The 71041-nt window shown below is 36.2% G+C and overlaps 6 protein-coding genes across 10 annotated transcripts; 2 read left to right on the top strand and 4 right to left on the bottom strand.

Annotated features, from left to right (window-relative positions):
- The first annotated feature begins 23191 nt into the window (after nucleotides 1-23191).
- Nucleotides 23192-30428, top strand: LOC137722931 (autophagy-related protein 11). 2 transcript variants are annotated; one of them, XM_068462058.1, is made up of 6 exons: nucleotides 23192-23433; nucleotides 23593-24634; nucleotides 26310-27981; nucleotides 28745-28965; nucleotides 29332-29545; nucleotides 29797-30428. In XM_068462058.1, the coding sequence occupies exons 2-6, from the start codon at nucleotides 23691-23693 to the stop codon at nucleotides 30187-30189; spliced, it is 3444 nt and encodes a 1147-aa protein (XP_068318159.1). In that variant the 5' UTR covers nucleotides 23192-23433; nucleotides 23593-23690; the 3' UTR covers nucleotides 30190-30428. The 2 variants fall into 2 exon arrangements, with proteins under 2 accessions (XP_068318159.1, XP_068318158.1); XM_068462057.1 differs by having other exon boundaries at nucleotides 23583-24634.
- A 170-nt stretch (nucleotides 30429-30598) lies between these two features.
- Nucleotides 30599-36581, bottom strand: LOC137722932 (protein IQ-DOMAIN 13-like). Its single transcript, XM_068462059.1, has 6 exons — nucleotides 36156-36581; nucleotides 35067-35182; nucleotides 34073-34552; nucleotides 33083-33322; nucleotides 32316-32447; nucleotides 30599-31528 (listed from the first exon to the last, which is right to left on the bottom strand). The coding sequence occupies exons 2-6, from the start codon at nucleotides 35157-35159 to the stop codon at nucleotides 30770-30772; spliced, it is 1704 nt and encodes a 567-aa protein (XP_068318160.1). The 5' UTR covers nucleotides 35160-35182; nucleotides 36156-36581; the 3' UTR covers nucleotides 30599-30769.
- A 6218-nt stretch (nucleotides 36582-42799) lies between these two features.
- LOC137721805 (uncharacterized) lies at nucleotides 42800-46283 on the bottom strand. Its single transcript, XM_068460816.1, has 2 exons — nucleotides 46052-46283; nucleotides 42800-43600 (listed from the first exon to the last, which is right to left on the bottom strand). The coding sequence occupies exons 1-2, from the start codon at nucleotides 46078-46080 to the stop codon at nucleotides 42862-42864; spliced, it is 768 nt and encodes a 255-aa protein (XP_068316917.1). The 5' UTR covers nucleotides 46081-46283; the 3' UTR covers nucleotides 42800-42861.
- A 3017-nt stretch (nucleotides 46284-49300) lies between these two features.
- On the bottom strand, nucleotides 49301-52907 carry LOC137723329 (uncharacterized). 2 transcript variants are annotated; one of them, XM_068462494.1, is made up of 5 exons: nucleotides 52258-52907; nucleotides 51290-51603; nucleotides 51122-51178; nucleotides 50438-50907; nucleotides 49301-50060 (listed from the first exon to the last, which is right to left on the bottom strand). In XM_068462494.1, exons 1-5 carry the CDS (start codon nucleotides 52629-52631, stop codon nucleotides 49752-49754), a joined length of 1524 nt encoding a protein of 507 aa, XP_068318595.1. In that variant the 5' UTR covers nucleotides 52632-52907; the 3' UTR covers nucleotides 49301-49751. The 2 variants fall into 2 exon arrangements, with proteins under 2 accessions (XP_068318595.1, XP_068318594.1); XM_068462493.1 differs by having other exon boundaries at nucleotides 49302-50060; nucleotides 50438-50916.
- A 2752-nt stretch (nucleotides 52908-55659) lies between these two features.
- On the top strand, nucleotides 55660-60641 carry LOC137722717 (uncharacterized). The gene is made up of 4 exons (XM_068461786.1): nucleotides 55660-55848; nucleotides 58326-58384; nucleotides 59911-60092; nucleotides 60363-60641. The coding sequence occupies exons 1-4, from the start codon at nucleotides 55686-55688 to the stop codon at nucleotides 60433-60435; spliced, it is 477 nt and encodes a 158-aa protein (XP_068317887.1). The 5' UTR covers nucleotides 55660-55685; the 3' UTR covers nucleotides 60436-60641.
- A 1585-nt stretch (nucleotides 60642-62226) lies between these two features.
- LOC137723151 (transcription factor bHLH153) lies at nucleotides 62227-66858 on the bottom strand. 3 transcript variants are annotated; one of them, XM_068462324.1, is made up of 6 exons: nucleotides 66504-66858; nucleotides 64256-64381; nucleotides 63441-63506; nucleotides 63178-63243; nucleotides 62915-62962; nucleotides 62227-62737 (listed from the first exon to the last, which is right to left on the bottom strand). In XM_068462324.1, exons 1-6 carry the CDS (start codon nucleotides 66543-66545, stop codon nucleotides 62585-62587), a joined length of 501 nt encoding a protein of 166 aa, XP_068318425.1. In that variant the 5' UTR covers nucleotides 66546-66858; the 3' UTR covers nucleotides 62227-62584. The 3 variants fall into 3 exon arrangements, with proteins under 3 accessions (XP_068318425.1, XP_068318427.1, XP_068318426.1); XM_068462326.1 differs by lacking the exon at nucleotides 66504-66858 and adding an exon at nucleotides 65327-65651; XM_068462325.1 differs by lacking the exon at nucleotides 66504-66858 and adding an exon at nucleotides 64465-65315.
- Between the last annotated feature and the right edge of the window lie 4183 nt (nucleotides 66859-71041).

The following is a 71041-nucleotide window of genomic DNA, read 5'->3' as shown; positions in this document are numbered from 1 at the left end:
TCCCATACATTTCCTTCACTTTAACTAATTAGAAAAGAAAACCAAAAACCGAAATTGTTATCAAATTTGCCCTAAGTTTATCAAAAGAAAGGAAAAAAAAGTTTATAATAGTCGACAACAACAGTTTCATGAATGAGGGTAAATGGGAAGAAGCTAGGGAATTCTTAGAGAATCCGAAACATAGGACAATACTATTTTCATTATTCTGTAACTTAGTCCAACAATGCATTAAATGCTTCACTAAAAGCTCATCTGGAAGTGCTTTTAAAATGACTAAAAGCCCATTTGGAGAAAATGATTTTTGGTTCCATAAAAGCACTTAAAATGCTTCTTGTAAGAACCAATTATGTGATTCTTATAACAAGCTTCAAGTGTTTTCCCAAGATTCACTTGCATTTTTACTAAAGATTGGTTCCAACAATATCAAAAACTCTTTCAGCAATTTTAAACGCACTTCTAAAAGAGCCCTAAGTCAGTCCAGCTTAGTCTATTTGACTCAATCCAGCTTAGTCCCTGAAACTAGTACAGTTTAAGATATGTCGACGCGACAAACGCACCTTAGCCTGCTGAGTAGAATGTTAGGTGGAAATAGAAAGTCCCTGTAATTTTAGGATTGATTAGGAAAAAAAAAAGTTTTATAGGTGGAAGGATTAAGTACCTTCAACTACCCAACCTTTTAGTGTCATTCCAAATGGATCTCAAGCCTTTTTAAAGTTCCAAACAAGCACCAAACCTATTGAAAATGTCACATCCGTTAAGCCCCAATTAGTTTTTTAGTCAAATGTACATATGAAGAGGGGTCTCACTACTTTATATTCAAAACCCATCACCCACTTGGTTTTTCATGGTCAACATTACTATTAGTTATCTTGAAATCTTTCACAGATAGATTATAATATATGGAACCCAATGATCAAAAGAGTATTGAAATGAATCGAAAATGGACCCAAATTGCTTTACATCAGGAGGGCAATTTTCAAAGTTCTAACAAAGAAGGGGGTTAAGAATTCAAATAAGGTTTCAAGGAGCCTCATTTTGTTCATGAAGTTTCCTCATTTGCCAATTCTCGACTCGTAAAGCTTGCAGTTCTTCTTTGTGGGCAGTCAAGATGATGGTGGCATGTGGCCACATTATGGCAATCCATCCCATTTAAAAAACCTCTATGATGACCTTCTTCTCAGTGTTGGGGATTTAAGTTGAAGGGTGAAGTTGATGGTTGTACATTAGGCGTGGAAGTCATGGCATGATGGGGGTGGTGGTGATGTTAGTGGTAGAGGCCATGCTTCCATGACTTTTTACTGATTTTGCAGACAAAGTAAGCCTAGTTAATTTAATGGAAAATTAATTTGGGTTTATCAGATGTGACATTTTCAATACGCTGGGTACTTGTTTTGAGTATTTAAAAAGATTGAGACCGATTTAGAATAATACTAAAAGGTTAGGGCTTTTTACGTACTTAAATATCCTAGATGGAATAGTAAGAACTTGGCCTATAAGAAAAACGAGCTAAGACTTTGAAGAGGATGTGCCTCCTTCTGCGACTGAGAAAGGTTGACATCAGACTGGGGAAACTAAAGCATATATATATGTAAAGTATATATGTTCCTGCAACATCAACATTATTTTGCTGCCATGTTGGTGTTGACAAACGAAGTAGCGTTTTTCCTCTTGCTTTCACTTTTCATGTTGGGCGAAGACCAAATATTTTAGGACCAATGCAGCTGCCAGGTCAAATTTTATGTACTAGTTGCTTATATTCCAAGAAACATCCTTAACTATTGACCAAAACCTTGCAGACGGAGGCATACCCTCTGAATATCTGTACAATCTCATGCCTGCGCTTTCTTCAATGTGTGTTAGTATGCAGAAATTTTCTTGGAGGACAAGTTTCGCAGGCATGCTGATGGAGATACTAAGTCAAGGCAAATAAAGTTTCAAAGCAAGACAATTTGAATTTTTTTTAAAAAAAATACAACTTTCATTTCAACCACAATCTGCAGTTCAAATAGAGAAGTGATTTTGCAACCGACAAATGTAGAAGTGATCAAAAAAATTCTACGCGGTAAGTGAACCAAATGTAAGGATATAAGCTCTTTTGACCATATTTCATAAAATGGAAAAGGGGGTATTGAATTGGAATATAATTTTCTCACTGGTGACTTAAGAATATAAATTCCAGCTTAAAAAAAAGTTGAAAAATGAAAATCGATCCATGAGGTGAAAAGTCTCTGTATATGTTCTTTTGCGAGGAAAAAAAAATTCATTCAAAGAGAAAATCTCTTGTACAACCAATTTCAATAAAAAAGAAAAAGTATTGTAAGTCACATCAACATTATTTTGCTGCCATGTTGATGTTGACAAAAAAAGTAGCGTTTTTCCTCTCGCTTTTACTTTCCATGTTGGGCGAAGACCAAATATTTTAGGACCAATGCAGCTGCCAGGTCAAATTTTATGTACGTAGCTGCTTATATTTCAAGAAACATCCTTAACTACGGAACAAAAACCTTGCAGACAGGAAACATACACTATCTGTGAATATGCGTACAATCTCATGCCTGCGCTTTCTTCAATATGTAGTTAGTATGCAGCCATTTTCTTGAGAATAAAGTTCGCATGCATGCTCATGGAGATACGAAGTCAAGGTACGTAAAGTTTCAAAGCAAGACAAGTTGAAAATGAAAATCGGTCCACGGGGTGAAAAGTCTTTGTATATTTTCTTTTGCTAGAAAAATATTCATTCAAAGAGAAATGTCTCTCGTATAACCAGTTCCAATCGAAAAGAAAAGCATTGTAAGTCACATCAAGAATTCATTTATCCCAAATATGTATATTTTGTAATGAAAGACCCGCACTCTCAATGACCCCTGCTACAAAGTTTGTTTTTCTGAAGATATGAATCCATTTGATGCATGGAAAGGAAGAAGTCAGCCAAACACCTGCGTAGCCCCTGAACTGGACTGAATCACCCTCCACCAATATTCGACGAAGAAAGTCTTTGTATATTAACAAGTCTTGTATTGTACCTACGGCTTTATATTAGTTACAAAATGAAAATACTTGTTAATCCTTTATCCCAATGGAAAAATCCCGAGTAAGCATCTGGGTATCCAAATGCAATCAACATTCATGAGGCTTAGCTGGAGAAAATGTACGGTCTACATAATAAATGTTTCTTATAATTGCCTTCGTTATCGAACCGATAATTTAGGTCATGAGTACTCCAATAAACGAGTAATTATAAATATAGATTATAAGTTTTGTCCAAAGAACATAATGTTTCTAGGTTTGCTTGCAACTTGCCTAAATCGTCATCATCATCCAATTTAATATTTTTTTAATAAAATGATAGCGTTAGTTAATAACCATATGAACATGAGGCAGTAAGTCATTGATTCATGCGGCAATATGTCATTAGTTGGGTAGTTGCATTGGTTGAATAGAAACCAAACCGAACCCTGAACTAAATGCTATTTTTTAGATTTATTCCCTCTCCAAAACCCAACCCAACAAATGCTAAATATACAAGTTAAAAGCTAAATGCCAAATAAAAACCAAATATAAACCAGGATTTAACCCAAATGCAAGTGAACTCACCAGAAACAAGCCCAGTCGCAGCCCACCCAGTTGCCCCACTTTCCCCACGCGGCATCAAGCCTTCAGCGCCGTGTATAAAGAGTTTGTTTTAAGGGTAACATGGTCATTGTAGATGGGTTTATTACATAAGTTGATGTACTGTTCATTTGTATCATATTCGTGTAATACAGTTCTCTTGAAATTCAGCTCTCTTTCATCTTTTCTTGCTTCTCAATTCTTTTGCTTTCTTATATAAATCTTCTAGTTAATATTGATGATCAAAACAGTTAGTTATTAAAGAAAATCAATATTGAGAATCAGATCCGTACTAAAATGCATATGTGCCGTTTACATGTAATTTAATATCAGAGCAATTTAAAATTTTCTTGAATTGTTCTATTATCCACTCTGAGGACCGAAGTAGTTGTAAACCAAATTGGCAGTAGTATGAAATGAATGTAGGAGCCACACGGTTGAGAGAGAGGGTCCGACCAAATCCAAATAACCCTTATTAGTCTTCATTTGATTTCGTGTTTAGTTAATTGGACGATGAGTTGACAATTTTGCATTATGTGGATTATCATTCCATAAGACTGCATATATATTCCGTACAGGGAAGATAATGATATAAGAAGAGACCTAATTTATATTTTATATAATATGCCTTGTTTAGTCACACAATTGGTAGCTAGATACACACACACACACACACACACATATATATATATATATATATATATATATATATATATATTATTTTCCAAGAGTTAGCTAATTAAACGGACTTCTTCCTTAGTAATTATGTCTATACACCTGGTGCGGGTTTGTTCGTCACTGATCTCCCTCTCTCCCTAACAACTAACAACTTAGCACACTAACATTATCGTTTGTCAAAATTAAATAGAGTTCCATTTGGTCTGATATATTGATTTGTGAAGAGGAAAATTGGAAGCATTCCATTGTTTGACATTCCCTTTACAAACTTCAAATAGGAAAAAGGGCCCTTCATATTACTGAAATTATTAATTACATTAAAAAAAAAAAGTTGATTTTCCTAGAAAGGAATTTTCATAGTCTCATTCTTTTCTTTTTGCTTGGTAAGCAAGAACTGGTACAATAAATTACGCTATATACGTAGATCACAATGTAAACTCTATCTTAAATAGAAGTGAGACTACTAATATAAATAGACCAGACTTGTATAAGACTTCTATAATATAATAAATTTAAACATTTGATCAGGTTTCAAACTATTCTCTTCATTTGGATATTAGGTATCATTCTAGGGCAGTGTTACCAACAACCCTCTTTTGAACCAAAAGTTGCTTTGCTTGAAATCACCCCAAGTTTTTTTTTTTACCAGACTTGTCTAAGACTTCTATAATATAATAAATTTAAGCATTTGGTCAGGTTTCAAACTATTCTCTTCATTTGGATATTAGGTATCATTCTAGGGCAGTGTTACCAACAACCCTCTTTTGAACCAAAAGTTGCTTGCTTGAAATCACCCCAAGTTTATTTATTTATTTTTATTTTTTATTTTTTATTAAACACAATTGGTCATTTATGTATTACAAATATATAAAAAAAAATGTTTGAATCAATCATTAATTTAACATCTATGTTACCATTATAGATGTAACATGTCATTCAATTATAAAATAATAAAATCATGACAACATAATCGAAAATCATTTTATCTTCTACGTTACCCATAGTAGATGTAACATGTTCTTCACCTATAAAATAACGAAATAACGACAACATCAATCGAATAATTAAACTCAATTTAACTAATTTTGTATAGAGATGATCTTTAAATGGTCACTTAGAAACTAAACGGTTTGGATTACATGATCTTAAAAATAAAATAGAATGCAAAAAGAAAAGGTACAGAGAAAAAGATAGCTAGCATTTCCCATATATAGATAGTTGTACTCTTTTTATACCGAGTATGGACCTAACTCAAACATTGAGCTAATATGAACAAGGTTTGGAAGAGTACACGACTTGAAACTGAGTGTAGGGTTTGAACAAGATATATAAAACCTGTAACACGAGTATGACTTCCTTATCTTCGGATGATTTTCAAGTAATTATTATTTAACTTCCTTCACTTTAACTAATTAGAAAAGAAACCAAAAACCGAAATTTTTATCAAATTTGCCCTAAGTTTATCAAAAGAAAGGAAAAAAAAGTTTATAATAGTCGACAACAACAGTTTCATGAATGAGGGTAAAGGGAAGAAGCTAGGGAATTCTTAGAGAATCCGAAACATAGGACAATACTATTTTCATTATTCTGTAACTTAGTCCAACAATGCATTAAATGCTTCATTAAAAGCTCATCTGGAAGTGCTTTTAAAATAACTAAAAGCCCATTTGGAGAAAATGATTTTTGGTTCCATAAAAGCACTTAAAATGCTTCTTGTAAGAACCAATTATGTGCTTCTTATAACAAGCTTCAAGTGTTTTCCCAAGATTCACTTGCATTTTTACTAAAGATTGGTTCCAACAATATCAAAAACTCTTTCAGCAATTTTAAACGCACTTCTAAAAGAGCCCTAAGTCAGTCCAGCTTAGTCTATTTGACTCAATCCAGCTTGGTCCCTGAAACTAGTCCAGTTTAAGATATGTCGACGCGACAAACGCACCTTAGCCTGCTGAGTAGAATGTTAGGTGGAAATAGAAAGTCCCTGTAATTTTAGGATTGATTAGGAAAAAAAAATGTTTTATAGGTAGAAGGATTAAGTACCTTAAACTACCCAACCTTTTAGTGTCATTCCAAATGGATCTCAAGCCTTTTTAAAGTTCCAAACAAGCACCAAACCTATTGAAAATGTCACATCCGTTAAGCCCCAATTAGTTTTTTAGTCAAATGTACATATGAAAAGGGGTCTCACTACTTTATATTCAAAACCCATCGCCCACTTGGTTTTTCATGGTCAACATTACTATTAGTTATCTTGAAATCTTTCACAGATAGATTATAATATATGGAACCCAATGATCAAAAGAGTATTGAAATGAATCGAAAATGGACCCAAATTGCTTTACATCAGGAGGGCAATTTTCAAAGTTCTAACAAAGAAGGGGGTTAATAATTCAAATAAGGTTTCAAGGAGCCTCATTTTGTTCATGAAGTTTCCTCATTTGCCAATTCTCGACTCGTAAAGCTTGCAGTTCTTCTTTGTGAGCAGTCAAGATGGTGGTGGCACGTGGCCACATTATGGCAATCCATCCTATTTAAAAAACCTCTATGATGACCTTCTTCTCGGTGTTGGGGATTTAAGTTGTAGGGTGAAGTTGGTGGTTGTACATTAGGTGTGGAAGTCATGGCCTGATGGGGGTGGTGGTGACGTTAGTGGTAGAGGCCATGCTTCCATGACTTTTTACTGATTTTGCAGACAAAGTAAGCCTAGTTAATTTAATGGAAAATTAATTTGGGTTTATCAGATGTGACATTTTCAATATGCTGGGTACTTGTTTTGAGTATTTAAAAAGATTGAGACCGATTTAGAATAATACTAAAAGGTTAGGGCTTTTTACGTACTTAAATATCCTAGATGGAATAGTAAGAACTTGGCCTATAAGAAAAACGAGCTAAGACTTTGAAGAGGATGTGCCTCCTTCTGCGACTGAGAAAGGTTGACATCAGACTGGGGAAACTAGGGCATATATATATGTAAAGTATATATGTTCCTGCAACATCAACATTATTTTTCTGCCATGTTGGTGTTGACAAACGAAGTAGCGTTTTTCCTCTTGCTTTCACTTTTCATGTTGGGCGAAAACCAAATATTTTAGGACCAATGCAGCTGGCAGGTCAAATTTTATGTACGTAGTTGCTTATATTCCAAGAAACATCCTTAACTATTGACCAAAACCTTGCAGACGGAGGCATACCCTCTGAATATCTGTACAATCTCATGCCTTCGCTTTCTTCAATGTGTGTTAGTATGCAGAAATTTTCTTGGAGGACAAGTTTCGCATGCATGCTGATGGAGATACTAAGTCAAGGCAAATAAAGTTTCAAAGCAAGACAATTTGAATTTTTTTTTTTAAAATACAACTTTCATTTCAACCACAATCTGCAGTTCAAATAGAGAAGTGATTTTGCAACCGACAAATGTAGAAGTGATCAAAAACATTCTACGCGGTAAGTGAACCAAATGTAAGGATATAAGCTCTTTTGACCATATTTCATAAAATGGAAAAGGGGGCATTGAATTGGAATATAATTTTCTCACTGGTGACTTAAGAATATAAATTCCAGCTTAAAATTGAAAAATGAAAATCGATCCCTGAGGTGAAAAGTCTCTGTATATGTTCTTTTGCGTGAAAATCGATCCCTGAGGTGAATGGCTCCCAAGCCCAAGACATTTTTCTGGGAGTGGACAAGGAGGATTTCTATTGACCCTGATCATGGTAGGCTCTTTTTCTTCAAAGTTCCCTGTGAAAATTTTGTCTAGGCCCAGTCCATGAGGTAACATCTCCAAAGTTTTCTGTCCAATCATTGCATTGCCGATACACATATTCCAAATATTGATGTGTTAAACTATATGAAGAAAAATGCTAGCTAGGTCAGTCTTGTGTGGGTGCGTGATTTATTTCACATCATTGATGCATGTAAAATTTTATTGAATTCACATACATTTACAATAAAAAATTACTCACATGTGTTTGAGCGAGAATTTTAGCAAAATTGATGTTATTCGTACATTTTTTTTTTTTTACTTTTCACACACTATCTCAATTTTTAACCATCCGATTAAATGAATTGAAGATGGTCAAATGATAAAAATTAATAGGGTGTGTGTGAAAGATAAAAAAACGACATGGGAGTTGCACCACCCTTTTAGCAATCATCTTAACCCGTAAGCAATAAATAAAACTATGCTTCCAATAACCAGCTGGTACAAAGACATTTAACCTTCACTTTATTGGAGAGGAGACTTTAGTTAAGTTACATGGACGATAGTTTGTAGAAGTCAACCAAAAAAACTATTTGTACCACTCGTATTGAAAGAGGTGGTAAGTTTGTTGATTAATTATCTCTAATTAATCTACTGGTAAAACCATTAAACTATTCATGATCAAAGAGTTCATGACACATCCCGATTCAAAATGTCCACTAGGATTCCGAATCGAGCTGTGCTGGTCGATACCTGGAATGTGACGAAACCATAAAGTGTAGTGATGTGGAAAAATGTAAGTAAATTTAAACCTAAAAGTGCCTAAGTATAAGAGCGAGCTGTGAATGGGAATGAACCCATTTCACATGTGATGTCAGAGCATAAGTACAATACAATAAAATAGGATGAGAATTATACCATCGAAGGTAATCGTCTACATCAAGATTTGCCAAGAATCCTCGCCCGTAAGAAAGCTCAGCTAATAAAACTTGGAGGGGCGAAAAACAAGGTTGAGTGGGCCTAAAAATAAAGTTTTATAAAAACCTTTTAGAAAACATTGTAACCGCTCGCCGTAAAACAAGTATAGTTTCCAAAATATACTTACTACGTATAGTATAAAAATACTTACCGTAGCCTGTAAAATCTCTAGAATTCATTACGGCACAATATCTCGTAACTAAGGGCAAGATATCCAAAATCACAAAATCTCAACAGTAATATAAGTAAAATCAGGTGCTCAAATAATCTATGCTAGCACACAAGTCGGAGTCGCCTAATGTGACCTGTATGACTGAACTGATGTTCATCAATTTATGCTAGCACACGAGTCGAAGTTGCCTAATGCAACCTGTACAACAAGACTGGGTGTAATCATAATATACACTCTAGTGCTACAATCACATGAAGACTGGCGCTATTTGCGGTCACCTACGAGTCGAAGTTGCCTAATGCAACTTGTACGACAGGACATACTCATGAAAGATTGGCCCTGACCCTAGGTGGGCACTAACGCCGAGGTGTAGCAATGATGAGCATAAAACATAAATATTGTCATGCCATATTGGTTCGATAGTTCTAATCAACATAATATCATTCATAGCCGTAGGTATAATTATGGCATCAAAGATTATAAGCATACTTGTGTATCCCATAGGATGTAGCATATTTCATAAATTCCGTCATTTCACTAATTCTTATAAACTTTAGTCTAATCCAGGCGTACGTAGGAAATTCTTTTTTATCAAATGCATAAATGGAAACTATCAATCATATATATATAGACACACACACACACACACACACACACACACACACACACACACACACACACACACACACTATAAAAAGAAAAATCCATTCAACTGAAATCCGCGCTACAACTCCCTAACATGAATATCGAGGTGTCACGAACGATCGTCGCCTAGAACAAATATCAAATCATGTCTCAGAATTCTTATCGATAGAACATGTAACTTACATAAAACACATCCCCAAGAACGTTCTAGAATGATTTGTAACCCATGACCAAAAGTTAACCGTCAGTCAAAGGTCGACGGTAGGGTCGACAACCCTACATAACTCAATCCAGAAGATTTGCACCTTGGATTTCTGATTCATAACTTCCCAAGAGTTTCAATAAGCTTCTAGAACAACATCATAAGGTTTCAGAATGATCCAACGGTCGGATCACCGCCAAACGTTAAAATTAAGTGGCGGCCGACGTTTAGATTTACAAACTTAGAAAACCCATCCGGGAAGATCCATAAATCAGATTCCTGATCCACCAATTCTTAATAGTCTTAAATATTGTGTACTATTACGTATTAAAGTTAGGTGACGATCCAATGGTCGGATCGTTGAATCATATAATAACCAAGTGGTGGCCCTTAACGGAAATATAACCAAACAACAGAATTTCGTCAACCAGATGTCTAATATGGAATCAAGGCACCCATTTTACCCTAGAGAGGTCATGTGGTGTCTCTGCCGATGTGCCGCTGCCGCACGTGGCGGTCGGCCACCCTAACTCGCCGGAAAATTCAACTATTTCAAAAAATTCTCAAATTTTACATAAATGAAGATCTCAGAAAGTAGAGCAAGTTTTACACATGTGGCCAAGTTCGATTTGGCCGGGAAAAGCTCCAATTTAGCTCGCACCCGTCGGAAACCCTAGAATGTGTGAGCTTCGATTTGCCGTTGCCGGTGCTCTGCCGCCCCTACCACCGGTTGAGTCTTGTTCCTAGGTCCAAGGGGAGTCTAATGGTGGTGGATATCAAGGGACTTTGCTTCAAAATTTCACGAATTGCCACCAAGAACCTCACGGTGCCGACGCCGTCAATTACCACGAAACGAGCTTAATCCTGTCAAATCTTTGGTGATCAATGAAGGAGGAGGGGCATGATGATGTTTGCAGGTGTTGGAGTGTCCTAATTCGTCGGAAAAAATGGTGGAGATCGTTAAGAAAGGCTCGGGGAGGTCCGGGTCGAAGGCTGGGTCACGGTTTGGAAATAGGTCGAGGGAAAATATTTTTGGTTTTGTGCCTCTCCACTCCATCCTTTCCCCTCCTTTCCTCTGTTTTTGATTCGCCAGCCTTCTCTCTTTCCTCTCCCGATTCGGCCCCCTTCTTCCTCCGGTTGGGCAGCAGCCCTTCTCTCCTCCGTTCCTTCTTCTCATTTCCCTCATTTCTCTCAAAATAATCTTAAAATAATAATATAATAATTATGAGAAATCTATAAAATAATAAATTGCAATTCTATACAAAAATATTTTTCGAATTCGTAATTCCGTAAAATTTTAACCGTAACTTCAATTTCAATTCCGCTTGCATCTACGCATTCGTATCGTTAAGTACTTCAAGAATACGCTAAAAGAATATTTCGTACGTCTCACTATATGTTGGCCAACGAAAGTCAATACCCTCGCCTCTAAGGCATTTTCGTCAATTCACTCATTTAAAATCAATAAAATCATAAAGTTAGGAACAGGTTGTCACAGTTCAAGTTATGATATATGAAAATCTTACCTAAATGGGTGATGTTGGCCACAAAAAACTCTTGTTGCAATTTTCTTATAAAATTTACAAACATTTATAGTCATAAATCACTCATATGCGCTTAAGTGACAATTTTAGCAATCATCTTAAACTATTACTAAAGAATAAAACTATTTTTCCAATAACCATTTGGTATAGGGACACTTGGCTTTTACCTTTAAGTTAATTAGTGTTGGAGCCCAAAAATGTCACATGCGTTTAATCAAGTCTCAAAGCAAAATTAGTATACAAGCCCTAAACCAAGCGTACACACATGTAAAGGTGTAGATTCAATAAGGGAAATAATTCACAAGCATGTCATGCTAGTATAATTGAGTCAGACATTTGTTTAAGTCACGCCATGCCCATAAAAATCCATGCATGTCTCGCATTTCTTGCCTTATCACGCTAACAAAATAGGAACAAGTAGCTGATATAACACCCTTCACTTTCTACTCCATTGGAAGATCAAACAACCCATTAAACTCCCTATGAAATTCTCTATGATCTCCAAAGCAACCCGATGATCCACTAACTTGAAGATCCCCCACTTCTCACAAGCACTCACCATGATAAAGCACACCTTCTCGTAGTCTGGGTTTTTCCTCCCATCCAAAATATGACACGCCCCAACCCCAATATCCCTAAATATTAGGATAAACACATGTTGGACGACATCCGAGGGTGACAAAGCCATTTTAAACATGCATGCGAATAAAATACGTAATTAAAAAGAAATATACTAATGCATAACTGTGTTTAAAGCATACAACTACTCAAGAATAATGTGAGTGAATTATTATAAAAGGTACAAATAAAGGAATGAGACCTGCACTGAGAAGACTCGAAGATACCTATGCGGAAGTGCCTGACGCTGAGATTGTATGCCTCGAATCCATCTCTTGAAGGGGCGCAAAACAAAAGGGTGAGCAGACCAAAGTTTATAATAATACTAATAATAAGAAAACCATTTTCTTTCTGAACATACTAACCCCTTGTTTTGAAAACACATATATAATACTACATATAGGTTTCTCTAAAACTCTAACATGCCAAAATATTTGTAGCAATAAAATCATCTCTAAAAGTGGTATTGAAACGCCCGAAGTCAAAACCTAAGAATCTTATAAATCAAAACAATGGTAATATCGCCGCCCGAAGGCAAATCTATAAACCTCCGTAAATCACATCAATGTTGTACTCAACTAGGGGTATCATAGTCGCCCCAAGGTAGTACATGTCCACCACCCGAAGGTGAAACTGTACGACACTGGGCTACGCCAGTGAAGAAACATGCTAGGCCCCATCATCCGAAGGTGAAGTTGTACGACTCTAGGTTACACTAGAGAAGAAACATATAACATCATATACCGACACTGGTTTTTCCAGTGAAGCTGGGGGTATGACATAAATATCCTCAACTGTGTCCTATGGCCATAGGCGTCTACATACCCATGTTGTGTGGATGTGTTATATAATAACCCACTAGATAAGCACCGAAAACATCCCTCAAAAACTCATATCAAATCCGGAGCTCAAAAGCTCAAAGCCTCATCTCATAAATCCATGCTAAACCATATTCATAAATCCGTAAAAATTCATATACGAAAATCCAATAATTCATAACCTTTAGTAAAACATAAATTCGATAAAACATAAATATTTCGTAAAAGCAATTTAAATAAATCATAAATTCTTCGTAAACCAATAAATATAGAAACATGGAAAACATAATATAAAACATACTCAAATCATGAAATATGAAATGCATGCAAGCCTAATATTTTATAAAACATGCAATTTAAGAACAAGTCCACTAAGAGATATTTTGTTGCTTGAGAGCCGCTCAAGCTAGCGAGGATGGAGTCACTTCCCACCGATGCACTTAACCACAATTTGAGACCATTTAGGAAAACTCTACCTAAATGATAGAATTTGGGAAAACGGACAGTGGATTTGGATTCGGTACGTCGAAAAACCTAAGAATGGACCTCGGGTTCTCCCTACACACTGATGCACGCGCTGCCATAGGGTGGCGGCCTAGGAGGCCACGCACCACCGCACGCGCCGCCGTACATGGTGGCCGGCCGCCTCGACATGCCCAAAAATTCAACAAACTCCAAAAATTTCCCAATTCCTGCCAAAGGCAATTTTGAACCAAATTATAATGGTTAACCCATTGTTAGGCTTAACCCACTTTCGCTATCCCATAGTATAGGTAATATCGTATTTATTTAAAAAATATTTGTTTTAAAATTGAAATTTAGAAATTTGAGCCAAACCAAGCTCTGTAACTTACTTTGGGAATTTTGCAGAATTCAACGAAAATTTCTGTGGCAGATCAGGGCAAATGGCTGTAGACTTAACAACAGAGACATGCCACATATTTTTTACTTCTGATGAAATCTGTAATGAAGAAGGTATATTCTATTATAACTTGCACATGCATGACACGTGGCAGCGCCAGACATAGACTACCACTATTATGGCGTAGTTGTGAGGCGGCGACTACAACGTAGTACCACCAGTGGGTACAACAGCGCGTTCGTTGATGATGACATCGACTACTATGGCATGCCACCAAATATAGAGTGGCACGTGTGACTGCGCATGAAGATTGAGACCTACATTAAGGTTATTTGATATCTCGAATTGCACATCGCACTCCGTTTTCACTAATCTGAAGGCATTAAAGATGTTTGACACTTAGAAACCTTAATTGGCTAGTAAACTGAATAAAGGTGTTAATACAGGTGCAAACTTGACTTGTCCTAATGAAAGGAATGAGCCTGCTGTGGAAGAATAATTCAAGTTTCTGTGAGTGTATCCTTTCTAAATTGTTTTGATGAACATGATAGATATATTAATGCGCAATAATAAGGAATCTATCTCCTTCTAGTAATTGTTTAATAAAAGGAGATATCCGTCGAACCCACTTGAAGATCCATCTCAGAAATCTTCTGTCGAAGTACTTGTTGATTAAATTATGTTTGTAAGAACTGCTTGAACATGATGCATTATGGTGATCATAGATATTTGTATGTTATTCGGCATTATTTCATATCACATAAATCTCGAACGGAATATGGATGAGAGAAGAACCAAATTGCATTGTATCTACCATTGAGGTTCTAAGGAGTATCATGATTAATTCACGATACTTCGACTAGTCGGGGTAGCTATAAAATGTTGCTAGGTGTTATTCATGAATTGTGGAATTAAATTAATTTATTAATTTCACTTCTAACTTTAGTTAGAACCTAAGAGGTGTGTAAATGATGGTTCTAGTAACTTTATATGCATGATGTTAAGATATAATTTATTGTTGATATGAGATTAATTATTTTAGCCTATTGGACATGATTTTAAATAAAATAAGGTATGAACTTTATCTAATTAAAACGGGATAAAGTCACAAGCCCAACATGGCAAGTGAATAGAGCTTTACCATAGGACAAAGCCCGTGGCATCAAAACCCTAAAGGTGTCGCTATGGGTGTTTATGTATACCCTTGTGTTTCTCTTATATGTCCAAAGCAATCAATTGTGTCTATCAGATAAAAGAGAGAAAACCCTAAGTCAAAACACACCATGTGTGCCTTCCAAAATGATCCAAGTGAGAGATATTGCTAGCACATTTAATTGAATCACTCCATCATCCATTGCTAGTTTATCATTGTTTGCTTAATTTTTGATGTGTTTAATTATTAGAATTAAATTAATCCCAATTATATGCCTAGAAACTCAAGAAATTGCTCTCCATCTTTACATTATTAGAGCATGAAGTTTATGTCAAGCCCCTAATGTAGATTCCTAAGTTTATATGATTCAAATGAATATAATTTACGACTCTCTCTTAGACCTGGTTTGGTACTGAGGTGATTCTGAAAAAAGCTAGTATCAAAAAAAGCTGGGAGCTGTTTTTGTGTTTGGTAAACATTCAGCTTCAACTTTTTTTCACAGTTTTGGGTGAAAAAAAGCCAAAAATAAGAAGCTGCAAAACCCAGCTTTGAAAAATCGGCTTTTTTTCACATGTATTTTACATAAAAGTTTACCAAACACTATAATACTGTTTTTTTTTTCAAAAGCACTTTTACAAAAAAGTTTACCAAACACTCTGCTGCTTTATTTCACAGCCGCTTATTATCACAGCACAGCAGAATCAGCTTTTTTTTCAAAGCACAGCAATACCAAACTAGCCCTTAATTACATTCAATACTATACTCAAAAAATTTGTTGAATCACATTTTAGAAGATTCTCCTTCTTTATCAACGGTTGATATTCCTTGTTATACACTCACACGCCTCTACGAATGAGTCTAAGACCCCGATAATGCACAGAACAAACCCAAGGGTATGACGCATTGTTAAATAAACAAAGACATCTCCATAAGACAACTGTGATGTCTTAAATGTATGAAGACTGATTCCACTAGTGCAACTTTAGAGTTCCTTATTTGACTTGTCAATCATGACTTCCATATAAGAACTCATATTTAATTGCTTTTAGTGAACTCACTCTCTATTGAGCACCTACATACTTGTCTTGGTGTATTTCATACTAATGACTCAAGATTAGTCATTCTCCAAAGTCAAAAGGCATAGTATGTACTAATCTTAGCGGATTGTCAATGTCCAATTGGTAATCCTACGATCAGAAACATTCATAATAACTATACTAGAGAGAAAAAAAATCTTATGAATTCTAACTTGTTTAAATTACAGTCTCTCTATTGCATATTGTTTTTTTTTTTTTTTTTTTTAACAAACGATATTATCTACATTAAGGGGGAGAGGAATGAGCTTAACCTCACAATTGTCTAGCAATAATGTGGTTTAAATTCGCCTTTATCGAAAATCAAACCTAAAACCTCTCATTTACAAGTGAAGAGAAATATTATTTAAACTTTATTATTTAAGCATATAAATAATAATAGGACAGTTGTAAACAATGTCCTTTTAATATAAGGAGTCGATGTTGTGTATGAACTTTAGTCATTTCTTAAAAATAAAAATAAAAAGGGTATATTAGTCAATTTAATAAATAAATAAAGGATCTATTATTGACACTCCCAAAATCTCAATCTACACTCCTTCTATATTTCTGATTTATCTATTTTAATTCTTTTAATGTGATTTCTGATTTTGCCCATGTATTATTTTTAATGTGCCTAAAATTTTGAAAACTTCATTAAGTATAATTTTGATGACTAAAATAAATTGGTGGGAATGCTTGGATTTTGAGCATGTTTTTCTTTCTTTGAAAGCCTTATTAATGTTTCATATGGAATTGATTTGGGTAAAGTACAAAAAACTACCTCAACTATTGGTGTCACGACATTTTCATACCTCATCTTTTAAAATTGATAATGTCATACCTCATCTTACGAATTTGTGTCAATGTTATACCTTCCGTTAGCTAGGTGTGAATTTCTCAATTAAATGTTGATGTGGCTTGATCCGGGACTCATTTTTTTATTAAAAATTATTAAAAACTAAAAAAGTCATTTAATATTTTTTTAAATATTAAAATAATAAAGAAAAGTTATAAAAATAAATAAAACCAACATTTGTTCGTCTCCTTCCCCCCTTCTCTCTCTTCTCCCCATCTTCATCTTCTTCCCCCTTCCTGCAACAACCCAGAAAAAAAGAAGAGAAAAAAAAAAAACCAATTTGTTTTCCCCGCTCCCCACCCCCTCTTCTCCCCGCACCCACTCTTCGCACCCAACCTCCCACCCACTACCTGCAACCCAAAAAAAAAAAAAAAAAAAAACCCAGATCCCATTGAGGTGGAATCGGGAAACCTTTGCCAAGCCGATTCCAAAGGTTGAGAACCTGGGCGCGGAGAAAATTAGGGGGGGGGGGAACGGACAAATTGGGTTTTTTTTTTTTTTTCTCTTCTTCTTCTCTCTTCTTCTTCTTCTTCTTCTTCTTCTTCTTCTTCTTCTTCTTCTTTTTCTTCTTCTGCAGGTTTGGTTTGGGGGAGGGAAGACGAACTAGGTTTCCCTTTTTTTTTTTTTCCTCTTCTTCTTCTTCTTCCTCTTCTTCTTCCTCATTCTTCTTCTTTCTGGGTTGCAAGAAGATGGGGAAGAGAGAAGGGGGGGAAGGACGAATGAACCTGAGGTTTTTTTTTTTTTTTTTAATTTTATTTACTTTTTATTATTATTTTAATATTTAAAAAATATTAAATGATTTTTTTTAGTTTTTAATAATTTTTTATTAATTTTTTAATAAAAAAGGGTTCCAGATCAAGTCACGTCAGCATTTAACTGAGAAATAAACGGCCAAGCTAACGGAAGGTATAACATTGGCACAAATTCTAAAGATGAGGAATGACATTGTCAATTTTAAAAGATAAGGTATGAAAGTGCCGTGACACTAATAGTTGAGATAGTTTTTTGTACTTTACCCAATTGATTTTGCTAATGAAAAAAAATTGGAGGGATTTGTAGTAGATTTGTTTTCTTTCCAGATATCCTATGAAACAAATAGCATAGCAAATACAACAAAATCATATTTCTTCCTTCTTTCCAACAAAATAAAATTGTTGCTAAAGGCAACAAGCAATCCTTCTAAAATATGACATAATAGTTGTGGCTATCACAGTTCGTATCTTGAACATCATAACAAGGAATAATCTCATGTTCTTTTTCTAGAATTTTAATCATGTCAATGCAAAGTTAAATAATTCTAAATATAGCATCCAAACATATATGTATCAGCAATTGCATCCACATCTCAAACCAAGCCTAAAGTCTGTTTCCATTTCCTTGATAATCAAACTTTAATCTTCAATTGCCTCCACATCTCAATTAAGCACACAAATATGTACTAGCAAACTGCATAATGTAACAATCCGTCTCTAATTTTACGATTTTATTAATTTTAAATGAGAGCATTGACGAAAATGCCCCTAGAGGTAAGGATTTTGACTTTCGTTGACCATTATTTAGAGACGTATGACTCATTCTTTTAGCGTATTTGTGTAGTACACGACGATACGAACGTGTAGGCGCAAAAGGAATCAAATTTGGTGTTACGACAAAAATTTTACGAAACTACAAATGTGAAGGACATGTTAGTAATTTCACATTTACGGGAGATAATTTTTATTCCTGTTTCGTCGTTTTGTGGTTTAGGTTGTGTACCATATGGGGCCCACGCCCTATTCCTTCACCTTTCTCCCGTGTTTCCCTCTCATCTCTCCCTTTTCTTTTCTGCCATCCCATTTTGTTTCTCTCTCTCTCATTGCACTTTCTCTCTTTCTTTCAAACTCTCTATCTTTTTTTCAACTCTATAAAAACCGAGTCGCCGTGCTCCATCACCTCACATTCTCCCTTCCTTCTCATTCCCATCCCAAATCCTAGAAATTCTAAACTATGCTCACTGCATAGCAGCAACCTGGACGATGACACCACCATCTATGGGTTATGTCCTTCCTTCCCCATCTCACTCTGCTTTCCCCAAGCCTAGGAACCACCACCAGTGCTTATTTTTCGGCAAACTCGCAACAACTACACCATTTTGAGCCTCAGGATCACCTTCAACCTCAAACCTTTCTCATTTTGAACCCCTAATATTGTTTTAACCTTAAAATTATGATTGGGGGTGATTTAGTGTAGAGAAAAAGTCGGGGAAGATTTCCCCATATTTTTGGAAGGAACCAACCGTGGTCGTCGAGCCACTTTCAAACCATTTTTCTGGTAAACTTCGACCACGACATGACCTCAAATGGTTATAGATCTATTCCCTACATTCCTAACTTTATTTAGGTTTTCAAATCACAGATTTTGGTTGAGAAATGAGCTTATTTAGAGCTCTGAAAGTTGGGCCTGCAACCTACAAAAGCTGCAAGTTTTGTGAAAGAGGCGAGTACAGCCGTACTCGCAGATGTGTGGGCACGCGTGGGAAGCTACAACATGGTGGCTCGTGCGGCGCGTGGCTGCCAATGCAGCTACCTTGTGGTGCTACGTGGAGGAACCCAAGGTTTCTCCTTAGGTTTCTCGATGTGCCGAATCCGAATCAGCCCTCTGTTTTCCAAAATTCGACCATGTTAAAATAGTTTCTTTATTAGCCGTACTTTGTACGAAAACATGTTTATACATTAGTACGTTATTTATTTACATAAATGGTCTCGCTTTGAGGTGAAATGCATCGCAAGGATCTTCAATACCTGTGAGGCGGGTTCGACTCGACGACATGATTTGTAAGTGGGTCTTTTCTTTGATATATACATATATTTGTTTAGTTTCCATGTATACATCTAATGATGAATTTTCTATATGACTGCCATAATTAAATTAACATTTATAGGAAATGACGTAACGGTGAGAATTAGGAAATCATTATAAAACTTACGAGATGCCTTAATTAAATTTACGTCTATGAATAATATTATGTTGACTAGAATTATTGAATCACTATTGCATGACTTAAGTTATGTTATTTGCTCATCGTTTGCTGCACTGGTGTTAGTTCTTGCCCAGGTCAGGGCCTATCTTTCACATGTATATTCACATCGCACCATATGCTCACTTTGGATTCATTGTAGGTGCCAATCCTATCCTAGATTGCTATAGGCAATTAGGACTTGTATGTGATGCGCATAGTGTCAGTCTTCACGTGATTGTAATACTAGAGCGTTTATCATTGTTACACCGAGTCATGTTCATGTCAGAACATCTCTGCATGAACTCATGTGTCAGCATGTGTTGATGAGCACTCGATATGATATGTTTGCTTATACGAGATTATGTGATTACGGATGTCATGTGTTTATTTACGAAATATTGCGATGTATTGAATTCTTGAGATATTGTAGGCTACAGTAAGTATTTTATTACTATACATAGTATGTATATTTTGGAAATTATACTTGTTTTACAACGAGGGGTTATTATATTTTCGAAAAGGTTTTTACAAATCTTTATTAGGCCCACTCACCCTTGTTTCTCATACGTGATGTCAAAGCATAAGTAAAGTACAGTAAAGTAAGATGAGAATTATACCATTGAAGGTAACCACCTATACCAAGATTTGCCAAAAATTTTCGTCGACATGAAAGCTCAGCACTAAAACCTGGAGGGGCAGACTTTAGTTGTTACACATACAAGAGAAATTTCAGTTGAGGGAAACACAAATTAATTTCAAGTCCCAACCAAGATGAACGTGATTTAAAGACTAATTATAAAAAGAGAACTTACAAGTATGTCTTTGTTCAAAATCTGCAATCATACCACAGAAATCATGCAGCTCTCTCGTTGAGTTCGCAAGGCCGACGGTTGTGGCCAACACTATTACAAATGCTACATTTTTAGGAATTTTCAACTATCTCGATCGATGAAGGCTCACGCCGCGTGGAGTTAGATTCCTTTCTCCCTTTGACTTTGATGGACGACCTTTATGAGCTTGAATAGTCGGTTCAAGAATTAGAGGAAGAGAAGTACAAAGAAATTGGGTTAGCGGCCTTTTGGTGCCTTCTTTTTCAGAAATGGCATTTTTTCCGTACTTTGATTTAAACTCTGCCAGAAGATCACTTATTTCATCTCTATCACCATCCAAGTTAACATCGCAAACATCACTAAATGATCTTGTATCAATCCTCCATTGCTCATGTACGTCCTTTAATTGCAATTCAATTTTCATTTCTCTAATCATGTGTACACAAGGAAGGCCCATTGTTTTTAAAAAATGGCCTTTACACCGAGATAAAACATTAGTGGATTTTGCTAATCCATATTTGCTTATGTAACTCATCCAATGCAAACATAGATACATAAGTAACAAGTTCTTTAAAAAAGGGAGTTCGAAGTCTATGTGACATATGAATCTTCTCAATTGAGAGTCAAACCTTGATTTCTTAAAATTGATTTTCAATAGGAAGACAAATCTTTTCTCGCACCTCACGAAGGCCTCCAGTTGAAACTTGAAGATACTTCTTTAACATTGCATGTGCATCTTCTGCTCTTGAACTAACATGATTACCAAAGTGCATAACCTGCTCAGTCCACGCACTTACAAATTTTTCTTTGAAAGGTAGCCATGTAGCTGTAATATTTACTTCAAAACAATTCCAAGTTTCGTTGAATGATGATTCATCAGGAGACTGTATTAAACTAGTTTAAGTGGATATGAAATTAACCCAATCATCTTCGTTTTCAAAATGAGACTTATAATTTGTAAGAATATTTTTCTCAATGTGCCAGACACATAAAATATTTGTAGCTCTAGGGAAGACACTTTCTATAGCTTTCATCAACGCCAATTCCCTATCTATTATAATCGCCACTAGATGATTATCAATTCCCATGTGTTTACTAAACATTGTCAGCGCCCATACATAATCCTCTTCCTCTTCCTTTTGCATGACGGCAAAACAAGAATAAAATGAAACTTGAGACCCCAATGACATCCAACAATGGCATCTTGTACTTATTAGTCTTATAGGTGCAATACATCACAAAAACATTTGAGTAGCTCTTAGTCAGTTCAATTGAAATGGGATGGATAAAGAACAAATAAGTAAAATGATCATTATGATCATACTCAATGTTATAAGTGAAACCACCTTGACCAAGTTCGTCCAACAAGGCTTGAACAGTCGTACGTCCTCTTAAACTCTGCTTCATAATCTTATACCTTTCATTATAGACATGAGAAATTGCTTGAAGATTAGGATTACTTTGATGAATTACCCAAAAAAATTACAAAAAGGAAAAATTTTGCTCAGACTAAGAGAAAAAAAGTCTAAGGACGAAGAAATACCTGACTTTATAAAGTAGCCATCGATTCTATATGGAGCTAGAGTCTTTTGCATATATGCTTATGACTTTATAAAGCAGCCACCGATTCTATATGGAGCACAAAAGGTCTTTACAACTCCTTATAAATATTTACCCATATTTAAGTCATCATACTTAGGGGGTGTATTCAATTGAGAATTTGAGAGACTTTAATGGATTTTGATGGAGTTTAATTGATTTGTAGAGATTCCATATAAAATTTTGATTCAATTCCCTCGAAATCTCATGGGGAGAGGTGAGATTTGTGGATGCTTAAAATACACTACGAAATCTCTCCAATTCCCTCTAATTCCTCAACTTTATCAAATTCTTTAAAATCAATTTCTAATTGAATACACCTGAAATGTTTTTAACTTCTTTAAAATCTTAATTAAATACACCCGGATTTCTAAGGATTTTAATAAACTATTTTAAAATCCTGATTGAATACCCCTAAATTCATTAAAATAATTAAAATCTCTCAAAATCTAAATTGGATACACTCCTCTTAATGAGGTTTTCAAGATTGTAGACATCAAAAGTAATATAAGGGTAAAATTTGAAATCACATTAAAAAAATCAAAATAGATGAATTAAAAATGTAGATGGAGTGTAGATTAAGATTTTGAAAGTGTCAATAACAGCTCTATAAATAAAATCCAATATCAGTCATTCTTACTTTACCATTCAGTATTTGTGAACTAACGCTACCAGCACAAGGTTCTCTTCTCCGCGTTTGTTTACAATTTGAAAAAAGAAAAGAAAAGTAAAAGAAAAAAAGAAAAAAGGGTTGCTGAAGAAGGAAGAGTCGTAGACGTTGCAGTGGTGGCTATGGTATATATATAAAATATAAAAAATATATATATATATATATATATATATATATATATATATGTGCAACAGTGCAAGTGTGAAAGGGAAAGGGATTTCGTGAAAACCTTGTCCTTGTGAGCCTCTTTTTTTCACGTAACCAATCCCTTTCGATTACCTCTCTTCCGCTTCCTCCTCTTCCTCCTCAGTTGTGAAAGTCTTTGTCCTCGATTATATTTGTTTGAGGGTTGATCATCGAGAAGAATTCGAGCCCCCCCCCGACAAATTTCTGATGTGATTTTGGCTGCTTTTCAAGAATTGGTGGTACGTCATGCTCTTCTTCCCCTTTTTTTTTTCGATAATCTTTTGTGGGTTGTTGAGAATTGGGTTAAATTTTATAGATTTGGAGGTGGGTCTGTGATAATTTGGGGTTTTTGTCGAGGCTGAAGATCTATAAATCGGGAATTTTCCAGTGGATTGCAGGTTATTCTACAAAAGTGGTTTGCTCGCTCAATTCAATTGCTTGGAGGTCAGCGGTATCGGATTTTGTGGTCGAGCATCGTTGTCTGGTTTGAGATAAGATGAGTTCGAGTATCGCTGAAGGTTTGGTTCATCAGGGCAAGCTTTTGGTTCGTATTGCTGAGAATGGGCATTCATTTGAGCTCGATTGTGAAGACAGCACACCGGTGGAGGCAGTTATGCGGTATATTGAATCCATGGCTGGGATTAATCTCAATGACCAGCTTGTTTTGTGTTTGGATATGAAGCTTGAGCCACAGAGGCCACTTTCGGCTTATAAGCTTCCAGCTGATGGTCGGGAAGTGTTTATATTCAATAAAGCAAGGCTGCAGACTAATTCTCCGCTCCCTCAGCCCGAGCAAGTTGATATTCTTGACATTGCTGACCCCCAATCACCTTCAGCTTCACATGACCCTCACCCTTTGGATGATGTTTCAGACCCTGCTTTGAAGGCCTTGCCTTCTTATGAAAGGCAATTTAGGTACCACTACCACAAGGGTCATGCAATTTACAGTCGTACCCAAGTAAAATATGAGAACTGTGAGAGGCTTTTGAGGGAGCAAAAGGTTCAAGAAAGGGCAGTGGAGGTTGCTAGGGGCAATTTGGATCAATATTATAAAATGATAAACCAAAACTATACAGAATTCATGAAGCGTTATTCACAACAGCATCGAAGTCATTCTGATGTTTTGACCAATCTTGGGAGGGATGTAGAAAAACTGAGATCTATCAAGCTTCACCCTGCATTAGAGACTGCCACTCGGAAGTGCTTATCGGATTTTGTGAAGGAAGAGAACTTGAGGAAAGCGGGAGAAATTTGTAGCAGTTCCCACAGGCAGTTTGAGAATAAGGTTTCACAGTTTAAACAGATGTTTAGTGAGGTAAAGCGGAAGGTCGAAGAATTGTTTTCTAATAGGGCTTCATTGCCTATTAGGAATTTGGAAATCGCGATTAAGGAGCACCAAAGATATATTCATGAGCAAAGGAGTATCATGCAATCTTTGAGGTTGGTTTTTTTTTTTTTTTTTCTTTTCCGGTCATAGTTATGCAGTATCAGATATCTGGTTTTCGTCTATTTGTCTTTCTAACTTCCTCCGTCAAGTTTCTTTTGGATCATTTGGAGATTACTTATGAATGCTCATTTATCATTTTAAAACTTTGTTGTTGCTGAAAACCAAGTATTGCAGCATATTTCATGTTAATAACATTTTTTAGACAGGATTCCAGATATAATTTAGAGGTTTGTATGTGTGGTTTCATGTTCACGTATGCATCATATGTTCGTTGTAGGCGTTGTTTTAGTTTACTCTCCTGGTCTGCTACCCTTGAGCTCTTCAGTGTTCCTCGACTGAATTGTACAGAGATACAAGTTCATCCTGTTGTTTTTTGACTTCTGGTGCTTTTAAGGTTGTCTGTTGGCTTTATTATCATCATTAGATAATACGGTTAGTTCGAATGCCCATCTTTTGGGGATACTGGAGAGATGGAAAGGAAATGAATGGAGTTTGTGTAGCTACTCATGCCAGGGGCAAAATATGGGGGCAAATAAAATTACTCACATTTGTATTTTTCTCTTAAAGCAAACAAGTACCACTAGATAAGTGCTTAAAGCCTTAACCTAATGAAGTAGAAGTAGATGAGTTAGTGATGTAGGACAACCTCAATTAAGGGAGGATGTCTGTCTAATTTGAGTGTTGTTGACTTATGAATTGTAGAAAGAAGGTACAACGGAAATCATAAAGAAATAAATGAAAAGTATGAGAAAAGGATGGAAACTACTAGCATCACACCAGTAGGGTTAGGTTGCATCACAAAACCTAGAGAGAAGCAAAGCTCCGACAATTTTTAATTCAGTCGTCCAAAACTGTCTCCAAAGAGTTACAAGGATGTAATATAAAGACCTTAATCGAATCCTGTTCTCCATCAGTTAGGTAACAAAATCCTTGTCAGTAACTCTAGAAGTAAAAGATTAAACATCCTTGTCACCAATTCCCAATCCTGTTCTCCATCAATTAGGTATCAAAATCCGAAGCCATAAGGTGGTTGAGTTTTCATCAGAAGTTACCTCATATTTTCACTAGATCAATTTTCCTCCTACGATGCTATGCATTAGCTTCAAAGCTCAAAACCTTGTAATGATTAATGACTAGTTTATCTTATGAAATGATAAGAAAGGGTTGAGCAAAAGACTCTTTTCAATGAAGAGGCCTTTCTGCTCAATTTGTTCTTGCGGAGGTTGGGGAAAGCATTATATGAATGGAAATTTTGTAGGTAATAAAAATTTGTAAAATGTTTGTATTTTAATGTGGGTGGGAAAATAGGACAAGTGAAGGGAATAGCAGAACTCAATTGTTATTGTTTGTGGCTGTCCTTTTGTTCGAGTATGGTAACATTCAGGAAGTGGCTATTCTCTTTATTTGTATATGCACAACTTGTATTTTGTTGAATGATTTTAGCCATTTGATGTACTCGTACACCCGTTAGAGTGGAAGCATATCATAACAGATACGAAGCTTACCAGATCGTAAACCTCCAGGACTACTAAAGGTTTCTGAATATTATGGTCTTTGGGATCACGACTCTCAATTTCATTACTGCACTTAGATGCACAATTGTCTGCTGTGAAATACTAAATTAGTTATATTATTTTTAAATATACTAACCAGTTATAATTCATGCAGCAAAGATGTAAATACTGTCAAGAAACTCGTGGACGATTGCTTGTCTTGCCAATTGTCTTCGTCACTTCGTCCTCATGATGCAGTTTCAGCCTTGGGCCCTATGTATGATGTCCATGACAAAAATCACCTGCCTAGGATGCAGGCTTGTGATCACGCAATTTCCAAGCTCCTCGACTTCTGCAAGGATAAAAAGAATGAAATGAACATATTCCTCCATAGATTTATGCAAAAGATAACATATATTTCTTACTTCATCAAAGATGCAAAATTACAGTTTCCTGTTTTTAGAGAGGCAATGGTCCGTCAGGAGGATCTATTTTTGGACTTAAAGTTGGTCCGCGGGATCGGCCCTGCATATAGAGCCTGCTTAGCAGAAATAGTCAGACGAAAGGCTTCATTGAAGCTTTACATGGGGATGGCTGGACAGTTGGCTGAAAGACTTGCGACAAAGAGGGAGACTGAAGTCAGGAGACGGGAGGAGTTTTTGAGAACTCACAGTTTATACATACCCAGGGATGTATTAGCATCCATGGGACTATATGATACCCCTAATCAGTGTGATGTCAACATAGCTCCTTTTGATACTAGCTTGCTTGATATTGAGATTTCAGACATTGACCGTTATGCACCTGAGTACTTGACTGCACTGTCTTCAAAGAGTGCGTTTAGAGGTTCAAATTCTATGTCGAATGAAACTTGTCATTCGGTTGATGCTGATGAGAGTACATTGGATAACTTTGAGAATTGCGACTCTGAGGAGCTACTTGAAGGCTGTGGGTTGGTAGAGATTGCTGGAACAGGTAAGTTGGAAGTTGAGAATGCAAAACTGAAAGCAGAACTGGCGTCTGCTATAGCTGTGATTTGTTCATTCTGGCCTGAAGTAGACCTTGAATCATTGGATGATAGTAAAGTGGATAATTTATTGAAGGATGCCGCAGCGAAGACAGCTGAAGCCTTGCACCTGAAAGATGAATATGGAAAGCATCTAAAATTGATGCTCAGGGAGAAGCAGATGCAGTGTCTTTCATATGAGAAACGCATTCAAGAACTTGAACAGAGATTGTCTGATCAGTATTCGCAAAGCCAGAAGATTTCAAATGATAAGGATGCCTCTGAATTTGGAATTTTGTCTGATAAGGTTGAGATCTGCAAGCAAGAAGGTGGTAGGGGAGTCCATATGCCTTGCTCATCTAATACTGATCCCATGGATGAGGTTTCCTGCATCTCTAGTGTTTTTGATGCAAAACTGGGTCTGTTCAATGTGCAACCTGGAAAAATGAGAGATGGGGTAGATGAAAATATGATGGATTCTTCTGCAGTACGAAATCATCTCATGGATTCATCCATGCAAGAGCTACAGCGTGAAGAACTGCTAGCCAGTGGTAAAGATGGAAAAGATAAGATGGAGGGGCAGCTGGGCATGTCACTGACAAACAGTTCTACTGCTGAAAGCATGCCTGAACCTCTTACTGTTATACCATGTGAAACAGCAGTTGACCCAGGCTTGGACACCAAAGTCAGTGCGGAGCTGTTACTGGAATTGCAAACTGCACTTTCAGAGAAGTCAAACCAGTTGAGTGAAACAGAAATTAAGCTTAAAGCTGCTATGGAGGATGTTTCTATGCTTAAGAGGGAATTGGACACAAATCGGAAACTCCTTGACGAATCTCAGGTCTGACTCAACCACTTTTTTTTTTATGTTTTCTTTCGAGAGATTATTTCTCAGCAATTTTTAACTCATGCATCCGGCTGTTCTGTTCTTTGTTTCTTTTATAAATGCATTCTCTCTCTCTACTTCTCTCTCTCTCTCTCTCTCTCTCTCTCTCACATACACACACACATATCGAGTGTATTTGTGGGTGGCACATATTCTTTAGTCGGTGTTTCTTAGATGACTCTTATGTTGAAGTCACAGTGAACTTAATTCACCTGATTTATATTTTTCCTTTGAATATTTTTCAACATGACTGTTCAATAGAAGTTGGTATTTAAAAATGCTAAATTATGATCCCTAGCCTGCTTTTGTTTCCTTGAGAAGAATTCTTACAAAGAATGGTCGACTTTATTTCCCTAGAGTTCTTCCCTTTTTATCTATACATATTACATACTTAAAAAAAGCTGGATTATGCTGTTGTGGTAGATACTTTGTTGCACAGATACTTGAAAATTAGGGAAGGGTGCGTATTTGATACCTACACCCCTACGATACTGTCCAACACGTTGGACACTCATTGGAGTATCGTTGACTTTTCTGATTTGTTGACTCTGGGATACAGCAACAATACTCTTACAGGCATGGATTATTCTGAAAATTTTCAAAATTTTTGGGGGTGTAGGAGGGATTGATTTGATTCTATGGATATAAATATTTGGTTTTATTAATTCTTAGCTCTTCCATATTTTGATTGTATATTTTCATGCTTTGCCCATGCCAGATGAATTGTGCGCACTTGGAGAATTGTTTACATGAGGCAAGAGAGGAAGCTCAAACCCATCTTTGTGCGGCTGATCGTAGGGCCTCGGAGTATAGTGCACTGCGCGCATCTGCTGTGAAAATGCGTGGCCTTTTTGAAAGACTTAGGAGCTGTGTTTATGCTCAGGGTGGGGTGGCTAGTTTTAATGAATCTTTGCGCACCCTAGCACAATCTCTGGGCAAGTAAGTTTTCCACACCACTAAAATTACTTTTATCTGTTTTGAACAAATTCTGTTATTCGTTTTGACCAAAAAAAAAAAAAACAAATTTTATTATCTCAATTTCTCACTAATGCTTTGTCTGACGCTATATCTCATGCAACCTGGATAGCATTCCTTCTGAAAGTGTACATAACCAGGTCATTTTAATGTGAAAAAGAAATGAAATAAGTACATTGGGGAGAAACCCCCACACTAGAAAACATTATAATGGAGGGAAAGATGTCCCTGTTTCCGGGAGTTTTCGTGGGTACTTTCATTTAATGAATACTTTTAGATCAGTTATTGACATTGGGAGATGACTGTGATTTGGGCTTTGAATTGTTTCAGTTCTATTAACGACAATGAAGATGATGGTACTGTTGAATTTCGGAAATGTATTCGGGTCCTGGCAGAAAGGGTTGGTTTCTTGTCAAGGCACCGTGAAGAGCTGCTTGACAAGTATCCAAAGGTTGAAGCTGCAAATGAACAACTTAGAATAGAATTGGAAGAGAAGAAGGAGCTGGTTAAAACTTTGTATACTAAGCATCAACTTGAGAAGCAGGTAATTCATATTTTTTATTTTTTATTTTTGACAAACGATAGCATTGGTGGGTTAACTGGAGAAGCGGGTAATTGATAATAGAGGGATATTTTGATCGACAGAAAAGAAATATTTGTTACTTGGTACCAAGAAAAAGTAAAATAGTTTAATGTAATATTTTCTACGCATGGTTTAGTGACCTAGGCATCAACTGTGACCTGAATTCTGTTCCGGCTGAATGATGAATTAACAGGTGGTTAATTTTGCTGCAGGCAAACAAAGAGAAGATATCTTTCGGTCGCTTGGTAGTCCACGAGATTGCTGCATTTGTTCTAAACACATTTGGGCAGTACGAGGCAATTAATCGGAATTGCTCCAACTACTACCTGTCTGCTGAATCTGTAGCCTTGTTTACTGATCATCTCCCAAATCAACCTAACTACATTGTGGGACAAATTGTGCACATCGAACGGCAGACTGTGAAGCCATTGGCTCCTAGTTCAACCCGGTCTGAGCACGAGCTAACATCTGACACGGGAACTGACCGGTTGGCCTTGAATTCAGGATTGAACCCGTATGGTCTCCCAATCGGCTGTGAATACTTCGTAGTGACAGTAGCCATGTTACCAGGTACCACCACCATTCATACCCCGCCTCCTTCCTGATCCCTGCAGCGTAGGCAGATCGACGTGATGGAAGAATCCCAACTGTACATATGAATTTTACGTTTAAACATTTATATATCCTTCTAGCGGGAGATTGGCACTTTGATTTCTGTATATATCTAGCTATTTCCTACGAACATGTACAAAAATGTGAATAATTCTATTGAGTTTCTGTGAATGTTATCCCGGACAGGCTCGGGCGCTCTTCGGGCTTCCGTGTTCAGTTTGCTGTTGCTTACTTTGGTCTTTCTGTTCTCGCTTTACTTTGTAAAACCCGAGACTTGTATACTTTGCGAGCGACGTTCTGCACCCGTTATGTACATCGAAACGAGTCGTACGAATCGTCAAAGAATTGCAAAAGTAGAATAAAATTGTCTATTAAACTTCTAAAAATTCAAATCGTGTTCCATCCAATAATCCAAAGCATCATATATATTACACACACGACACATATTTCCTTTTTATCATTTTACATCAGTGTTTTGCAACTCTCAAGTCTATTACCGTACACTCAAAAACAAAATCAACACCGCAATGAATGACAGGTACAAGAAAAGTTCGAAAAATATACGAAAGTGAATCACACAAATCGTTTAAACGGCTTCCTCCCAGCTCGTGGAGCCACAGGCATTGAAACCGTGGAATCTATGCTCGTGTTTCCGATAGATTGCAAAGACCGGTTCTTATCTAAATTCATTGGAGAGCTGGAATCCTTGTTGTTAGAGAAAAAAGAAGCTTTGTTCCACTTGAAAGACCCAATACCTTGTGTCAAAGGGAAGGAAAGCCTCCTTTTGGACTCACTGGTCGGTGTCCCCACAAATCTATCCCTGGGATTGCTACTAGCTCGTGCTTTCGCTTTGGCTGATGCTGTGGGAGCCATGTAGTTTGGAACAGAAAATGGGGGGCAGCTTGTGAGGCTGGCATCATCCTTGAGTGGAAAACCGAAAGGGGATTCAGCTCCATCAGCTGGTGTTCTTCTGTACTTCGATAGCCCAGACCTGTTTGCTTGTGGAGTCCTACTCATATTAGTGGGAGGCGGGGTTCGTGCTGGTTTTATTGTTGTCAGATTAATGGTTGTTGCTGACGATTTTGGTGTGTCGAAATTGTTATCAAATGGAAAAGGATGTTCCCCTTGATTGCTTGACTGGGCCAGGGGGCTTGGCTTTCGCTCTGATCCTAGTCTTGGAGGAGTAAACTGAAAAGTTTTCAATGCATTGGTTGCTGCAGGAGGGTCTACTGGAGGGATCTGACGTTCCAACCAGTTCCACCACCACGGAAATCCCCCAGACCGGATATCAGCTAAAGGTGTTTGACCTGATTTAGGAGTAGCCTTCCACAGCTGTTTTTGTTACACAAAAGTACAAAGCAACGTCAAGAAATATGATAACCATCAATTGCATTAAAAACTGCACAAAGGAAACCAATTAACCCCTTAAGCCACTATGTTCTTTTTTTTTTTTCTTTAGCAAACGATATTCTAAGTTACTGTAGTCTAGGGGAAAAAAAGATCGAATTCAAGGTCAATGGAACTGGCCTGACCCACAAAATACCTCTAAGATCAAGACACTCAGAGGGTTACACCTTGGCCATTAGGGGATTGATGGTGTCACCTTACCACTATTATGTAACCCATGCATAGAAAAAACTCATTAACATAATCATGTAAAAACCTATTCCTCCTTCAATAACGATGCAATATCATTTTACCATTCAAATGTCAATACCGGAACCGTTGCTCCCTTAGAAAATCATTTGATTAGAAGACTGTTTAGTCATCCATATGAATACAACAAATTAGCGGTCCATCATGAGGACTTTTTACCATTACCATCAATCTGAACGATGCACATGAATGAATTTTTTGAGATAGTCTTTAGTTAATGATAAAGAGAACAAATGGTTTTGATTATGACGTTTGTCCGGTGAAATGATGTCACTCACTATCTACGTCATTGTTAATATTGCATCTTTCAGAGTTTAATAGGGTATGAAACTATAACATAAAAGTGAAGATTGTTTTTTCCCTATCTGAACAGAAAAGTGAACGCAGAATAACATACAGTTGAAGAAAATGAGACTAGAAAATAGATTCAGTTGGGTTACTGCTACTGGTGCAGAAAGAATACCTGGTTGGAGTATGCGTAAGCCATTGCTCTCTCTCTTTTCATGACTGCCTCAACCTTTTTCTGCAACCTTGCCTCCACTTCCTCCTTAGTTAGCAAGCTATCATCCCAATCCTCATTATTGGCCGTCTCGGACTAGAGCACAATCCTTGAAATTGTTAGCACTACTTTGTTTTATAGATATGTTGTGCTTAACCACATTAAAGACATAGTAGTGGAGTTTTTATATGTTTATTTTTCATTTTTTAGCACAAAAAGTAGAGTAATCTTCTTTTAGATTGTTAGTCATGTGAGTCTACAGGTTTCCATATCAAAAGATGGTTCATCTAATCTGTTTTGAGAAGTAATGCGGCCTAAAAGATCTTGTTTCATAATACAAGATCACTATACATTTTCGGCCAATTCTCCACCAGCTTAAGCTTTCCTTGAAGTGATATAAATGCAATATGCATCGTGCTGTGTTCAGCTTGATACATATTGTAAGGCCCGTTAACCATAAACTCGGCTAAGTGCTTAGCTGTTGTTCATCGGAACCATTGCTTCTATTAATTTTATGTTCTATTTACATGCGTAAGGTCCATGTTTTCCCCAAATTATTGACCATATTAACGTACAAATGAAGAAGTGTTAGTGTGTGGATGTGCTAGTGTAATGTTAGTGATTAGCCTTATATTTGTTTTAGGGCCCCCTACAATAGCTATGAGCTTAAATGTTTGGAACCAAATGAAACAGATAGGCATAGAATAACAAACAGATGAATGGAGACATACTTGCTGGCTCAAGTTCCATTTGCCAAAGGTGCTTTCCACATCTTTGTCATTCTTGTTTTGGACTTGATGTCGTGCTTGGTTTTCTAACATCTGAATCCTCCGCGACTGAATTTGAGACTGAACGCGCACTGAGAGTTGCATGTATTTCATGGCATTCATTGTCTGACGCTTCACGTTCTGGCCTCTTACTACTCCTTGAAGCCTCACTAGACCCTTTAGAGCTCTAAAGCTTCTTCTTGCCTGTATAAAAAGTAGACTAAGTTCATTACAGGCTCCCAGGAAGTTCATAACCTATAGTTATCAAAACCTAGACTTGATCCAGATGTGCTTGCTCAAGACAACTTCGCATGGTACCAAAACCTTCCCAAGAACGATGTAGCATGATCTCGGACAGAATGACGACTGCACAGTAATGCAGAAGCCTTTTTTATCTTTCTCCTGTCCGCATACCTCTAGAGTTATACAATACACCTCTACGGGAAGGAAATGTACCTTTTAAATAAAGTTTTAACGTGTAAACCAGAAAAATGAATACAGACCAAACAAAATCTTATCTCTGGTCGGTGGTCAAACCCTTTAAGCACTACTTACATTTGAACTGCTGCTGTGCTTCTAAAAACTAATTATGCACATAAAATTTGCAACTTTATGATATAAAGTCAGGACACAAAACACCAGATTCTAGATAGCACGTTATATTATACTAACGGCTACATTTTTGGAGAATTGGTTAGTCTAGTACCTTTTACCTAAAACGTTCTCCAAAAGTGATGTCCGAATTTGAGTTATTTATTTTGACAAGGCATAACTATGCATTGTCTTATGCGGCCACAGTAAGAGTAGAACCACTAGAAAGCTTTCAATTAGATGAACTGAACAAAGGGATTAGGTTTTCCTATATTGAATTCTACCTTCGTATAGTCCAGTTTTCACATTACACGTAACATCCCACCCCACCCTTGAGTGCTAATGGGTGAAAAGTAAGCTTACCATATAACCTCTATAGACTGCCTGAATTTTAGTAGCTGAGGCATGGTGGTTCCTTAGAGTTGGTTCAGGTCTGTAGCTAATCTCCTTATGTTGATGAAGGGTGCTAGGAGATGGAGCTCTTGGAGGAGGAGCTCTTAGAGGAGGGGGAGCTCTTGGAGGAGGAGGAGCTCTTGGAGGAGGAGCTCTTGGGGAGAGAGCCCTTGGAGAAGGAGCTCTTGGGGAAGGAGACCTTGGAGAAGCAGCCCTTGGTGAGCCAACCCTCGGAGAAGCAACTCTAGGAGGCACAAATGGCGGGGTCTTTGGTTGCTCATCAGGTGTAGGAGGCCTAAAAGTTACTCTTTGTTGCTCCCTCTCAAAATCCCCAAAAATTTTCTCAACGCTGCTTGGTTCTCTGAACAGTGGAATGAATGAATTGGTCTCTCCACGATTTAGTTTCCCAAGCCCCTTCTTCTTTTCTTTTGTGTTTTTCCTCTCTGAACCCTGCAATATGATTAACAATGAGAGTTAGTTTGAGTTAGCAAATATTTTGCACGTTATTTACCGCTGCACTCGAAAAGCAGAAAAAAATGATTATGCACTACACAAATTTAAAAGAAAAATGTGCACCACTCTAATCAAAGTTGAACCGTCATTTGTTGCAGACATACAATAAACTGAATTGAACATATAAACTGCAGTACGAATTTATGATTGTTTTACCACCAAAAAGACGAAACAATCATATTGTAAATACTAAAACACCATCTATACACAATTCTCGCTAGTACAAATGCTACAAGCACATTCATTACAGCTATCAGCTGACTCATGTTTCTGAGACGACCCCCCGAATAGACTTATTTAAAAGTTAGAAATTTGGGAAAAAGTGGTCCGAATAGAACCACAATTACAAAAGGTCAACCTGTGATTCGTCTGCTTATGTGAGACATTCAAAAAATTGTGATATAAATCTAGAAAACTCCATTGGAAAAAGAAATAGGCCATATTCTCTTACATTGACAGCCTTGTCCTTGTCCTTGTCCTTGTCCTTGGAATGCGGAGAGAAAACCCTCCTTATGGCGGAAAACCAACTCCCTTTCTTTCCCATGTTCCTAGCATTACCGTTCCTACCTGAAAGGGACAAGAAAGAGCACTTGAGAATTTACAGGTGCTAGTAAGTTACATTTTTGCATGGTGATGAAAACATCTAATTTGGATCGATGTTTCGATCACTAACAAAAGAAGCCTAGCTTACAGAAAACACGCATATACGTACATATATATATATATATATATATATATATCAATTTGAATTATGTGTCCTCTTTGATTGTTTAAGCTTAATGTCCCCACCCACATACACTAATCAAGGGGGGCATTGACAGACAAACCAACCATCAGGCATCAGTTAATTTGTTAAATTAAAAATGATTCAAAACTGAAACAATTACTAGATTGATCAGCAGCGCAACATTGCTGTATCGAAGATCGTTAACTTCCATGGAAGAAGAAGAAAGCAAGAAAGAAATCCTTGTGCAGGAAGGCAGACAGACAGACAGACAATAAGAAAAAAACACATATTATTGATGAACTATCAAATCAGATAATAATCCAGATCCTATAGTTTAACAAAAGTACAAACACCCACGAAAGTGAAATTAAGGACATCATTATCGTTCCTTATTTAATTTACTCAATAAATTAAGAAAACCAGACAACCAAAACACAAACCAAACAACAACAACAACAGAATATCAAGATAATATTATTTATTTATAAAAAATAAAATAAAATAAAACAATTTTCTCACTCTTACAAACATGAAATCAAGAGGGAGGGAGGGAGGGATCCCAAGAAGAAAGGACTCACAGGAGAATCACATCCCAAGTCAGAACTCAGTTGGAACTCAGAAGAGAACAATTGCTCTGACAGCAAGACTCTTTTCTTCTTCTTTTTTTAAATTTTTTTTTATTTTTTATATATAATTAAATTAAATTATTTAAAATTGAGAACCATTTTATATGCACCTGCTCCTCCTCCAAGACAAAAAATAATAAAGATAATTAGACAGAGTAAGATGATTATTCAAGCAAGGCATCTGTACCTTATATCTCCTCCTCCTCCACCTCCAAGACGACCAACCAAAGCTTCCAAAGACAGCACTCGGCCGGATCCCTTTACAAATCAGCTGCTGCTACAACCAGAAGGACAGACAGACACACAGAAAGAGCAAGCAACGAGAAGACGGAAGAGTCTCTCAGCCTCTCCCTCCTTTGTTTCTTTTCCCCATCAAAAAGCTTTTTTTTTTCTTTTTTTTTTTCACATATATTATTAATCAAAATGAATGGTTAGCGGTAGTTGTTCATGATGGAATTATGACTCTCTCTCTCTCTCTCTCTCTCTCTCTCTCCAACTTTGAATCTGGTTCTTGCTGGTATGAAAGAATGGATTTTACTTTTCAACTTTCCCACCTTCTGCCTTTTGCTGGATTTATAAGCCTTTAGATTTGTGTGTCATTGTGTGTCATTGTGTGTCTGATGCCATGATGATGGAAGTGAGAGAAAGAGAAATAGAGGTTGGCCACTTTCTCACTCAATGTGGCCAACTTCAACTAACTTTACTTCAATGGGAAGACTATTTTGGCCACCACACCAGATTATTCCCACTTATTACAACTTTGGCCTCCCTTCACTCTCTATGTTTTTTTTATTCTCTTAATTTATTACACCAAATCTCTCCTTGATATTACGCTACATAGTATTCTTCTTTATTTACTTGTAAATTAGGAGTCTTTGAGCATATTTAAAGATGTTAAAACTACCACGTAGACATACAACAGTAAAAGTGATAGCAAACTCTCTCCAATCAAGCCTTCAATTTTTTATGTGGTGCTGAATCAATTGAAGGCAAGGCCTTTTGTTGTCTAATTTAATAGCAAATATCAAATTTATTAAATAATTTTTTAATAGATTAATATAATATAATAAATTTTGTTATGTTTTTCAAATATTTGATTGGTTGCCTTAATATTGGATGCCACAAAAAGATAAAAACAAAAATTTTCAAATAACGTAATTATTTAACATATCGAGTGGAGCAAAATGTTGTACAAAATGTTAAATTACCACATAAGCCATCAAATATCATTTTGATGTTTAAAATTTGACATCTCCTTTGGAGATGCTCTTAGGTATTATTGACACAAGGCCTTGAAAGGAAGCCTATAAATACCTACAAAGTCGACATATCAAGCTATTAGACCATCTCCAATGGAGATGTCAATTTTTAAACCTAAAATTTAAATTTGAAGGCTTACGTGGCACATTGACATCTTTTAAAATTTTGCTCTCCAACCGATATGTCAAATTTTAAACATAAAATAAAAATTCATATGTATTTTCTTTGCAGTGGGAATGAAAAGAAACAAAAGGATAATGCTTAAAACCAATAAAAAATTAATAAAAAGCATTTAATAATTAATTTAAAAAATGTGAAGGTGCTGTTAAAATTGGCAGCAAGGGGAAGAGATATCATTCCATGTCATGTCACATCAGATTTGGCTTCTCGGTTGGAAAACATTAATGTTGTCTTTTATTACCGTTATTGCTGATTTGGACATTTTGACATCTCTTTTGAAGATACTCTTAGGTGTATAGACCAGCCTAAGAGCTTTTATTTATCGAGCGGTGCGTCAAGGATGGCTGAAGAGCATTGGCACCAACCACTCGAGCTAATAAACTATAAATCCTCAATGCCGACCATGAGGACCGAGCTTTCAACTTAAAGTACTTTTCGACTGCTTCATCCGAGTGAAAAACCTAACAACTTTTTACCATGGAACTCCAAGAGACAGGCGCAAACGTCAATTGCATTCCACGCGTCAATCATCAATGTGGAAGGAAGTCTATAGTAGGACCCGAGTACTGTCAAATTAAGCGCTTGGTCTGGTTACTTTCCGATTGCACACAGTCTTACTTTCCGACCGCACACAGTCGAGCGCTAAGAAGATAAAAATGTATGTATGATCATGACATAATAGGATTCACAAAACTCATAAATCACAACATCAACAATGTATGTAATATTTGCATTTTCTAAGTAAAAGTCATGGCATGATATACAAGCATTCATAAAAGCAATTATGAAAACCATGTACATGATATGTAGTTTGAAAACAAAAGCTCACTTACTAATACGTCGTTTGATCGTAGCCGTCTTGTCCTGCCTACCCTATGAGATGGAGCATGATCTTTGTTACATTGTCAAATGATTAAAGACCTACCCATAAAGCAACTGTGGTGTCTCAGATCAAATGACAACTTTGCATTATTGCAAGTTATGAGTTTTTATATGACATGTATATAAGAACTCTTTGTTGATCGTAGTTCAATGAACTCAATAATTTGAACACCTATGTGTTCATCTTAGTGTCTAACACTAATGACTTGAGACAAGTCATACTTATGAATGAGTGGACATAACACATGCTAAACCTTCCTACACTAAACAAGAATTTAACAACATAAGTATTCCAAAAGCTATAAAGCAGCTTTCAAGGCATACTTCTAACAAAAATTTCATTGTTACAAAGTTTTTATATTTACAAAAAAAATAATATATATACACTAATGAGGAGTGAACAATGAGATTATTTTTAGTACCAACAACATTATCTGTACTAAATATCTCCACATTTTAATTAGTGAGTTTCACTAATTTGTTTCTTACCCTTCCATGTAATTTACGTCTTGAATTTTCAAATAGTTAACAAATAAAAGTGATCTGAATGCCTATCGTTTGACAAAATTTAGAGGGATTTTATTAAGTCGTTTCTTGATTTTTTTTTTTTAATTACATTTCTTGATTAATTCTTAAATTTTTAACATATAAGCTCTTGATAACTTTACATTTCAATGGAAATAAGTGTCAAACTCGGTACTTAGAGAAAAATATTCTTATCATATCAATGAAAATTGATATGATAATTGGGGCAATGGCTTCCTGACTTTAGTATAATTGGAGTTTTGGTTCTTAAACTAAAAATTTATGAGCATTGGTTCGTGAATTTATTACAATGTGGAGCAATGATCCTTTTGGGTAACAACGTTAAAACTTTCATCATTTTTTGGCCTCATTAAACCCTTTACTTTGGAAGAAATATTTAATGATGTTATTGAATAGGATCATTGCTCCATACTCATATATTTTTAGTTCATCAATTGGGCTAAAATCCAAAGATCGTGGCTCCAATTTTTTTCCCCACTTGGACACTCTAATTGCTTTTTCTATAAAAGCCATAGATGTGAGAGAGTTTTGCTAGTTTACTATTAAATTCAAGAGTGGTGATATCTACACACCTAATTTTACTTTTCACATATCACTCTGAATTTTCGGTTGTCCCATTAAATGAATTGAACAAAATTAATGAATAAAAATTAAAAAATGTGTATGAGATGTAAAAATGAAAGTGTGAGTAGAGCCACCCTTAATTCAAGTAAACAAACAAACCCAAGTAAACCGAAAATGTAGCCATAATTTGGGAGACTAGGATTCTCTTCCCTCCTCTCACATTCTCTTATTTTGTCTTTCTTTTGTTATAAAAAATTAATATAAAATCTTAACGTGGTTTAACCGTGACCGTTCAAATAGGAGGAAAGGGAATGATAGGGAATAAAAGAGGAGAGATAATTCTACTCCTAATTTGGGTTGCAGTATAGGAGATGAAAGTCGACCTTTCATCACAATTATCTTCTCTTTTCCATTACTTTTAATCTGATCCAAATTTCCACGCACACTTCCTGAACTATGCTACAAAGATGACCCGTGTGTTGAAAGTTGGTTATATTAAAATGATTTTTGTTCAATTTCAAATATTTTTTTGTCTTTAATGATAACGGAATATGGTGATACATACGATGTTCTATCACGATGATACAAAACAATTATATATATTCATCATAATGCGCGTATGACTTCCACTAATTCACCTTCCTTCTAACAACTAAGAGATCATTTGGAAGCATTTTTTAAATGACTGAACATTTTTGGTTGAATTGATTGTGACTTCCAAAAACATGTTAGATGTTTTTTTGGAAGAAACATCAGATATTTACTTCTTGCAAGAAACACTTAAAGTGCTTTTCTAGGATCCACTTGAATTTCTACTAAGAATTGTTTTCAAATTTCACAAAAAATGATTTCAATCATATTAAAAACATTTCCTAGCGAACCGTTTAACTCATTAGAGCTATCTTTTGAAAATAAAAAATGAGTATGGGATGGAATAGACAATACATATAATTAAAATTAAGTGGCTAAAAAAAAATGGAAGGGTCGTTGGTATAATACTAAATGTTACTTTGTGACAATACTAAATGCTATCAGTCCACATAACGTGCGTGACAATATGAGAATGCATATCCAGGACAAAAGAGATGCAATAATGTTTAATTGATTTCTTCCCCTTAAATAATAAATAGTCAAAAGATTTTCCTAATTATGGAAATTAGTTTTGGTAGGTCAACTATGTTGTTCAACCAAACCTTATCGCCTTTTAGATACTTTTATTAACCTTTTAGATACCTTAGGCGACCTAAAAGAACAAGTAAGAAAAATAATATTTCATTGAGTTTGTTAACCATCAATCATTTTTGTCATTCTTTAAAAAATCTTCGTTAAATAAGGAGAAAATGATAAAAATACCTTCAATTTGTTGTCAAATTATTTTTGCCGATTGTTTATTAAACTGAGGGATTTTTATCATTTTGATCCTTATTTAATAGATATTTTCACAAAAGAACCAAAATGATTGATGGTGGACAAACTTAAAGACCACTTATTTGATTTCAAATCTCATCGACCGTTTTGAATAAAAAGCATTTCTTTTTCATATTTCTTTGTAGACCATATGTGTCCATTTTTTCACTACAAAAAAATGTATTAATGATTTTAAATTTGTCTAATTTTTTTGTGAATATGATCTATTAATGATATACTACAATATAAATAGTTCGAATCGTTAAAAAATACATTATGAAATAGATGTCAAAATGTGTATAAAAAATGTATACCAGATTTGCCACTTCGTACTACGATCTGGTGATGTTGTTCTTCACTTATAAGTGAAAGGTTTTAAATTCGATTCTCGCCAAAGATGAATTTGAACCATATTATTACTAGCCTATTGTAAAGTTTACCTCACTTCCACATCCCTTAATTAGATAATATCGTTTGTTTAAAAAAAAAAGTATACTCGATCCTAACCCACTAAGTAATTCAATTACATTTATCATCACTAAAAACAAAAGATAAGAGTCCAAAATGGAGCTTTGTCTTCGTCAATTTATCATTACAAACCATGCGTCTTCATCAATTTAAAAAGGCGAGAGTGTTGTCTTATGTTATGTACGGAAAGGGAATCTACTTATTTTGAAATTCGGATCGTTGGAATTTGATCCAACGGCTACAAGTATTATCACTTTTAAAGGCTCCCTTGTTTGTAATCGTATGATCAAATTTCAACGGTCTGGATCCCGAACTAGATGGATTAGATAAAAAGGGATCTGAAGATTATCCCTTTCTATTATGTACCACCTAGGAAGACTCGGGAGTTGTCTCAAACAAAAACCTTGGAGGCTTGGAGCCATGAAGATGTGGGCTATGCGTAACCACACCATGATGCATTTTGGGTTTAAAAATAGGAAAATTAATGAAAATAATTTGAAAACTTTGAGTTTTAACGATAATAACAAAATAAATGGTAAAGTGAATAGTACCAGGATTGACCTTTTAGTATAAAAATATGGTTTTTGGTTAAAGTGAATTGTACTGTGGGCTTTTCGTCATAACTCCCAAAAACACAAATCATGCCAGCCAACTGGGCTCAAAACATGCAATATCGTGCTGGATGTTGAGTTATGATTTGATGTCGAACAAGGCCTAACAGGAAGTGTGTCGATAGGACAAATGAGGTTTACGGGTAACAATAGCGTTAGTGGGTTAAACAGTTAACTATTAGGGAAAGGAGACTCGGTAGAAATCGAGTCTATACCAAAATGCATAAACATGATTGCTTTATGAATCTGTACCAAAGTGCATAAACAATATTGCTTTATGCCACTGCAGTAAAATATCATTTGCAATTGCTAGTGAATTTCTCTTTCTGTTTTCAAATTATATTTATTTGCTAGTGAATTGCTAGTTCCTCTCTATTTTATATTGATTTATTCATTATATTAGTGATCATAATGTCTTGTTCTTCTGATTTTAGAATATGTCTAACAAGTAGCACCAAGAACCCTTATACCAAAAAGCCACAAAATTAAGGGATGAGACTTCAAATGTTGGCAAAGCAAAAAAATGTTGTTCTACCTAACAACGTTACATCTTGTACATGCTGTGAAGGAAGAGTGTCATTTTTGACAGAAAACCCTGACAAAGACACTATAAATGTCATTGATGCTTGGACTCATAGTGCATTTTTAAAGGACTAGATGATACTCTTCGCAATGTGTATGCATCCTGCAAGACATCCAAAGAACCATGGTTGTCATTGGAGAAGAAATACAAAACGAAGGATGCAGGCTCCAAAAAGTCCGTTCTCGAAAAATTTCTAGATTTCAAGGTGACGAATTCCAGACCAGTGGTCAAACAAGTTGAAGTTCTTCAGATCATAATTCTTGAAAAAGATGTGTTAGAGACAGAGAGAGAGAGAGAGAGTGGCACTTCTTCTTTTGACCACAAATAATAATAAGAGAAAAAGGACTATGAAAGAGGCACAGAAAGAAAATGAGGGGAAAGTTTAAAATGTTTTAATCCTCCTCCAGAACCTGAGCCATAACCATTCTACTAAGAGGACTGGGGCCAAGCCTCTTCCTCCTCATCACACTTCTCCTCCTTATGACTTCCATTTGATTTCTCCTTCTAACTTGCATCATTGCCTCTTCTTCTACAACAAACCTTCTCATCAACACGTCGTCGGTCAATGACTTACCTCGAAACACTCTTCTGATTCCTTGGTCGGTACTATGTCGTCTTGCGCTCATTGCTTGTTGTGGTGTTTGTGCAGTAGTACTGCTACTAGTTGTACCAAGTGGCTTGGAATACGATCGCGTTCTCGGGTAACTATTGCTTCTTCTTGGGGGAAGCTCAGCTCTGAAAACCTCATTGTAGGAAGATATTGATGCACAAAGGCACACCCTTGTAAATGAAGTGGCAACCTTTAGAGAGGTACATTTTCGCAGTTTGTTGGCATGTCTAATATTATTGTTACTGGAACTCGAACTCGAACTGGAACTGGAAGCTGCAGAAAAGGTGTGATTGTTTGTTCCAGTAGTAGTACTACTGCCACCACTTTGGACATTAGGCGGGCATGGTTTGGTTCGTGTTTCGGTTTTGGTTTTCGATTCCAAGTGCCCACTCCTAACATTAACAGCGGTTTTCCATAGCGTGGATGAAGTTGACACTGGAACTTGTGTGGACTTGGAAGTATTGCTGATGCTTCTCCATAAACTGCCCATCTCAATTGCTCTTTGATACCAAGGCTTATTCCTATATATTCAAAAACAAGTGCGTTATATTAACTGTAATATCCCCAAGATAACTATCTCACATGCACCAAATAAAAAAACTTGTCAATATGAAAGGAAGCGTCTCAATTTATATTGTCTGATTAATACATATAAGATAGGCCACTTAGTACTACATTCTGGTGGTATTCCTCTTCATTTGGAAGTGAGAGGTCTTAGGTTCGAATCTCGTGGATGGCGAATTCAATACCAAATTTGGCTGTCCATTGTGTGACTTAGCCGAACTCCCTCTCCCCTTAGTGTGAAAATATCGATGTATTAAAAAAAATACTTATAAGATAGAGATGAAGTGCAAATTATAAGATTATGTTAGTTGTCAATAGGTACGAGATAAAGACAATGAAAACATCTATGAATGCATAAAACATAGAGATAATTAGACATTAGATCAATTACGTAGTTAATTATTAGGTTTAATCCTACATATTTATCTTATCAATTTAGGTCCGTTCACTTTTGGTCCTACTTAATAAATTTCTTTTTTTATATTATGAGTCAGCTTATTTTTTACACAATTTTAACAAAAAGCTTTCGGTACTATTCATTTTAACGAAAAATTACATTTTTACACTAAAAAATCAATCCTAGTACTATTCACTTTACCCTTTATTTTGTCCTTATTGTTAAAACTCAAAGTTTTCAAACCATTTTCATTAATTTCTACGCTAGGATATTTTGGAAAACCGAATTCATGATTTTAAACAAAAAAAAAAAGTTATATGGATTTAATGTTGCTTATTTTAGCCATTCGGTATTACGGTTTAGTGATTTTTTTCTTCACTATAAATAAGATGTCTTAGGTTCTATTCTCATAGAAGACAAATTTGAACTATATTATTACTAATTTATTGTGATGCTAAGTCTATTCCCTTCCTTTATTGTAGATAATATTTTTTTGCTAAAAAAAAATTATTCCTAATTTTATTTTAGGGTCGAGTTTACTACTAGTGCAAAAGTTATTCACGTCAAAAGCAATCATTGTACAATATGTCTCACACTGACGGTGATAAAGGAGGGAAATGCGGGTACACTACATTTTTGTACTATATTAATGTATCATCTGATGCATTAAATAATGTATGCATATCATGTGAATTAATGAATTTATCTTATTAAATGTTAATTGTATGAAACTCTTGTCATATTAGATGGTTTATCAATATAGTGTACATATGCAGTCTCTAACATTTCTCATCAAGTAATAATAACATTGAAGATAGGAACGATAGATGGCTTGGATTTAGGGATGAAGCGAGTAGTCTACCATTTAGAATCAGTGGCTTGTGGGGTAATATTTTAAAATGAGTAATGCTAGGGAGACCAAAATTTTAAATTAAAATTTCAAACTAAATGATGTGTCAACAATATAAAACAAGCACGTTAATCAACACTTAAGTAATAATCCAATTATGTTCGTTCATCGTATATCATGCAGTCAGAAATTATTTTAAATATTTTTATTTAAAATTAAATACAAACAATACTTGACAAAAACTGTGTACGATAAATGAATATAATTCATTGATCTATAGAATTCTCCCTAAAAGGATCCGGAGAAGATCATGTTGGATGTAAATAGTCTATGTGGCAGAATTTTCAATTGAGTTGGACCGTATCTTTGTAACTAGATTAGATGGACAAGACCCAAAGTGATGTTAATGAAATGGACCGAAACCCCCTGAAATATATGATTAACTTTGTTAATAGGCATGAATTAGCATTCCAAAATTATATTCTCCTTTCTCTTTAGTAGACTAGCAAAACACTCTAACCATTTGGATATAGTAAACATTAAACTCAATATATATATAAATTATATACAAAGCAGCAATTACTTAATCAACATTGAAGAAGCATGCAGGCCTCAAATTAGTTGTGCCATAACATTCATGTAAATACGATTAGGCTTAATTGGATTAATAGTTTGAGTTTCTGTGGTGATAGGATAGTTGGAAGATAGACTATGTGATAAAAAAAATTAGGATTTAAACCTCATGTAGTGAAGTCTGTTAAGATTTAGGCCCAAAATTGAAAATTTCCTCAACTCTTCACTAATTGTTAGCACATGAGACTAACATGTGAGACTAAAAATATAAGTTAGCCTAATATATGCTAACAATTAACGGAGAATTCCGTTTTAGCCTAATATATATGGCTCACGTGCTAATAATTAACGGAACGTTGACGGAAATTTCAATTTTGGGCTTAAATTCTAACAAATTTTATCACAAGAGCTTAAATCCTAATTTTTTTACCACATGAACTAGCTTCTAACAACCTTTATCACCGTAGACTAATAATCCAATTAGGCGATATGATTATGTACCTACAAGCTTACAATGTACGCAGGGTGTGCGTGTTGAGAGAGAGAGAGAGAGAGAGAGAGAGAGAGAGAGGTGGGCAATGGGCATACCTTGCTTGTGAGTTACTTGGATCTTGCATGAACAGATAATGCAGGTCCAGGTGAAGAATAATGAGATGGGAGAGGAAGAAAGAGGAGGAGAAGGAGGAAGAAGAAGTTTCATTTGGGTTGATGAGAATAATGTGGAGGACCCTGCAGCTGCTTTTGCTCCAATTTCTGATCCAAAGATAGAGATGGAGATGGCAATGTGCTCCTTTTTCTTTACTCCATTTCTTTATTACCTCCTTTTCTTTGGCAACTTGGCAGGCCTGACTCCTCCAGAGAGAGAGAGAGAGAGAGAGAGAGAGAGAGTTTCAAAATTCAAAATCTCTTTGCTTTATGTATCATGCTGTAACTACTAAAGCTCCCTTCATAACTTTTAAAGGATATCATTTTGGTTTGTGATTTTCACAAATTGTTTTTCTCTTCGTGTTTATTTTATGCCTTTGAACTAGAAAAATCACATGAGAACCCCTGGATATATATAATTAGGATTGAGTTGGTACAGTTATCGTACTAAAATTTCCATATCAATTACCATATTAATTTTTTAGTATCTCAAAATACATTACTAATGTTATGTCAAATTTTTGATACATCAAATTTCGATGTGTCAATTAATTCGGTTAGTATAGTAATGATAATATACCACTTTGATTCGGTTGTTATGATATGATAATTTATATCATATAAACAATAGCAGGCATAAAGAAAAGAAAAAAATGCGAATAAATCTTATATCATATATATGTATATAAAGCTAAAAAGCTACCCAAATGATTGTAATCATGGTTACCTCCCTCCCAATGTCTATGATTATTAGCATGGAGGAAAGCTAAAGCATCTATGTGTTCAGACATGCCTTGCCTGCCTGGCCTGGCCTTTGTGCACAAGAATCATATCATTATCATATGGGGATCAACCTGTACCTCTTATGGCACGCATCATACCTCATGCCTAGCGTTTAATATCTCAACCCTACCCAAAAGCCTTTTTCATCATATTGAATGACACCCTCCTAGACCCTACTTTAACAATGTATTTCCATCACCTCAACCGCCTAGCTCTTTCCATAAAAACCATCCTTACAAAAAAATAATCACTCAAACGCGAAATTAGCCGAGTTAGACATTAGAAATTGCCTTCTTTGCTGCTAGAGCGGAATCCTCAAAATTAGAAGAAACTTCCTCTTTGGGTCATCGAACTACAACAGATGGCATCATGATTCATTTGTGATAGATGTTATATTAAGAGGATTTGGATCCCATCCTGATTTAAATTGTGGGGATCTTAGGAAACCTCAAATCTTAGGCATTCGTCATGCAGTCAGAAATCATTTAATTTTTTTATTTAAAATTAAACATAAATAGTACCTTACGAAAACTGGCCACGCGATGTACGATGAACGGTTAGAATATGAAAATCCTTAGAATCCCCACAAAATGAATCGGAGAGGCTCCTTGTCCATATAAAGAACCTAAAAGCTGTCGCATTAGGAAAAAGACATCATGATTGGGAGAGATTTTTCCATATATGTCCCTCTACTTGTATTATGATATGTGGGGTATCAGCTCGCATGTTTGAAACACGGCCTGGTACACTAAATATAATAATATAATTGTTGGGAACTCGAAAAAAAAATTCAACCAATTGTATTATAACATTTGATATATTGAGTTGTGTTCCTAGCACATTGAAAATTTCTCCACCATTTAGCCTACACAAGCCTACACATCAACTCCCAAGGTTTCCAATGAATTTGACATTTGTCATCAATTTTACCCAAGAAAACTTGCACAAAATTGGAAGCTCAGAATAAAAACTTTGGGGGAGAAGATAGTAATGAACACTAGAGATGGCTTGGGTCATTTTTTAAAGCATCTCCACATAAAACTGTAAATCCGCTAAAACTCTATTTTAAAGAGTTTTAAATTTGACTTCCAAGTAGCTGAACAAAAGGTTTTCCATCTTGTTGCATGCTCGTGATATCTGTTTTAAGTTGAAACACACGGGCTGCATTATTCTGATTTCCGTACATCTTTTGCACAGACTTCCATAGTTGAAAGGATGACTCAGAGTAGCTGAATATCTCAGCTATCTTTCTCTTCATGGAATTGAGGAGCCAAGATATGACCAACTGATCCTTGCTAAGCCAAGATTCATTAGTGGTAGAGGAAGCATCAAGAGCTTCAATACTTCCATTTATGAACCCTAGCTTTGATCTTCCTCCTAAGGCAAGTGAATCTGCCCTCGACCATGGTAAGTAGTTGAACTCATTTAGAAGCACAGAACTCAACCTTTGATTTGGATTTACATTAATCTCCGGTTGATTTTAATGACTGGCTCCAAGTGAGCTATCAGCATCAGACTCAAGGATGGGGTTTTCGTCAGCCATGAAAGAAAGCTTGAAGAATAAAGCAACGAGTATCACAAAGACCGGTTATTCCTGCTCTGATACCATGTTGAGTTTTAAGTGTTTGTTTGTATATATCTTTCATAGAGAAACAACAACACAAGAATACAAGATATATAGGGCAAAGTGTGATCAACACACTGATCACCCTTGAATCACTCCTACACGGTAGCTCCATAAAACAGGGAGCAGAAAGAAGGTAAGGCAAAAAACTTCTAACCACCCTAGAAGTATGGGAAGGAAGATACAAGATCTAACTAGAAGTAAGGTGACAGCTACACCCTAATCATCAACCTAACCAATAGCTCCGGATACCCACTCTTAACTGTTATTAGACGATATGAGATGACTAATGCTGCATATGGAATACCCACTCTTGACTTTCAATAGTGTGTTCCATCAATTTTTTGATTCCGCAATAATTAGTAACCTTCGGGGTGATTCCGTAATCAGAATTCAATTCCGTGTTTTGATTTCAATTACAGTTATGTAAATGATTCATTAAGCTAATTAATACATCTTCTCCAAGCCATGTCAACATAAAAAAAACAACATCAATGAGGAATGCCTGTTATGTGTATGTAGCTGTTTATGATTATTTAAGTTTACATTAATTATTAACCACTTAACCTTACAGTCTAGTGTTATTTTAATTTTATTTTTTCACTCTAGACTAAAATTAGAAAACGACTTTATTTTTTTACTTTAAAGCAAAATCAGTAGTAGATCATTCACATAATCTCACCACTAAAAAGAAAAAAGTATCGCATGAATCAATCGAAATTGGGTTTTACATTAGTAAGCTTGTATCCATAGAACATCTGGCATAACATAGATAATAAATAGGAGTTAATATCATTCCAATTGCCATTACAAAAGTCAAATATTTTTGTCGCTAAAAGCTATTGTTGACTAGCAAGTATTCCAAAAATAAAACACTAACAATTTAGCAACAAACCCGCTCAGGCCGGGTAATGCAAGAGAAGCCATTGATGATATCTAATAGTTATCAAACGGGTCCTAAAGATTTCAGACGTTTTTTTTGTTGATGGAACACGTAATTAGACCAACTATTCCACATATCAGTTGTCAAAGTACACTAGACTGGCTCTTGCCGCAAACCGCGACATAACTTAGGAACCGAAACCACGGCATAACTTAGGAACTGAAACCACTTCTCTATATACAGCTAGTGCTATTACACAATAACTGTAACAAGCTCGTGTATCCACTTATGTGAAAAAGAAGAGGAAATGTCTCTGTAGTTCCATGAACCAGCATAATTTAAGGAAATGAAACTCATTGGCTATCGGGCTCGCCTGAGCATTTCTTGCTCCAAACAACTGAACCTGCTTTCCGCTCCCCTCGCTTTCTCTTGTTTCTAGGAAAATTTACATCGGAAGCCAAGCATGACTCTAGAGTTGATTGTTCCTGAGGAACAGCAACTTCTGCCGATGGAGCAGGTTCTGATTGTGGAGTTGGAAAAACGGCTTCTTGTAAGTCTTTCTCTGGTTGCTGATGTTCCTCTTTAGGTTGGTCGTTGATCATTTGGAAAGCGCGCTTCTCTGCTTCAGCAGCCTCATTATGTGTCAGGACATTATCCACAATCTGTAAGAGATGACATAAAAACCCTATGATCCATTTCTGTTATGCAGGGAAACAAAAGGCAACTAAAAAGGTATCTTATATTACCTACTAAATACACAAACAAAAATACTTTGAGCTGCTATCCATATCAATTAATTATCTCAACTATATGATGGGAAAATTTCGGGTTTGGCGTAACTTTTTAACTCCCAATTAGGCCCTTTGTTAAAACAAAATTAATGTCCACATGTGGTAGTTGTTGAAGAGATGACATCCACTGTCAATTTTACCGTATTTGATATGTGATATGCATCTATCATCACATAGTAGAAATATTTTTGGCTGTAGGTTGAAGGAAAGTTGTGGAATGAAAGTTACGTTCCATAGGGAAGACTTACATCTTCGCTTGAGTCTCCGAACTGTGGCTGATGGAAGGTAACGTCAACAGCAGACGGTAGTCCCACAGTGCTTTCAATTATATCAGGAACAGTGATTCCCTCCACAAAACTTGAGACTACACTTTCAGGCATTGCGAGATCCCCAACATTGTAGCCTGATACATGTTGAGCTGAAGTATATATAGCTCCCGCAGAGTTTGTTTCTCCATTGCCAGGAGACAATGCTGGACTATGTGCAGAGCTGGTCTGTGCATCACAGGGTACAAGAACGCTCAAATTTTCGCTGGAAGAAAACCTAGCAGCATTTTTGGACATCACCAAATCCATTTGATACTTTAACTTGTGAACCCGATAGTGCACTGTCTCAATTTTCCAAAGGACATGCTCCAAAGACTTGTCACCATCTCGGTACTCAAAGAATGCCCAGTTATCACCAGTACCGAGTTTATCATTGTAATCAGCACTCTGCTCTGTGATTACTATCCCCTCAACAATTATAAATTAGTCTCGGAGTCAATCTTAAGGAAACAAATTATGCTTGGACTAGTGAATAAAGAAAAAAAATAGAAAAAAAAAAAAAATTAAGAACACAATGCAAAAGGCTGCTGGATTATTGAGATTGGCAAGAATGAAGAGTCCTACAGCTCAACATGAGGAAGAAACGACAAATGGTAAGAACTATACCTGCATTATTAAAGTCATCAGCAATGGACGTGCTGTCAGGATCGGATCTTTTATTTTCTGCAATACATAATAATGCAAGGATAAATATCATCGCAGGAGGTGTATTTTATGAAGGAGAGTGAATGAGCAAAATCATGGTATATTTTAATATAAAGAAGAAGCTCCCACCAAGATAGGAAAAGACATTATGATTTGAGATGTATGATGCTATATCAGTTGTGTCTTCAACTCTCTTGCGTTTCCTCCTCTTCATAGCTTTCTTTCTGCGGAGTTGACTGCAAAATGGCAATGATTTTGAACCAAATTCTTCCAAAGTACGTTGGTCGAATCCTGTATGTCTTTTTTTATCATATGCTACTCGAAGGTCTCTGGAATACTTTAGTGCTTGTGCTTCAATTTCTTTGATTCTCAATTCCATCCATTTGCAGCGCCACATTACAGGACGTATAAAGCTCCTCCAGTGATTTGTCAACTTCTTCTTCCTGAATTAGAAACAAAGGCAGTTGGGATATTCACGTGAGGGGTTATACTATCTCCCAGAAGTACATGCCGAAAAGATGACACTGAAGTATCAAAAACCCATGTCTATGTTTACATACTTGTAAAATTGGAGAGACAGAGAATGTTTGCCCAGTGTTTTTGGATGGAAAAACAACCTTAGACTGGATAATTGTTGTTTCATCTAGAAAGACAATATTATTTCATGATTAAGACACCCATAAAAATTATGCACAGGGCGGTCGCACTCGCACTGACAATCTTAAGTTTACTTAGCAAGCTACTTTTTAAAAAAAAGGGGACAACCGGTGGCAAGCCACGGTTATCCATCCTTTTCGGGAGAAGACTCACGCATTTCAGCCTCCCCTGGCCACAAGTCCAGCTGTGGGTTACTTAAAAGGGAAGAAACTAACAAGTTTTTAGTGGTAAAGTTTCACGTTTAGAATTTAGATTGTTCCAAAATTCCAATCAAGATGTGCATAATACAAAGGGTTTCATCGTGTCATTCCAAAGCTTGAGTGTGGTAGCAGTTAATCATGTATGAAGTAGCATGCAAGTTACAAACGGATATCAAGTAACTAGATATAAACTAGAAATAATAAATTACGAGGAGGGAAAGTAAAAAGCTGCACACACACCTGGTTTGAAATGTACTCGCAAATGCATCAAAAGAAGATGTCATAGCATTGTCCTCAAACGAGTGTGACTGCACTTCACCTTCTTCACAAAATCCAGAAAAATTGTCAGTGTCGGACGTAGTGCCGGCAAATGAGGTTGAATATTCATCCGTTGCATCGGGATCAGGCTGAGTACTGTCCTGATTACTTGTGCACTGAATTATATCAATGTCGACGACTGGAGCCATGTGTTTTCCCTCCGATGCCGAAGCAGAGTTTGGCAAGGAAGCCCTTCTGATATCTGTATCATCATCAACAAGTTCAACTTTTGGGTTGACAAATGGTTTGCAGTCTTGGAGCTGGTCAGCCTCCATGTCTGGTTGGGCAGGAGCCATAGCCACCGGCTGAGCTCTGTTCTTACAACGTCGATTTAAGAATGCTTCCTTATAATATCAAGGAGGAATTGATGTTGGAATATCAACAGTACAGACCATTACCACAACATACATGCATATTTGGCATACGGAGAGAGAGAGGGGTACCGGAGAGTGGGAGTGAGGGAGGAGCTGAAGAGAAGAGAAGAGAAGGTGGGTGGGTGATGGCGGCCGATGAAAGCAAGTAGGGAGTGGTGAGTGCGTAACGTTATAAAAACCTAAACGCAAATTACACAATGGCCTCCAATTTCCTAATAATTCTTCCTATTCTTATTCCAAGACAGAGTTAAGGCTTTCCCGCTTTTGTTAACACGTGGAAGTCTGCCATTTGCCTTTTGCATTTCTTTATAAAAGATTTTTCACTATTTTCATGTCCGAAAGAGCAAAACTTCTTTTTTTTTTTTTTTTTTGAAAGAACAATATTATCTACCTAAGAAATGGAGTGAGTTAAGTATCAAAACCAGCAACAATTTGGTTTAAATTCGTTTTTGACAAGAATCGAACATAAGACCTCTCACTTACAAGTAAGAGGAATATCACTAGACTCTAGTACTAAATGAGGTAAGAGTTCATACTCAAAATAATTCATTGCCGATTTATTAGAATTTTGTGTTTATGATCGGAGCCGTTCATATTATAAATCACTTTATAACATTGCCTAACCAAGAAATCAATTAAAACTAAGGTCGTTTAGCTATCGAATTGTATAAAAATAGATGAACGAAATTGACAAAAGTATTACGGACTGTCTATGTATTTGCTACAATAAATAGACTAAACGACTTTAGTTTTAATTCATTTTTTTTACAAATAATTCTTACAAAGTGATTCATAATACAAACGGTTTTGATCATAAGCACAAAACTCTATAATTGGAACATGAAGAATTTTGAGTAGAAGCTCCTACTCATCCTTAAATAGCCAAACATTGTTCTATCTAAAATACAAACTGCTATACTGCGTGTTACAATATAAGTGAATGACAAAGCTTTAGAATATATGTATTTTTCAATGTTTATTCACTTATATTATGGCATGTAGTGTTCTCTTGTATTCCGATTACACAGAAAAATCTCTCCTTACGTCATATCATATGTTATGAGCATGATGAGAGCTTATTTTGCACTAGTTGGATAATATATGATAGGGTACGAGAGAAGGTAGGAAGGATGGCGAGAGAGCTATGGTAGAAATATATATAAATACACACATTAATCACAAATCTACTAAGTGATACTCATTAGTCTATTTCTCTTTTCTATGTTCCATCCAACCACTGAAGATTACAGTGGTGTAGTGATGCTAAAGGTTGTCTACTTTGACAACTAAAGGAGAACCAAAGGTGGAGAGTTTAAAGAGAAGACTTAAAGAGAAGACTTGAAGAACAAGAAGATTGGTGGAGCAATTTGTAAGGGTTTTTCTAATAGCTTCAAGGGTAATTTTAGCTCATCCTTCTTCTATTCGTATTTCTAAGGGAAATATGTAGTTGTTAGAGGTATGTCCTAAAAGCAATTAACGGGTTGATAAACTATTTCGGACAATACCACGATATTTCATGAATAAATCATCAAGCAAGATCACCATACATCAACTAAACCAAATAAAATCTTTTGGGTAAGTCCATGGATAACTTCAATGAGATTGTATATTGATAACTTCAACAATAGTTCGTACATAAGAAGCAAGTAACTTAATGAGTTAAGTTAGTAAGACCGCTCTCTCATGTGTTTATCCTAAAAATATTCCTGAATGTTGGAACTATCGAGTTGATATTGATAATTCCGAAAAGATCAATGCACACTAATGTTTGCATATACAAAAACTCATAGCCTTAAATTGGATCATACGAGCAAAATAGTTTACATTGGTGTTATGTTCAGCACCAAAAAGGGTTTGACATTAATCATCGACTGTAAATGTAATTGAAAGTATTGTAGTATCTTGTACTGTGATTCCAAACTATATAGGTTCTCTATGTCATTTATTTCATATCGACATGCACACCATAACGTACAGTTTGTTCGGTGTTACTCATGGTTAGTAAGACCTGTGAAATGGATAATCTGTTTCACAATGAGGGTAAAACTAAAAGGAATTTAAATTTGCTAGACGGATTATTGGAGATTAATCACTCTTATTGCCTCGCCGGTAATACCTAAAGGATCGCACACCTTATTCGGGAGCTAAGGCGTGTTGAACTAATTAATTATGATTAATAAGGAGATGGAATAATTAACTAAATGAATTTAAGTTAATTATTCATAATCTCAGAGATGCTTGAAAGTAACAAGTGGGCCTAAAAAAAGAGGTTTCGAAATTCATTACGCCCGTTGGGCCCAAACCCACTTGATTCAACTTTTTTATTTTTGAACAAACAATGAAAACATCCATGAATGCATAAAACATAGAGATAATTAGATACAAGATCAATTATGTAACTAATTATTAGGTTTAATCTCATAGATTTATCTTATCAATTTAGGTCCGTTGACTTTTGATCCTACTTAATAAATTTTAACCCACTTGATTCAACTTAAGCCGAAGAACTGACTTATGTTTGAAATGGTCTCTAGAAAGGAGTACTTGCCATGTTATGGTGTGAGAGACCGTAAATTGGCTTCTCTCGAGTGTTGTGTTACGTTGTTATTTTAGATAGCGTTTGATATATAGACAGAACGAAACGGGAATGGAATGAGATGAAATTGAATGGGATAGAACATTTAGTCTCGTGATTAAAGCTGTTACCATTCGCACTATTCTTAATTTAGCTATTTCTCGGAAATGGCCGTTAGGTCAGCTGGATGTCAAAAATGTTTTTCTTCATGGGTTTCTTCAATCTGAATTTTTTTTTTTAAGAATTAAAAGAAATACAAAACAAAAAAATTTAAATTTCCTTAGTGGTGCCTAAAGCCCGAAACAAATAGAAGGCCCAGACCAAGAGCAAGACCAGCGTTTTGTTTTTGTTTCGAGTCCTGGGAGGGGAGACTGAAACTCGTGAACTCGGAAGGAAGAGAGATGGGAGCGTTGGTGGCGGCTATGTTGGTGGTGCTCGCGGTGGCAGTAGCTTCCGGTTCATCGAAGGAGCAGCTAAGCACAAGGGAATGCGAGAATCTTGGCTTCACAGGTCTCGCTTTGTGCTCTGATTGTAACAGTTTGGCTGAGTATGTTAAAGATCAAGGTTACCCATCCAATCCAATCTCCTTCCATTCTTTTTTTTATTTTTTATTTTTTTGCAGTATTAATTTCTATAGCTTGGATCTAACGAAAGACGTCACAGAACCAAGCACGTTTTAGGATTCATATAGCCGACTCCACTTAGTGGAAAAAGCTTTGTTGTTGTTGTTGTTATTAATTTCTATAGCTATCTTTCAAATTCCCCCAATTTCCTTTTGGCGTATTTTTTGTTGTGCGAATTGCTGTTGTTGTTGATGGGGTTTGAAGTGTTTTAATTCAAGAGTGAGTGTTTAGGATGTGTTTAGGTTAGTTAACATTGATTGGTGCAATCATAGAACAAAGTCTGAGAGTTTTAGCATTGGCAGTTACTGACTTTATGGGAAGGAATTTGAGATCCGAAGAGAAGGAATCTCCATTTCTTTACGTTGGCGACTTTGGCATTGGCAGTTATCGTTTGTAGCAATTAAGGACATAGAAATTAGGAGCAACAACAAATGTTTGAGTCTTCAATTCCATCGATATTCCATACCGAATAATGTAAATACAACTGCATAGCTTTTAATCATGGAAATAAGTGGGTAGATGATGTAATCAGTGGCCGTTCCCAATGCTGTTTGCATTATAAGACATCACTATCACTTGCATTTTTTGGAGATAGGATAGAATCGAAGTAGTGTTTTCTTCATCACATGGCCGAAAAGATGGAAGACCTGTAGGCTAAATATAAGGTGAATGTAAGGGATGTTTTAATCGTCAGGGATTGGAATTGGAGAACCCTAAAATGTGGGAACGGTTTCTGATTGCTTGACATTTTGACTGTAACTGTAAGATATGATTTGTCTTACTTCCAGCATAGTTATTTGACTGTAACTGTAAGATGTGGTTTGTCTTACTTCCAGCATAGTTAAGTATACTGAAGCAAATATGGAGCTTGTTCTCCTTAAATTAGGATTCTGTGGCATTCTGTGATCAAAAGCAAGTATGGAATTCTGTCTAATCGATGGGATTCCAACGTGTCTTGAATGGAACTTGTCGGAGCCCTTGGAAGGAGAGATCTCGTGTGACTCTTTCATTACAAAATGCCATTTTGTTGTGCAAAAACGTTGATAGAAACAAGTTTTTGGTAATATGAGTGGTTGGGAAATTCTTCTTTGAAGGGCTGGTTTGGTATTGCTGTGCTTTTAAAAAAAGTTGCTTTTGCTGTGCTGTGAGAATAAGCAGCTGTGAAATAAAGTAGCAGAGTGTTTGGTAAACTTTTTTGTAAAAGTGCTTTTGAAAAAAAAAAGCAGTATTAGAGTGTTTGGTAAACTTTTATGTAAAACAGATGTGAAAAAAAGCTAGTTTTTCAAAGCTAGGTTTTGCAGCTTCTTGTTTTTGGCTTTTTTTCATCCAAAACTGTGAAAAAAAGCTGAAGCTGAGTGTTTACCAAACACAAAAACAGCTCCCAGCTTTTTTTTATAGCAGCTTTTTTCAGAATGACCTCAGTACCAAACCAGGTCGAAATCTCAGTTTCCAAGCTCTACAGTATATCGCTTATCGTAATATGGCCATTTCTAGTGTTGTGTATTCTTCCAGTGTATGGATGAACTGGAATTTTGCTTCAGGAGAAATCGAAAGGGAAGTGGAAGAATCTTCTTCCCTTTTGAGATTGCTGGAAAATATCATTTTCCACCCTTTTATGATGGATTCAAGGAAATTAGACCCAATGGAAGGTATTCTTACAAATCTTACTATAGTTTCATTGCTAATCATGACAATGAAACTCTCTCTTTCCTGTTGGACGATATGGGAACCCAGAGCTCCATCTAAAGTAAAAATGTTGGATAATTGCCCATGTCAAAGTTAACACTTGTGACATGGTTCATAGAACTCACCCCCCCCCCCCCCCCCCCCCCCCCCCTCTTACTGCTTGTCACCTTATTGGTGTATGTTGTTTAAGTTAGATTTGAAATCTGTTGTTCAATCTCTCTTCATTGTCCGATGACATTGGGTTTGTGGTCGAAGCTGGTTAGGGAGATGGGTATTACTGTAATTCCAAGGGAGGACTACCTCTCACTGCTTGGTGAAGCTCTCCTTCGGTTTGGAAGGGTGATAAAGTGAAGGTAATGTTGGGTTGGATGATTTTCGCTGAGTTTTGGGTGGTTTGGATGGAGATAAATAGAAGGGTTTTTGAAGATTATGCAGGAGCTGGTTTTGCGGAGGTTTTTGTGAGCCCTCCGGGTTTCTATTTCTTATGAGTTCAGGGGAATTACCCTCTCCTTAATTTGGGTAGATTGGAAGGCAGCTTCCTTTTAGTTTGTGATTTTGTGTTTGGGTGCTCTTCAGCTCTGTGAAGTTGTCTCTTTCTCTTTCCAGTTTCTGTTTGGGGTGGTTTGCTTGACCACTCTTTTTGTTGTTTTTGCTTCTTCCCTTTTTTAATATAATCGTTTCTTTATCAAAAAAAACGCAAAATGCTTACTGAAGTCCTAGTTTTGACTGCAGAATTGGTATCTGACTGTATGAAATGTTGCACCGAGGATTCCGATGATTCCACAACAAAGGTAAGTAAAGTTATACACATGATGATTGCTGGAAGTTGAAATTATATTTTAATCTGCCGATATCCTGTTCGGTCTGAAATTTATTTTTCTTTGTTTTTCCAAAATAACTCTAACCACTGGTGTAGGGAAAAATTAGTAATTTATGTATTACACTATTACATTAAGGATTTTATTGGCACTCCAAAAAAGCCATCCTGCACTCCTGACTAGTGACAATAAATAAACAAATAGATAAGAGATGAGTGGATGACTATTTTGGAGTCCCAATAACAAGTCCTTAAAAGTTTTTTGGCAACAAATTTCCACCGAGTTGATTGAATGACTTGAGCAACCTAAAATCAAGATGAAAAAAATAAAGATGAATGGGGCACTGGTGTGGTGTCAGCCAAGGAGTATTTGATGCTTAAGTTAGCGTTTAGAAATTTTTATGTGCATTCACTTACTTTTAGATGGGAGCTTCATGAGATTTGTACTGTTCTCAGTTCTTTGGGTTGTGGCTGGGCTATGGATAACCATAGTGTTCCAGTGAAACGTTCTTGGATGATGAGGAGTTTGGTCTTCCACCCTCACTTTATTTTTCCCTCCCATTTTGTTGGGCAGATGGCGGTTACCTAAGTAACGTTCGCCTAGGGGGGTCTCAATGGAATTACTCCAATCACCGTTGGAGCCTAGATTTCCAAGGGGAAATCTTGTAGGATAGTTTAGAAATTGAAAACTCTGACATAAAATTAATCTAGAGTAACTAGTCCCTAGATAGAGCATTATATAGCCAAACCCTATAACCCTTTGCATAGAACATTAATAACCACTAGACAGATTCCCAAACGTCATTAGTAACAATCAAACAGCTTGTAAGAACCTATCTATTGCACAATCTAATTACTTGCAAAAACTTAATGATGCTTAGGGCATATTTACGTACTTTATCAGGTATGCGAATGATAACTAGTTCAGGTATGAGTATCCCATCTCTGATCTGCACCGTTCCTGTATAATTTGTTTGATAAATTCCAACACTCAAACCTTTTTTTCCTTTTTTTTTTTTTTAAATTTGACTATTATTAAGGGGAGGAGGGGAGAGTGTTCGAAACTATTACATTAATTTAGGGGAGGGGGAGTTTCGAACCCGAGACACAGGTAGAAACCCAACACCCTATCCACATGCAAATTCCAACAGTCAAACTTCTTGTGCTAGTACAACAACTAAATAAATTTGAGTTTTCCTTTCAAAGGAAAAAACAAGTGTAGGATGGAAGGCTTGGAAGCTCCCCTACTATTTTTAGGGATTGTTGATTTTCACCCGTTTTGGTTGCATGAGACTTGCTAGTTTAATGTCAAGACATGTTAGGGCAACTTTAGATGTTTTGAGATTTTTTATTCTAAGGGTATGCTATAAAAATGTTATCCATCAGTACACGTTACCCAATTCTGCAAATTGCAAGTTTCCTTCGGAGGCTTCTTCTCTTAAGTCTTAACATTTATTTAATAGATAAGGAAATGCTTAATATGACAGTTTATAACTACAGATCACGTATTCTGGTGCCATACTGGAAGTCTGCATGAGGAAACTGGTTTTCTATCCAGAAATTGTTGGCTTTATTGAAGAAGAGAAGGATCGGTTCTCTTCGGTCAAAGTTCAATACATTTTCAATTCTCCACCAAAGTTGATCCTTCTAGATGATGCAGGCGAACATAAGGAAACAATAAGGTGAGCATCCTTTTGTCATTCACGTAGAAACAGTGGACACATCCCTCTAATTTTCTTTCACAAGGTTTCTCGAAGTATGGACGGCCCATTCGATATACATGCTGTTGTTTTTTTCGTCATGATATCACATTTATCCTAAATAATGAATGTTGCCTAAACGTGTCCATGCACATTTATAATCTCTTGCTTAGAAATTTTTTCTTCATTTGTATTCCTCAAGGGAAAAACCACGTTTCTACGAACTTATGACAATTTTTTTCTCTATCACAGAATCGACAATTGGAAGCGTGAACATATCTTGCAGTTTCTGCAAGGGAAGGTAAAGCCTGCTTCTGCAATCTGAATACTCGTTATTATCTTCTGTCACTGCCTCGATCTGTATCTTAACAAACATGTATTTTTTGTATCCTCTTTTTAGAATATTGAACTGTGATACTGAAAAATTGAATATTCTGTCGTTTTTTCTTTTCGGTGTGCGTGTGGGTCCCACAGGGGACTTGAATAACCTGACATGAACTCTGTTGAAACTTCGTGTTAAATTCTTGAATCTCTTAGACATAGTTTGATTTAGAGGCAATACGGGTAACCATTTTGACGACAAATACGAATGTTTGGAAATTTTCATCTTGCGTATTTATTCCAGGATTGAAGTTTAGGTTTTAGGAGCCTTGTATTGTCTGTAAGCCAGTTGCTTAAGTTAACCTCCAACTGACAAATGGAAGAAGCTAAAATTACGAATGAAGTCCGTCACAGTTTGGAGTGATGTTCAGGTTCCAAAATAAGGGGTTTTACGGAACGATCACCGAGGAAAATAAGAGACAAAAGTTATAACGGAATTACCCAATAGGACCAGTATTCCACATTTTCATAAGTTCAGGGACCACTAATCCACGAGTTTTGAGTTCAAGAATGAAGCACAGAATGAAAATACAGTAAACATTAGTCTTAGAAGAAGAAGGAAGTGTTGTATTAACCTATTTTCGAAAATAGTGTCCATCGGCCTACCAACGAGACACTCGAACCACACTCTACACTCCTCCTGTTGGTGTTGGCTGGTTGTTGATCATCGGTCTTACAAGAGTTGCATGTTATTTAGGGCGTCTAGAGAATTCTAAAGTGGGTGTCCAAAGAAACGTGAATTGGGTGCAACCAAACATATCTTATAGTTTGGCACGTTTTCTGACGTTTTGCATGACAATTTTTTGTTTTGCTAATACAAAAATGGGTAAAAAAATGTGTTCGATAGATTGTTTTTTGAAAATAAATTCAGAAAGCGAAACACGCAAAAAACAACATTTAGCCTAAATTCTATAGAACAATAATAGAAAATAAAAATATGTATGCCACCAGATCGTCACCATCACCACCACCACCACCACTACAATATTCTCCATCGTCTCACCGTCATCACCACTACCGCCTCCATGTTTGACACCACCACCTCCCATCACCATCGCCGCCACCACCTTATCCTCCATTGCCATCACCCTTGCCACAATAGACACCACCGCCATTGTCTCACCATGATCACCGCCACAACCCCTTGCCTCCATGGCCACCACTACTTCTACCGTCTCACAATCGACACTGTCTCACCATAACCACCATGATCATACCATCCACCGACATCACCCCTCCTACCATGCCCATCATCACCTTCACCGTCTCAACGGTGGCCACCACCTCTCACCACCATCACCACATTCTCTACCCCATTACCCTCACCATGGCCACCACCACATTACCTGCGCTACTACCACCATTACAACCACCATTGGTACCAACCTCTTGTCTACCACCACCGTCGCCATTACTTTCAAACACAAATCTATGCATATATACATTGACATTTTAAATATTAGTATCAGACGCGTTTCCAATGTTTTTGTTCAAAAAAAATCATTGTCGGATTCAATTTCATGACACATTCTTAAAACATAAAAATGCAAAATTCTATTTATTGTTTTCATTTTACAAAATAGTTATTCAGAAATAGTTTTGCAAAACGTTATCGGACAGGCCCTTAGTAACTTAATACTAACACTAACATAACAAATTGAATCAATCGAGAGGAAAAATTTCCCTCAGATCAGATCTTAGAGATCATTAAAAAGCAATTTTGAAGAACCACATCAATTTCTAAGACCATAATATTCCCCACCATATATTTCATTAATTCCCAGTCAGAAACATTATACATCACAAGTCTATAAATATACATTTTGGTAGTATACAATACAAGTAGCGTACTAGAAGGAGTTCAAGCAGGACTACATTATATAACCCACCACCGGTTAAAGAAAACCAGAATGGTTGGGAGGGCTGACTGCACTAGATGGAGTTCAGGCAAGGACTACATTCAATAACATAAATACATTGAACGCCGTCATGCTAAGAATTCAGTTACAAATCCGAATCTGCCTCAACGGACTTTGTTGTGCTCTGCAATCTAGTTACTTCAAGACTCCTGGTAGCCGGAGCATTGATTCGTATCAATGGAAATGTGAGATGTCGTTCTCAAACTTGGGGGAAGTCGTCTTAATGGGCGCCCAGATATCTGCGCCATTACTTTGAGCAATGCCAATGGTAGAGGAGACAGGAACAAGAGAAAGACCTCTGCTTCTCAAGCTGTATGGCTTTAGTTCCTGATATATTAAACAATACATCAATATGTATATTAACCATAAACATTATGTCGCACTGCATTGCGTTTTTCTGCAATACCGTGATTTGCGGTATCTTCATTAATGTAATTCATGGGTTCTCCAAACAAACTTTGACATATCATTCCTACTATATTTCTAAATCCAGCTCAAGCTCACCTGAGTGTTAGCTGTCGGTGTGCTTTGGAGGTATGGAGCGCTCAACACCTAAATCCACCAACCAACATAAAAGTCAAATATCGACAAAGACTCGATACTTCTTATTTTCAATCTCAGGCAATCTATTAAAATCTAAAAGGAAGTATCTCATCTGTAAAATGGCAATCTCTGATGATGTGCAAGAAAGACTTTCTTGATAACAAAAAAGGGAATTATTGATTACCACTACGGTAGGCATTCACTGATAAGTCGGAAAGGCTAACCTTAACTTGTTCATGAAGAAAGCGTATGTACTCCATTGCCTCCAGAAGGACAGAAGCTGTATCTGTCTGCAGTAAAATACTTGGACATTAGACAGAATAAGCATAACATAAGCTGAAGTGTACGATGGATGGACCCAAGAACTCGGAATGACACAAATTCCATGAGATGAGTTGATAGGGAACAACTAATGTTGCAATGCCAACGTTCTAAATGATATGCTTCAAAAGTTTCGAATTTAATTAAACAAACTTGTCGTGTGCACCTTTCCAAATGGTGAAACAAGCTGTTGCAGAGCTACAATCCGTTCACCAAGCTTCTCTTTCCTCTCCTAAAAGTAGAACAAGAGAAATTGAAGTGATAAAATATAAGTAGCACACAAAAGATATCTCTAGCAAGAAGGAAAAATTTAAGAGATCGGATTGAAAGCCCTAGTAGCATTAGCAATAAAACCGCTGCCATGTGAAACTAATAACACCAGAGTGCATTTTAGACGAGCATTTGAAATATGCCTTCACCTAGTCACTTCAAAATTTCTCACTAAAGTTGCTGAAGGTTTGACTTGATCTCTTTTCTGCATTCTTGCACTTACAAAACGCATTATTTTTAAGCATCGTACGGTTTTACATCAAGGTGGTTAATAGATACAGTATATACTTGGAATTTGTAACGATGGTCACTTGAAAGCATAATTATAGATATTAGAAAACAATTCTGACACATCTAAAAGGTGAAAGCTTCAAATTTGAAGGTTTAAGCACATGATTGTGTGAGTCCGATTTTGCTCCCAAATACTCAATTAACACAAGCGCACAGAAATGGAAACTAGATCAAGTCACACTAATGTAGAACAATGTTTTACACATCATAAATTTCCCGACACCAAGTAGAAAAGGGTCGATACACCAAGAAGAGAAAATTGGAGGGGAAGAAACCATTGCACAGATGGATAAATCAGTATACTGTAATTTCGAATTAAGAGAAGCATACCATCAAACACACACACCAGCGGGCGAGCACACAAATATATGAGGTCCCCAAGAATGTAAAAATTCAAAGGAGAGAACGAAAGGAAAGTACCTTTGTGGAGAAGGATAAATCAGTCTTATGTCGTTTAGATGGAAGAGAAGTAATACTGCTTTGGTCAACGGCGCAGGGGCTTCGTTTCTGTTCTGTCATCTTTCTTACATCTATCCCTTCTTCTCCCTAGTTCATCATTCGAAAGAAAAATCACTACGTGCAGAAGTAGAAGAATGACGAAATGAAACACACGATAATCAAACGCTAACCTCGACTTTTACATAACAGGAATTCATAATACTCACTACAGACGGCCTACTACTTCCATGGCACTAGGAAACAAAACGAATAAATTAGGTGCGGAATGAGCTAACAGCTACTGACCCCCTAACCACAGAAAACCTTTCTATTTTCTTTTGTTGTCTCGAAACAAATACATGAACCTTCGTCGTTTCTAGGATGGTGGTTCCATGCAAGTCTTGAAGAAGAACACAGGAAAAGAAAAATTTGCAAATGCGGGAATGCATCCGTACGTGTGGCAAATGTTAAAGACGAGTACAGTTGACTGTCCGACCAGTTAGAGTTTGAAAAACGAACCATTGAGGCAACAAAAGGCTAATTTGGTCTATGAGACAAGCTCAGTTCCATTCTCTGCTAATGTACCTTAAAATACTCAAGTTTTATATAAACTATACACCGACAGCATGCGCAGATATCATAAACAAGACATTAGTCAAGCGTTTATGAGTTATCCTCAATTCGACGAGAAATTTTTCAGTGTGCCAGTAATACGGCTGGACCCCTGGTACACCAAGTTTATTTATATAATTGGTTGGAAACTTGAAATAAAAAAATTTCAACCAATTTTGTTATGACAATTGATGTACCGAGCTGTGTTCCAAATACATTGAAAAATTTCTCCAATCCGACACACAAAAATTAATACAATATTTTATACACCATATATAATTGAGTTTATAAAGAAATGAAATCAAAGGAACAAAGGGACAAGAGCTCCATCTTACAACGAATATATAAGCACAATCACCTACTCACACTAAACTAATCAACAACGTAATAATATTTTAAAAATCAAAACTCAAAGTCCTGTGGAATCCGTGATTTCATTACCTACATAAATAACTAAATAATAAATCAAATTCGGATCAGAGGGTTAAAGTTGAATGCAATTTTATCTTTAGCACACGATGCATTTAAAAAAGCACAAGATGAGAATAATAGGATAAGCTTCTGCTTCCTTCTGAATGTCAGCGGAAAATGTTGAAATTAATATTTAAATTGACGTTTGGTGGGCCCAAACAGAAGAAAAAATATAAATATCAACTAATGAAATGAACCATGTTCGTGAACCTAAACCTAAATGCATGACTGGCGTACACAATCTTCCCACTTCATTTAACATCATTGGACTTGTTTGAAACTGTTTTAAAATTGACTGAAATCGTTTTTAGTAAAAATATATTTAGATTTCAAAAGCATTTGAAGTGCTTCATGCAAGAAGCACTTGCACTTCAAGTATTTTTTTCAAAATTTACTTATATTTTTAATAAAAATTAGTTCCGAAAATATTTTCAACTAAAATGGCTTTCAGCCCTTTTAAATGTTATATCAAACGAGGCCATATACACATACATATATAAATAAAGCGATCTTCGACTCAACTAAGTACCACTCAAAAGTTATTTGACTACAATACTCGTATGTATTTAAGACAATCATCATTCATCATTCATATTCAATTTTCTAATTATATATATTCACATGAACACATTGAGTGATTATTGTACTAGTATTAAATACATATAAGTATTGTAACCGAGCCTTCAAATATGATATCATATCTCCAATGTATACATAGTAAAATTTAACTTTAGACTAAAATACAAAATAAAAACACTAAGAGATGCTCAATCTCTCTCTAATTACCCAAAAAAGAAAAAATTATTCTCTCTCTAATTACCCAAAAAAGAAAAAATTAAGAAAAACTACCTAAAAATAAAAAAAAAATAGTTTTAATGAAAAAAAGATAAATAAAAGTGTAGTAAATAGTATCAGAGAAATGTTAAAATATAATTTTTTGTTAAAAGTGACAACATTAAAAGTGTTTCGTTAAAACTTCTTAAAAATTATGGTGAAACATTTGACTCCAAATTTTCCGGTGGATTAGAGAACACAATACTTGAATTCATACTTTTCAATAGAGAACACAAATTATACATGCAAAAGTTGAAAAAATGAAAAAAGAAAAAAAAAAAATGCAAGTGAAGTGAAGTTTTGATGAACTGACCGAGAACGTGGCGCCTGCATTGCAGAAGGAGCTAACGATCATACTGTGAAGCTCAAGACAGTGTCTCCAAATTCACCAAAACAACACCTCCTAAAATCTACAGAAAAACTCGGTAACCCAGTTACTGCGAAACCACAAAAGTTATCAGAAAGCTAAAATTTCAGTGAATTATCTCAATTCGCAAACATGGGACTTGTCTGAAATTACTGAAATTCAGACCCAAAAAGATCAATTTGTCTCAAGTGTCAGTACGCAGAGAGAGAGAGAGGGGGGGAGAGAGAGAGAGGGAGGAAGGAGAGAGGAGAGAGGAGAGAGGAGAGAGAGGAAGAAGAGAGGAGTGCAGAGAAGGTGAGTGAAAACTGGGGTGGGGCGTGGGGGAGGGAGAGAAGAGACAAGGCCTTCGAAAGTGATTTTATAAAGTAATCATTTTTTAATATAAAGTTGTTTTTGGAAATTAAAACAAAACGTACTTTTGTTATTTCAAAATTTTGAGGTTTATTTGACAGCTAATATACAACCGGACAGACAGGGAGAAAAAAGTGGTTGATTTAACCCCAACTTGACGTCATTCCTCTAACCATGGTTGAATGACTATTTTTTTTTTTTAATTTTTTTTTTCTTGTACAAGATTGAATGATTGAGGCTATATATATATATATATATATATATATATGTATGTATGTATATGTATATATTTTTACACTTAATTGTAGTAATGAATTCTGAATTTTACTCTTAGTTTAATTTAGTTACTGAGCTCTTATACTAGTGTTTTTACTCTTCAAACTTAATAATGTGTTGCAATATTGTTCATTTTTACTAATGTTGTTTTTTGTTTCCAGTTAAATCTATGGGTATATTATGAACTTTAACTTAAAATTAAAAAAAAACAATAGAAAAGGGTAAAAAAAAACAAATAAAAATTTATAAATAAATATCTAAAACTTAAAACAAAATTAAGTTTGTAATATAAGTAAAAAAAAAAAAATTGAGGGACTTTAGCAACTTGTAAATATTAGGCAATGCGATTTCAAAATCAGTAGAAGATAGAACTATCGTTGGACTTAAAAAACTAATTAATCACATATTGAACTATGAAAATTTTCCTATGGATCCAATTTTCTTACACAAAAAAATACATGGTTTTTTTTCTTCTCATTTTTAAATTTATTTTTTAATGATCTGGGATGAAGTTCCAAATATACCCCTAAATTAACAAAAAAATAGATAGTGTTAGTGAAAAGGGCTAGTGAACAACACATTGTTAAGTTCGAGAACTAAACAAACTAATATAAGTGTTTAGGGACTAAAATTAAACTAGGGGTAGCATTCGGGGACCCTTGCTACAATTGAGCGTATATTTTATTTTGCCTATTAATTTAGTTTCTTCTTTTGCCCTAGGTTTTGCTAAATGATTGAGATTTGGTGTTAATCCAGGGTCATTTTCATCCTACAAAATAGTGCAAGCCGGGAAAGAGACCACAAAAACCCGATTAAGGTCAAAGCCCATAGAAGAATGAGAAGCCCTATGCCCTAGACAGTTAAAAGAGGATATGCTTGAGTGCTAGAGCCAACTGCTCACTAGCTAGTCCGATTGAGCAACATAAAGTACTTTCTGACCACGAAGAACACGTGGTAAGACTGACAACTTTGTGGCACAAGGCTTGCCAATCACCAATCAAAAGCAGAAGTTTAGGACGGGACATAAAGATGGTCGGACCACTACTCAAAATGGCATCGTTGACTAATCAAGGCCGAGAAAGTCGCTTCACACATATTGATCTAGACAGATGTGCAATCCCAACTGAGCAAACGTCACTTCACTGCACAATGTCAACTGATACTTAAAAAAGTTGTTAGTATATTAGACAATGCAAGTGGTGCATCAAATGCTAGAAAGGTGAGAGAGATGCCTTATGGGTTTATGGATAGCCTATATAAAGGGGTGGGAACCTCTTGTAAGATGGTCGAACGACTGAAGAGAGAAAAATATAGCCTTTAGCCGGGCACTTTTTGTAAGCTTTGAAATCAATATAATTCGAGACAACATCCGCCAACATCTTTTGCGTGTGGGACGGAAATCAATCACTAGCCAGTGGGAAAAATGCTCCTAATTGTAGAAAAAAGAGTACATAAAGATCAAGTGAGTATGCATCAGGATGCTCCCCCTGAGTTAGACATAACTTCCAAATAAGAGAACTACAAGCAATTCAACTCAGATAATTTATGCATATTGATTCCTTGGACGAGCTTTTGAAAAGTATTGGGCAATGACTTGGTAAAGAGATCGGCTAGGTTGTCCTGGGAACGGATTTTCTTGCCTTCAATGTTTTGATGTTGTTGTTGCTGGTGAGAATAAAAGAACTTTTCTCCCTTCTTTATCTGCTCGATACATGCTGCATTGTTTTTAAAGATCGTTGTAGAAAGGTTAACAACAGTAGTAAGACCACTAGTGCTTCTAATATGTTCCATGACTGCTCTCAACCAAAGGAACTCATGCAATGCTTCATGCTGGGCGAAGATTGCAACATGGTTCGAAGAAGTCGTAACTAGTGTTTGCTTGGTGGACCTCCAAGATATAGCGGTGTCTCCAATGGTAAATATATAACCCATTTGAGAATATGCCCTATGTGGGTTAGACAGATAACTAGCATTTGCATAACCAACAAGGCGGGATCAACCCGAGGATTGAGGGTACGGCGACTCCTCTCAAGGATTCGTGGGTGTAGAACAAAACCAAATCTGTCGTACCTTTGAGGTAGCGGAAAATATCTTTAACACCATTCCAGTGTTTGCGTGTAGGTGCATTGCTATATCTAGCCAAAAGATTAACAGCGAAGGAGATGTCAGGTCTAGTGCATTGAGTCAAGTACAATAATGCGCCAATTGCACTTAGGTATGGAACTTTAGGCTCCAAAATCTTTTCCTCATCCTCATTGGGACGGATGGGATCTTGTTTAGCAACGACCATAAGAGTACTCGAAGGCTTTGCTTTATCCTCATTAAAATGTCACAACATCTTTTGGGTGTAGTCCGATTGATGTACTAGGACTTCATTCGAACAATGCTCGATCTCCAGGCCGAGACAATATCGAGTTTTCTTAAGATCTTTTATCTCAAATTCTAATTTTAAGTGAACGAAAATTTCCTCAAGCTTTGCGGGAGTTCCGATAAGGTTCATGTCGTCGACATAAACTGCAACGATCGCAAATCTGGAATGTGACTTCTTTATAAACACGCATGGGCATAAGTTGTTGTTCACATAACCTTGACTTGTCGAATATTCATTTAGATGGTTATACCACATCCGCCCGGCTTATTTCAATCCGTAAAATGATCTCCTTAATCTAACAGAGAGAGTGTTTCGTGGTCTAGAACTGTTTGAACCAGTCAATGGAAGTCCTTCTGAAACTTTCATGTAGATTTTCGTATCTAGATTCCCGTAAAGATACGAGGTTACCACGTCTATAAGCTGCATATTCAGTTTTTCGGAAACTACCAAACTGATAAGGTAACGAAGTGTTATGACGTTCATTATGGGGGAATATGTCTCCTCGTAATCAATCTCAGGGCATTGAGAGAAGCCTTACGCTACGAGGCGTGTTTTTTATCGCACTATTTCATTCTTCTCATTACGCTTCCTCACGAAAATTCACTTGTAGCCCACGGGCTTTACATATGATTGAGTACGAGCTATAGGTCCAAACACCTTACGTTTCACAAGCGAATCAAGTTCGACCTGGATTGCTTGTTTTTAATTTGACCAATCAATTCTACGTCGGCATTTATCAATAGAACGTGGTTCAATGTCATCGCTAAACATGATGTTAGTAGCTACTATGTACGCAAATGCATCGTCGACGATCATCTTATTTTGATTCCAAACCTTATCCAATGCTGCGTAGTGAACCGAAATCTTGTGATTCTCGGAAGGTCATGTTGCCTCATCTAAGACATCACCGTAATCTAGAATAATCTCATGTGTTAGAATATATGTGATCTCATCACCTTTTCTAGATCAGTAAAAGTATCCGGCATGCTTTGAGCAATGTTCTGAAGATCTATAATACGTCGCACTTCAGTTTCAGATTAGGTAGTGAGAGGATCTAAATGACATATAGTGGGAGCATACCACGATAATTCGCGACGTTCTACAGAAATGTTAAGAATACTTATTTTCCCTTAACGACTGGAAGATTGTCTCATCAAAGTGACAATGCACAAAACATGCGGTAAAAAGATCTCATGTCAAGGGCTCTAAGTAGTGAATAATTTATGGTGAATCATAACCGACATATATTCTCATTCTTCTCTAAGGACCCATTTTGGTACGTAGTGGTCGCGCTATTAGCATATAGACTGCACACCTAAACACACGTAAGTGTGAGACGTCAGGCTCGTATCTAGTAACCAACTGTAACGGTGAATGAGGATGGGTAGCGGTAGGCCTCAGGCGAACCAACATAGCTGCTTGCAATATTGTATAGCCGCAGGCAAATACTGAAAGTTTGGTTCGCATAACCAAAGTCCGAGCTATC

This window comes from Pyrus communis, chromosome 17 (assembly GCF_963583255.1).
Source record: "Pyrus communis chromosome 17, drPyrComm1.1, whole genome shotgun sequence".
NCBI lineage: Eukaryota > Viridiplantae > Streptophyta > Magnoliopsida > Rosales > Rosaceae > Pyrus > Pyrus communis.
The sequence above is the reverse complement of the archived record's forward strand: the minus strand, read 5'-3'. Positions and strand labels throughout refer to the sequence as shown.

What these genes read in the sequence shown, in the direction of transcription:
- LOC137722717 (XM_068461786.1), top strand. Translation starts at nt 55,686, where the DNA reads ATGGGAGCGTTGGTGGCGGCTATGTTGGTGGTGCTCGCGGTGGCAGTA. An exon ending in TGAGTATGTTAAAGATCAAG is followed by an intron (nt 55,849 to 58,325) that starts GTTACCCATCCA and finishes TTTTGACTGCAG; the next exon opens with AATTGGTATCTGACTGTATG. An exon ending in GAACATAAGGAAACAATAAG is followed by an intron (nt 60,093 to 60,362) that starts GTGAGCATCCTT and finishes TCTCTATCACAG; the next exon opens with AATCGACAATTGGAAGCGTG.
- LOC137721805 (XM_068460816.1), bottom strand. Translation starts at nt 46,080, where the DNA reads ATGCAAGATCCAAGTAACTCACAAGCAAG. An exon ending in CCAAGTAACTCACAAGCAAG is followed by an intron (nt 43,601 to 46,051) that starts GTATGCCCATTG and finishes TTGAATATATAG; the next exon opens with GAATAAGCCTTGGTATCAAA.
- LOC137723151 (XM_068462324.1), bottom strand. Translation starts at nt 66,545, where the DNA reads ATGATCGTTAGCTCCTTCTGCAATGCAGGCGCCACGTTCTCG. An exon ending in ATGCAGGCGCCACGTTCTCG is followed by an intron (nt 64,382 to 66,503) that starts GTCAGTTCATCA and finishes ATGATGAACTAG; the next exon opens with GGAGAAGAAGGGATAGATGT. An exon ending in ATTTATCCTTCTCCACAAAG is followed by an intron (nt 63,507 to 64,255) that starts GTACTTTCCTTT and finishes TTCTACTTTTAG; the next exon opens with GAGAGGAAAGAGAAGCTTGG.
- LOC137723329 (XM_068462493.1), bottom strand. Translation starts at nt 52,631, where the DNA reads ATGGCTCCTGCCCAACCAGACATGGAGGCTGACCAGCTCCAAGACTGC. An exon ending in TAATGTCTTTTCCTATCTTG is followed by an intron (nt 51,179 to 51,289) that starts GTGGGAGCTTCT and finishes TATGTATTGCAG; the next exon opens with AAAATAAAAGATCCGATCCT. An exon ending in TCGGAGACTCAAGCGAAGAT is followed by an intron (nt 50,061 to 50,437) that starts GTAAGTCTTCCC and finishes CATCTCTTACAG; the next exon opens with ATTGTGGATAATGTCCTGAC.
- LOC137722931 (XM_068462058.1), top strand. Translation starts at nt 23,691, where the DNA reads ATGAGTTCGAGTATCGCTGAAGGTTTGGTTCATCAGGGCAAGCTTTTG. An exon ending in AACTCCTTGACGAATCTCAG is followed by an intron (nt 27,982 to 28,744) that starts GTCTGACTCAAC and finishes TGCCCATGCCAG; the next exon opens with ATGAATTGTGCGCACTTGGA. An exon ending in AGCATCAACTTGAGAAGCAG is followed by an intron (nt 29,546 to 29,796) that starts GTAATTCATATT and finishes ATTTTGCTGCAG; the next exon opens with GCAAACAAAGAGAAGATATC.
- LOC137722932 (XM_068462059.1), bottom strand. Translation starts at nt 35,159, where the DNA reads ATGGGAAAGAAAGGGAGTTGGTTTTCCGCCATAAGGAGGGTTTTCTCT. An exon ending in CAGTCTATAGAGGTTATATG is followed by an intron (nt 33,323 to 34,072) that starts GTAAGCTTACTT and finishes CTTTTTATACAG; the next exon opens with GCAAGAAGAAGCTTTAGAGC. An exon ending in CTTACGCATACTCCAACCAG is followed by an intron (nt 31,529 to 32,315) that starts GTATTCTTTCTG and finishes TAACAAAAACAG; the next exon opens with CTGTGGAAGGCTACTCCTAA.